General features: G+C 36.8%; 3 long non-coding RNA genes across 3 annotated transcripts; all 3 read right to left on the reverse strand.

The window, feature by feature from the left end:
* Positions 1-27,736: 27,736 nt before the first annotated feature.
* Positions 27,737-29,694, reverse strand: LOC108679139. The gene is made up of 2 exons (XR_001931356.2): positions 29,567-29,694; positions 27,737-28,472 (listed from the first exon to the last, which is right to left on the reverse strand). It is a non-coding gene; the product is annotated as an uncharacterized LOC108679139 (long non-coding RNA).
* An 8,454-nt stretch (positions 29,695-38,148) lies between these two features.
* On the reverse strand, positions 38,149-40,101 carry LOC108679115. Its single transcript, XR_001931351.2, has 2 exons — positions 40,026-40,101; positions 38,149-38,746 (listed from the first exon to the last, which is right to left on the reverse strand). It is a non-coding gene; the product is annotated as an uncharacterized LOC108679115 (long non-coding RNA).
* A 9,651-nt stretch (positions 40,102-49,752) lies between these two features.
* On the reverse strand, positions 49,753-57,033 carry LOC125179163. The gene is made up of 2 exons (XR_007157163.1): positions 56,985-57,033; positions 49,753-49,867 (listed from the first exon to the last, which is right to left on the reverse strand). It is a non-coding gene; the product is annotated as an uncharacterized LOC125179163 (long non-coding RNA).
* Positions 57,034-61,197: the final 4,164 nt, after the last annotated feature.

The following is a 61,197-nucleotide window of genomic DNA, read 5'->3' on the forward strand; positions in this document are numbered from 1 at the left end:
TGTTTAGTTTATTTGGTTGTATTAAATGCATTTTTCTCGACATAAAACTTAATATATTTCATTTGCTTCCATTTCCTTTGAAAAGAGAGATGAATAAGAATTCTCTATCTAACTGGGGGTTCGAATAAATCGTACTATTATAAAGATTATTCGATTAAAGGGTTTGCATTGGGATTTTTCATAATGGATTAGTGTTTTCATATAACGCTTTTTTTAACTCAGGGATTTATTAATAACAGGCAACGCCGGATTGACTTACTCGTACATTATGAGAAAACTGCATGAAATAAAATATTTCGAATGCTGCATTACAAAAATAGATCCATTTTCATCATATCATATGACCAAAACTGTCGTTTCAAAATTTCCGCCGTACTCACCAGCTTCATTGTTTTGATCATGTAGAATGGAACTCGGCGAGCGTTGTTAAGTTTTAATAAAGAACGTATGAAGATCTGAGCAGGACTGCTCAGAGGGCTGCTTGAAATTTCTTTTATAGCACATCTGGCGACCTTGAAGATCCCATAACTGAACAGGTTTGATTATTATTACGAAGATGGGAAAATAATTTATTTGAAGGAGTTGCCTTCGTTGCAGAGGTACTACCTCGCCGGACGCTCGAGGCCCAATTCCCAATGCAACCCTCTTTTTGAGCGCATTATTTCGATGGATGACTAGGCAAGAATCTCAGGCAGGTTATAGGTGCCGCCTTCGCACGTGTGTCTTGTAGTCACTTCATATAATTAAATTGACTTTAAAGGTGATCTTTGGCACGCTCTATATATCATGGAAACTGTGAAAACAATTGTGTTGTGCAAGTAAGTCCATATACAACCCCTGGCAAAAATTATGGAATCACCGGCCTAGGAGGATGTTCATTCAGTTGTTTAACTTTGTAGAAAAAAAAAACGATCACAGCCATGACACAAAACTAAAGTCATTTCAAATGGCAACTTTCTCGCTTTAAGAAACACTATAAGATATCAAGAAAAAAATTGTGCAGTCAGTAACGGTTATTTTTTCAGACCAAGCAGAAGGAAAAAATATGGAATCACTCAATTCTGAGGAAAAAATTATGGAATCATGAAAAACCAAAGAACGCTCCAACACCTCACTAGTATTTTGTTGCACCACCTCTGGCTTTTATAACAGCTTGCAGTCTCTGAGGCATGGACTTAATGTGTGACAAACAGTACTCTTCATCAATCTGCCTCCAACTCTCTCTGATTGCTGTTGCCAGATCAGCTTTGCAGGTTGAAGCCTTGTCATATGGACCATTTTCTTCAACTTCCACCAAAGATTTTCAATTGGATTAAGATCCGGACTATTTGCAGGCCATGACATTGAGCTTATGTGTCTTTTTTCAAGGAATGTTTTCACAGTTTTTGCTCTATGGCCAGATGCATTATCATCTTGAAAAATGATTTCATCATCCCCAAACATTTTTTCAATTGATGGGATAAGAAAAGTGTCCAAAATATCAACGTAAACTTGTGCATTTATTGAAGATGTAGTGACAGCCATCTCCCCAGTGCCTTTACCTGACATGCAGCCCCATATCATCAATGATTGTGGAAATTTGCATGTTCTCTTAAGGCAGTCATCTTTATAAATCTCATTGGAACAGCACCAAACAAAAGTTCCAGCATCATCACCTTGCCCAATGCAGATTCGAGATTCATTACTGAATATGACTTTCATCCAGTCATCCACAGTCCACGATTGTTTTTCCTTAGCCCACTGTAACCTTGTTTTTTTTCCGTTTTGGTGTTAATGATGGCTTTCGTTTAGCTTTTCTGTATGTAAATCCCATTTTCTTAAGGCGGTTTCTTACAGTTCGGTCAAAGACGATAACTTAGTTTCCTCCCATTCGTTCCTCATTTGTTTTGTTGTGCATTTTCGGTTTTTTAGACATATTGCTTTAAATTTGCTTTAAATCCTCTCCTTTGTTTCAATTGACATCTCTCGTTTTGGAGCCACGATTCATGTCAGTCCACTTGGTGCAGCAGCTTACCAAGGTGTGATCACTCCTTTATAGATGCAGACTAACGAGCAGATCTGATATGATGCAGGTGTTAGTTTTGGGGATGAAAATTTACAGGGTGATTCCATAACTTTTTCCTCAGAATTGAGTGATTCCATATTTTTTCCCTCTGCTTGGTCTAAAAAAATAACCGTTACTGACTGCACAATTTTTTTTCTTGATTTCTTATAGTGTTTCTTAAAGCCAGAAAGTTGCCATTTGAAATTACTTTAGTTTTGTGTCATGTCTGTGATCTGCTTTTTTTTCTACTAAGTTAAACAGCTGAATGATCCTCCGAGGCCGGTGATTCCATAATTTTTGCCAGGGGTTGTAGATAGGTTGTTCGTTTAATGCTGCTTAAAAAATAATTCATTGATTACATGTATTATTTACATCCGTTCACTTCGAACACGCCTCGTCGGCGTTTCAGCGTTCCCAAAACGAGCTCTCTTGCCATTGCGAATCATTTGTTAATCCGATGAGAATTTACTCAATTTTTGATGTCTGATTTCGGGTAAAATCGATTCAGGCGTCTTCAATGCGTCGCTCAATACAACTCATTCATCTGCGATAAATTTCACTTTTTTATCTATATTTTTGTTCTTCAGTTCACACATCCCCAATTGTAGCAACTTGTTCACTGCTACTTAAAATAATTGCTTTTATTATTGTATTCATTATGGGCTGATGTATGGACATCAACCAAACTATGTCCTGTTTCATGGCAAGAAAAAAGACATGGGGCAACATGGGCCCCCCCTTTTTTTAAACTAAATTTTTGATGAAGTTTTAATTGATACGAGGTGGTTCTTTGTTTTGTTTAAAGGTACAGCTAATGAGGAATGTATGATGTGAATTAGACGCCTATAGAGTTATTCAATTTTTAATGAAACACTATTTTGTAAAAAGTGTCAAAATGGGCCCATTGCCCCACCCCTGAGGCAATGGGCCCATGGGCTTGGGGCAAGGCGCCCACCCTTGGTCCCTTTACCACAATAGCATATTTTTCGTTTAAATATGATAAAACAGCATTTTACAGTTATAAATAAGAAAAATGTAATAAAAAATATGGCATTCATTCATTTATTAACAACTCAAAAAAGCATATCCTTAACTTGAAAAAATATACCCTTGGCTTAAAAAATCTATCACTGACGTGAAGAAAATTAATTCATTGACATAAAAATATATATCCTTGACTTGAAAAATATATCCTTGCGATAAAAAATTCGTCCTTGACATGAAAAAATGTATCCTTGACAAGAAAAAATATATTTAGTTGATCAGAAAAAAACTTCGTTCCAGTTTCGTCCATAATCCAGATATTATGTGCAGAGAATTCATACCTAATCGTGATTTCAGCCAACACCATTAAAACTCATCAACTTTTGGCGCATTGGTGTTGACTGAAATCAACTTTTGGCAAGACAAGAGTCAATAACTCGATAAGGGGTCATAAACACGCATAACTAGAAACTATAAGCCTGCTGCCTTTAGGCGGCAAATAAAAAAATCATGCAATATGAAGTGTAATTTGTAATTCAAAAGCTAGTCATAGTTTTGAAAAGTTCATTGAGACAAATCTAATGATGTATAACACAAGACTTCACCATGGGCGCTTTGCTCCGTGACACGCATGGGCCCGTTGCCCCACTAAGTATCATTTCAATTTATATCGTGTCAACATTTTATTTTAAAAGCTAATAGTCTAAACTTGATCTCAAAATTATCCCTATAAATATTACTTTCAAAATATATTTCACAGTAACTACAAAAGCTTCACCTACAGTAATCGAAAACAGTTTTATTTAGCAGCAAAAAATTTTTCATATGGGCTAAAACAGTTATTCACAAATAACTTAATAACGCAAACACTTAGCAAAACGTAAATCCGTACACTTCATCCCAGTGAAACTGTTGACCGGCGGTAGAGAACACGGACTTAGCGAGAAACCCGCATGGGCCCATGACCCGCAGTGGGCTCGCTGCCCCATGTCACCCTACTTAAATGAATAGCCTACATAAAATTAATCTAACTTGCATGAGATGCGACTGGCGCCGTCCGTCCTCTTTTACGACTCGTCTCTTATGGATTTGTATTATAAAAATGAATGAGATTATCTAACTAGAAGAATAAAATAAAGCATTTGGTGCACTTTTCATCGCTCATTTTCCATAATGATTATTCATAATTCGACCGAATGATCACTTCACCATCTGACACAAATATCATTCATCATATCACTATTCATATCACTTTACAAAAATAACCTTCAGCAAATATAAGAATTATTTACATAGTAGGCCTACGTGACGAGGAGTTCGAGAACGAAATATCCTGGTCGCTCTTTTATAGCGCTACTGGTGACCTTCAAAATCCCACAATCGAACTGGTTTGACTTTCAAGACGATACTGGCAAATATAACTTATTATGGCGTTCCTTAAGGGTGCATCCGGGGTTTAGGCGTTAACCACGCCGTACGCTCGAAGCACAATTATACCGCCGACAATCTTCTTTTTGTACGCATATCTGATCGTCGGATGACTGCACAAGCAAGTTTCTAATACTGCCTACTCAGGGTGATGCACGTGTGGTGCTTCATTAGTTTATTTAATAGACTGAAGTGTCCCTCATGCAGAAGATCTTTGAAAAATCGATAATATTCACCGATGCAGGTTTGAAGAATGTGCAAGAATATTGGGATTTTTAACACTCATTTTGGCGTGAAATTCACATTTTCTTCTCGTCAACTTAATTGGAGCTTGTCCCAGAAAAGTTCTACTTTTTATTATCCACCCTGAACAGGTCGTTTTCAGTGTGCATATATGTTTTATCTAGTGGAAATATGAAGCCTGAATCAAATCGGCTTAAAATACAATGGATTTATAAAAAAATGCAGCATATAACAACAGACACAAACACATGAGGAATATCGGCGAAAATTCAACTATTATGACATATTGCAAAATAAATTCTAATAAGATAAATAGCAATATTATTACTATTAATTATGCGAGTACAATCATTTTGTTAATGCGGATCTAGAATCATTATCATATTCATCGTTCACCTCATATCTTCGCCCCATTGTTCAACTAACCGTGTCCGCAAAATCCACCGCCACCGTATCCGTATCCGCGTCCACCACCGAATCCCCTCAAATTCTGGTCCACCACCAAATCCTCTCCCAAATCCTCGTCCACCACCAAATCCTACCCCAAATCCTCTAAATTTTATACTCCCACTACTTTCCTATGTTCTTCAAGGCCACCGAACTTGAACATGTGGGTTATAACGCTAATTGACTAAATGTTTGATTCTAGGGAGTGAAAATTAATGAATAAGTTGGATCCTCAATTCGATATTCTTTAAAAATTAATCAGGAACGTTTTGCATAAAATAATACACATTGGACAATGATTGTTGCAGGCGTGAGAGGCATTCATTCTGTGGTTGCCTGTTTGTCGCACTCGGTTCGTGTTTTAAATAGTTATTCAGCTTCCGAATTTAATTTCTGTCATCTTCAAATAAACTTGTAAAAAAATGTTATCGTTGTAAAATTGTTATGAAACCTCAGGCAATACAAAACGTGCAACTTTTTTGCAATTTAAATCATTGTACTAAACATAAAGTGAAATAATGCGACCTAATTCAAAGCAAATTGTGATGATTATATTTAATTTTTGTTTGCTTTCTTTATTAGGCGCTGCAACTGCGCTACTGCATACAAATTTGAGAGCAGTGAAGACAGGAGGTAGTGAAGTGAATGTACATTTGGAAGGAATCTTCTTGAGGGCCAACAATCAACGATAAAATTCTACCAAACAAGGATATTTCCGCTAAGAAAGAACAATATGGGATGACCAAGACCTGAAGCGGTTTGTCTCAGATCAACTTTTAACTTTGACAGAAAATATCAACATAGTGGCTAATTTTTTGTAATTTTTCCTACTTCGGTAGCTCGTCTGAAACATAGTTGAAGAATTTCCAGTTAATTGAAGATCTAGTTGCTGCAATTTATCCGAGTATTAACTTGAATGTTTTGCTAGTGAATAATTTGATAATTAGTTTCTTCTTTAGATATAAAAAGGTTTCTGCCCGGTATACGAAATATTTATTTAACTAATAGTACATCTATTAAATCGATAGGAAAGAATACACTTATAGACAAATGATATTTAAGATATCATTTATCTAATGATAAAATAGAATCAAGCTCTATCAATTAATAAGTCTCGCAAATATCGATGTACGAGGGCTATTCAGAAACTGGGGAACGTTTTGTAATAAAACAAAAACTAGGCAAAGAAAAAAATTTTATTATATACATCTGAAAGAGTTACTATAATTCTACTTTTCTACATATATAGTCACCAAACAAATCAAAGCCCTTATCGTAGAGCGATGAACAAGCTTCGAAATTCCGAGTAGAAATCCGCCGGCTGTGATCTCAGCCACTCAGCAAGGTGTGCGTGCTGCTTATTGACTTTCTGGAGCTTGATGAAACGATCAATTTTGATCGGTACTGCCAAATATTGTGCTAACTCAGAAAAGCAGCGCAAAACAAGCGCCGAGGAATGTCACAATTTTTATTTTTTTACATCACATTTCCCGCCTTCACACGGCAAATCGAACTGCGAGGAATGTTATCGTCAAAATTTTTATTTTTTTACACCACATTTCACGACTTCACACGGCAAATCGAACTGCGAGGAATGTTATCGTCAAAATTTTTATTTTTTTACACCACATTTCACGACTTCACACGGCAAATCGAACTGCAGAACTTCTTGACTCATTCAAATGGTAGACTTTCACACATCCACCCTACAGTCCCGACCTAGTGGCTATCGACACAGCGTTTTGATGACGACGACGAGCTCTGGCCGGACGTACGTTACTAAGTGGCTGAGATCGCAGGCGGCGGATTTCTATGACGAAGGATCTTTGAAGCTTGTTCACCGCTACTATAAGTGCCTTAAATAGTTTCGTGACTATGTAGAAAAGAAGAATTTTATATAGTAAATCTTTCAGATGTATATAATAAAGTATTTTTTCCTGTACATATTTTTGTTTTATTACAAAACGTTCCTTAGTTTCTAAATAGCCCCCGTACTTATGAATTATCAATTCAAATTTTAGCTTTGACCAAAGCTCGTCTATCTCTAAAGAACATAGCAGACCAACATGCACTATATTTAAATTATATTCAAATATATCAATTTGATAGATCTAAACAAGTATTTAGTATGAGGAGCACCTTTATTTTATTTACGTCAAGAAGAAGAGTAAAGCTAGGTCAGCTTCCGAAACAGTCTGACACAGACCCGTGGTACCGCGGACTTATGTCTCGTGTGAAGCTGAAGCTGGAGCGTATGGCTTGAAGATGACGGGTGCTCCGACCGAGGCTCGGAAGATCATGCCAGGACGTGAATAGATTAGCTGCTCATAACAGAAGTAGACAGACGGAGAAGAATCAGTGATCAAAGTTTAGTAATGCCCTCCTGTAATATAGTAGGCTGAGGTAATGCGACTGCCGCAGAGTAGATGGTCACTGGAGAAGAAACTAGTGGCGACTGCTAATGGTTAGCCACGGGAATTTTAGTTAACATATCTTATTTATATAAACGTATGTAGTTTTAAGATTAATTATAGTAATAGATTAGGAAATCAGTGAAGGATTAAATTTAAATGATAAAGATTACCTGGAAACAATATTATTTTTGACAAAGCTTATAGTAACCGTATCCTGATACCCCTTGGTGACGCGGCCACTGACTTCCCTTCCGATATGTGTGGACTTTTTCGTGGACTGATGTACCTGAAATGAAGCCAGGTTTTGCAGTATGATTCCTTTGAGAATTGAACCCTCGTGTGAGGCGATATTCCCAAGGAGGCCTATGCCCTGCATCGAGGCAGAAGATTAGAAAAGCAAAATTATCAAATCAATTTGATATTAAATTTAAATCTACAAATTCACGCATTTGAATTAGTGTGCAAATTCAGTAAATTTTTACACATTAAATAATTTATTTTTTCTAATAATTTATAAAGTAGCTGAGTTCATTTGGTCCTAACGTTTAATATTTTCACTCTTTTCAATACATTTCTTTTAAACAAATTTACAGCTACTGAAAAAAGTTACGCGATCTACTAATCTCACATTTTTATTGCTACAATTGGAACTTTTGGGGAATATTTCCTCTCGCGCTTGTATACGTAGAGCAATAATTTTTGAACGCCCGTCATTAGGTCCGCCATTAAAGTCATTACATATTTTAGGCGAACGATAGGTGGCCTAATATATAGTAAGAATAACTGAAAATGTACATCTGAGCATAAAGTAAGAATATCTGAAAATTGCTTATATGAATGCCAAATTTGAATATTTGGCCCATACAGGACTACATTCCTGACATTTTCTATATTATTTAATTATGAGGTCTAAAATAAAATCAGCAATAGTCAAATATTTGTTTATTAACTTGAGCACAAAATAAAGCATCAACGAGAACGAAATCCCACACGAAAAATTCTAAATATGGCAAATTTCCCCAAGGTATCAATGTTTGCTGTGCTGGCTCCTATTGCGAGGAACCTCTTCTGTTCTCTTAGGCAGGCTAGAAATCAAATTTTGAATGATGGTTAAATCAATAGAGTTCCATTCAAGTAAATCAAGTCCTGTAAGCCCAATGCAGAAGTTGGCTTTTGTTTACCTCCTTGAGTTTACCCTCTGTTTAATAATGGCACATAAATTTTCTATAGGGTTCAAATCTGGAATATTTTCAAGCTATGGTGCCAATTCATCATCGCAAAAATCTTTAGGAAGCTTTTTGATATCACAGGCCCTATGACAAGGAGCTCCATCGTGTTGGAAAACGCAATTTTGGTTAGGAAAATGATTGTGAATTGGTGGAATCAACTCCTCGATCATAACATTTTTGTACCTAACCAAGTTCATTGCCGTGTTTGTGGGAAGGAAATGAAAAGCTCCTGTTCCTGAACTGAAAAGCAGCCCCTAACATGGACATGTGCCTGGGAGCCCTTGGAAGCAAGAAATTCAGCCATTGAAGCGCTCACCTGTTCTCCCCCGGAGAAGGACTTTACCAGACGTGCCAAACAACCTGAATGGCGGCGCTTCACCTGAAGCGCTTAATTTATTTATATATTACACCATTTCAGAACGCCACTCATGAAAAAAATACAACTCAGTAATCACTGCAGTGAGTGACAGAGAGCGCATTTTCTCACCGACGAAAACGTGAAGTCACGGACGGACAGACAGACGGACGGACATGGCGAGCACAATAGTGCATTTTTTCCGTCAATGAGAAAATGCGCTAAAAAGAGGCCCTGTCGAGTATGTTAACATATTCAACGGATCACATTTTAGCCTATAAGCAGGACGAGTACTTTTCACTGTACGACAATTCGTAGTAGAACAGTGTATAGAATATTTTATTTATGTCCCCCATTGAATTATTTTCTTAAAGACTAGTCTGGGCTTCATGTTGAAAACGAGTCATATATGAAAGTTGAAACTATTGTGTTTTGATGGATTCAGTAAATCATGTATTTTCAAATTATCTAGCTTAAAAAAATAATGATAAGCAGACATTTCTAGATTTCTATTGACGAAAAAATAAATTTTGCTAAGATTTATTTTAAGAATTTCCTTTTTGTATGCAACTGGCATTTAATAACAAATAAAAATATATGTCGCCTTTACATTGCAGTGATTCAACTTACTCAGCCGTAAGTTATCAGTTACTAATAAGCATTTCATAAATCCATACGTTGCCTCAATAATTTGTTGAACTCAATGTTGCGTCAATACTTGCTATAGTCTTTTGCATATTAACTGCATTCATGAGGTCTTTGATTTTCAAATTCCACGAATCGTTCCGTGATACATTCGAACAAAGATTAAAAAACAATATACGCGTAACAATTATATCCTTGCATGAAGCTTGTGACTGCTGAAAATCGTTTACAATGCATATGAAGAAATAAATATTGTCTGTGCAATTTATTGGAAAAAATGTACATAATATTTTAGTTGTGAATTATTTACTCGTTGATTCTAAATCTAAATTCAAATCTATAACACAGAGAATACCTTAAATTTTGCACAAATATCAACAAAAAATATCATACATGTTTCTATTCAATTAATTTTATTGGTATTTTTTGGCAAGGTTAATTTTGCACAGAACATGCATTCTTATGTATTAAAAAATGTCGCGCATAGACCGGCAGTTTGAGCAAAATTGCCAGTTAAATTTATTAAGCAGTTCCCAATTAGTCGCAGAAAATATAGAATACATAATTTGCACAAACAATTCATGATTTGTGCTCATTATTTTTGAGTTTGGTTGATAATTCATGAAGTACTTTGCAGAATCGTGCACTTCTTATACTATTAATGAGTGCATTACAAGTATAAGCCAAATAACAGTCGTAACTAAACCGTGTTCCTACTTCTGGGCTAGTGAGAGTTCTAACTTTAAAACTTCATGCAATAACATGTATAAATGCTGGCTGCTATTTACTTGAATTATTCTTGTCAGTTTGATCTCTGAAAATCAAATCAGTGCCTTACTGTGACTTCGAAGCGCATTCTCTGGGAAAATACAACCTAAAAAGTGTACTTGAGTATGGTGTCGATATTTACTATAAAAAGACTGATTTCAAGTCCCGTTCTATTCATTTATCTTATGATAAGTCATCTTGAGGGGCTCATGCAGAACGTTACTCAGATAAGGTAAATTTTTTTTCTGCACAGTAAAAACTGCAATCTCGACTACAGTATAGAGCCTATATTGAACAATTAAAAGTTTGTGTGAAGAGATGGCTAAGCACTAAAAAATCAGTTATGCAAAGCCGTCACCAATCATTGTAAAATATAACAAGGTTAAATTTTTTTTTCTCTCGAAGGACTAATGGTGCAGTTTGCACAGGAAAACGAGTCTACCTTGGATTCAGTGACCGTTAGATTCTTCTAACAAGATTCTCACCTCAAGCGTTATCAGCAATGTCAACTAGCGATGGTAGTTCATTAAAAGGAAAAGATTGGGGCAACCCTGCATTGAAGATTGAAAGGACGTTAAAAATTCCTTAGCAACGCAATTTTTTATATGTATGAATGACGCCACACGGCAAATCGAACGTTAACATGGATATCAGACTAATTAATGTGCTACTTAATTCTGAATAATATGCGTTAATTTGCCTCTCAAAAGAGCTCCTAAAGCATCGTTTATTCAAGATACTACATCCGTGTTCATTAAATATGACGCTGCAGGAAAAAATGTCCGGTTTTTGTACCGCGCGCGGTCTGAGTTCCTCGTTTCTCAGCATAGGTTGCGCTGCAATATTTAGAGCTTGGACGAATCACGAGGCCTAGCATGGCAACGGCAGCAAACTGGGAAGCGTATCTAAATAGCTTTAAATGTTACTTTGCTTTATTTTGTGTGTTGGAAGGATTTAATTTTTTATGTCGTAGAGCAACAACTCTTTAATTAGAATTCAAATCCTATACATATTTGTCAGAGTTTGTGTTCGTGTGTTTGAAGGCTAATCTCGCAAATACGCGTATATATAGGTGGTGGCCGTAGGGTCTGTTAGTGATAGACTATATAGTGGCTGTTTGTGGTAGAATTGCAAGGCACTTGAAAAATGGCTGGAGAGGGTTGGATCAAAATTAAAGATTCTATTTCAAAACTAGTAGGAATCAATTCAGTTTCGTAAAATAGGAATTGTTCTACATTTTGTAACGAGAGTCAAATGGGAGTTCAATATTCAATGCGACAAACGTAACGTGAATTGAAAATGTCATTCCTTAATAATCATACATAAGTTTCATTTCTATTTATTCCTTTTAGCGCATTTTCTCATTTATGGAAAAAATTCACTATTGTGCTCGCCATGTCCGTCTGTCCGTCCGTCCGTCCGTCCGTCCGTCCGTTCGTCCGTCCGTCCGTCCGTTCGTCCCTCTGTCTGTCCGTCCGTGACTTCACGTTTTCGTCGACGAGAAAATGCGCTCTCTGTCACTCATGCAGTGAGTACTGAGTTATATTTTTTCATTTTGTATACGAGACTAAAAAGTTTCATGTTATCGATCCCGCGCAACGCCGGGTTAACCGGCTAGTCGTTTATATTTACTGATCATTATAATAAAACTTGATGTTTGACAATTCTATGTCTACATTCCATACAATTATATTCACGAAACCGTATCCATTGCAACATTTTTAAATTCAGCGAAGAAAAAATATGTCATACTTTGTATTCATCGCAGCTATTTGAATAATCCATGAGAAATAATCGACGTCAAAAATATTTTATTCAGTCAGGTTTCAATCATATATACAGGGAAAACGAAACAAATCTATAAGGAGTGCTTTATTGGAAATTACATCCACGACATCGAGAACCACCTTACAATCCATTGAGACAAAGAGGGCTCGTGATCTCATCTTCTTCCATAGAAATCTAACTTGCGATCGCACTAACTTACACTTATTACGTATATATTGCCTCTATTATTTTCATTATAGAACGGAAACTGGCGCATTATTTGTTCAATATTGATAGTCTGGTTAAAATATTTTATTAAGGGATATAAAAAATATTTCCCAAATCTAAAATTTATATTGATGATTTTATTTAGATAAAATAGAGTCTACATATCACTTCATTGCTTATCAATTAAAATCTGAGAGACTCTCTGAAGGTCTTTAAACTGAAAATATTCCCGCGCTGGACGTAGATAGTTAACCCCTAAATCCGTAACCACCAAATCCTCGTCCAAAACCTCCTCTAAATCCACGACCAAATCCGCGTCCGAATCCACCACCAAATCCGCGTCCAAATCCACCACCAAATCCGCGTCCGAATCCACGACCGAAGCCAAACTGTGGCTCAGGCTCGGGCATGGCGGCGGCGAATGCCACAAAGGCCACTAGGAGGACGATCAGGAACTGTAAATGTGAAATTTCTTATGTACATTGTTGTACATTGTTCAATGTACATGTTATGCAGACGCCATGAATGTTATTCGAGGTTTGGATATCAATTTATTCAAAAAAATTCACGAACAAATATAGCTTCTTTTATTGAAACAGACTCAAATTCTATACAGTAGATGCCGCGGCTGTATACTTCACCCTAGCGAGAAGGAAGATCAGTAAACTCAATCCGCTAAATTTATTGCCTTTATATAATTGCGATATCGAGTTCACCAGTCATTCATTAACCGAATTTATTGAGTGATATCTTATTTATGCTGCTAAGAAAGATCAGATCAAACTTTTGCTATACAATTTGTTCTTTTAAGTTATTGGTGGGCTGTACCGAGAATGACAGGAAAAACATGTAGATGTAGTTCAGATATTTTGTTTTTCGCAACTTTCGCTAAACTTCTGGGTTGCTAAACAATTCAGCCAGGCGAGAAAAGCATATATAAAACAAATTCTCTAAATATACCATCAATGTTACGTTGCTTAAATTATATTCCATCTCCTGCTCATGAAAAATATTTTGGGTCATTCAATAAACATAGGTAACCAGTTGAAAAAAAATTACGCCACGGTCTATAAAATTTATAAACTTTCACTAACATAGGCACTGTGTGTCTACTTCTGATGAAAATGAGTTAACTCTCATTATTCTGACGATGCTATCTGATATCAATCAAATTCGCTTTCAAATTTCATGCAGGATGGCAATCAACTTGTTTGAACTTACGTATCATTGAAAACTTTATTTGTAAATCGCAATGTTCCGCAGCAGTCCTGAGCTAACAGACAGACGGACGGACATGACGAGCATAATAGCGCCTTTTTTCCATTAAATGAGGAAATGCGCTAAAAACAGCTTAAAGTAAATATTTCAGGTGCTGCATTCAAAAAACGATGTATTTTTATCATATCATAAGACCGAAACTGTAAATTAAAATTTTCACCGTACTCACCAGCTTCATTGTTTAGATAAAGATCGAGTGGAACTCGGCGAGCCTTGTTAAGTTTTAATGAAGAACGTATAAAGTTCTGAGCAGGACTGCTCACAGGGCTGCTTGAACGTTCTTTTATAGCACTTCTGGCGACCTTGATGATCCTCGAACTGAACTGGTATGCTTAACATTACAAGGATGGAATAAATAAGTTATTCTAAGGAATTGCCTTCGTTGCAGAGGTACTACCTCGTCGTACGCTCGAGGTCCAATTCCCAATGCAACCCTCTTTTTGAGCGCATTATTTCGATGGATGACTAGGCAAGAATCTCAGGCAGGTTATAGGTGCCGTCTGCCCACGTGTGTCTCGTAATCAATTCATATAATTAAATTGACTTTAAAGGTGATCTTTGGCACTGTAAATATATCATTAAAACTATGAAAACAATTGTGTTGTGTAAAAATTCATGCATAAGTATATTTAAGTTATCATTCATCTATAACTAAATTAGAATTTAGCTATTATTTGCATAAAAAAATACAAATATTTGCATCGTGCTTCCTAGTGGTGCCTTACTAAATAATTCAACCTAATTTTTTTACTGAAATCTCAGCAGAGGACCCAATAAATAAGTTACACACATTGGAAGCCAAACTTGAATTCATTGGTGTATGTTACACGACAATTCCCAATGCAACCCTCTTTTTGAGCGCATTATTTCGATGGATGACTAGGCAAGAATCTCAGGCAGGTTATAGGTGCCGTCTGCCCACGTGTGTCTTGTAATCAATTCATATAATTAAATTTACTTTAAAGGTGATCTTTGGCACTGTAAAGATATCATTAAAACTGTGAAAACAATTGTGTTGTGTAAGAATTCATGCATAAGTACAGTATATTTAAGTTATCATTCATCTATTACTAAATTAGAATCTAGCTATTATTTGCATAAAACAAATACAAATATTTGCATCGTGCTTCCTAGTGGTGCCTTACTAAATAATTCAACCTTATTTTTTTACTGAAATCTCAGTAGAGGACCCAATAAATAAGTTACACACATTGGAAGCCAAACTTGAATTCATTGGTGTATGTTACACGGGCACCTACTCTGCGCAGCACATACCTCGCCATCAAAATAATAAAAATAATTATACATCGATAATTATAGAAACCTAAAAATTGCTCTACATAATACATAATTTCTTTACAGAATATACTTCTCCTCTCTTCGATTCAACGACATGCTGAACAGACTCGATCCCTATTGGCATCGGTGGCGCTCCTAGAATAAATTCGTACCAGAACAGACTAAAATCACTAGATGAAGCTATACATGAACATATCTTTCGACTAGAAATGAATCCCACCTCACAAATTGGTGGTTGTTTAGTATGCAGCTACTTAGATTCAACGCTTGTTATGGGCAGAACTGGTCAAAAAGAATCGTAATCGACGCGCAACAGGCACTTTCTACGTAGAAACGCCGCCCTATTTCGCTCATTTGCTATAAGTTGGCTTCGGTCGTCTGCAATATTCTGTTTCTGCGTGAACGTGAACTACCGTTTGTCTTCTTGCATATATCACATAATTTTGTTCACTCCAAAATATATGCAAGAATAAACGTTTCGGTTCAAGCAAACACTTCATTATATCCATAGAACCCCATTTTGTATTATTCAAAGAAATATTTTGCTTTTTTGCTTTACGATGCGTGACAAGAGCCCGGTCACATCCACGGCAAGATGGACTCCGTACATCGCAGTGCCGAACATTTCCCACTTTCACCTGGTTCGTAGTATCAGACATTTCTTTTTTTTTGTGCTTCACACTGAGTCGGGGAGTAAAAATCCTTGCATACAGGATGCGCGATGCGACGTCGCGTACTCAGCATAGCAAGACGTCGTACTCAGCATAAGTTATACTGAACAAACAATAAAATGAAAGTAAGTTTGCGGTAGATATATATAAGGTATGTTAGATAATGATTATATATAATTTCTTTATTGATAAGTTGATTTTTCTAAATCCAGCTTGTAAACAAGATTGTTAATTATAGTACGCAGTTGGTTGTGAAACACCCTGTACAAATAAAACGTAATATTTCGAGATCAGGAAGGGAGATTTATAATTTTTTTTATTTCCACTTCATTGCTGTTCTGCTCGTCGTCGCCTTGACTTGTTGGGCACTCGTCGTGGTCAAGCCTCAGCCCGAACCTCAATACTTCGGTGGAAATGGTGTTGCAAATGGTGGTGGAAATGGTAGTGGAAATGGTGTTGGAAATGGAGGTCCGCCTCGTGGTAAATTTTTAGAATGTTTTGGAGGATTCGGTAGCGGATTTGGAGGTGGAGGATTTGACGTGAGACGAGGATTCGGCGGTGGATTTGGCGGGAGACGAGGATTCGGCGGTGGATTTAGTTACTAACATGACAGTAATGAATACTTCGGAAAATGATTTTCGACTTGCATCATAAGTATTTTTACGGTACTGGACCCTCGGAAAATGTCTGCAAAAATTCTAACTGAAACGCCAACAGATAAGGTTTTGTATGAGCGTGTAAGGTTTACAATAAACTTTACGACAAGCCGTACTGCTACGGATTTATTATTTAACAAAATTGTTTTTTAAACCTGAGTGAACATCTGGGTAAAACATAACAGTAAAATATTAAAATTATTGAATTTCAGCAGCATTGCGTTTATGAATTTCTTTAATGGTTAATTATTAAAATTATTGCGAAGTACTAGTGAGAACTGAGAACTGATACTCCACTCCCTGGAGTGTGGGTACTGAAGCATTTACCAAGAAATAATTTGACAGATAATTAAATTACCGTCTGTGGACATTCGGAAAGCAACATTTATAGACGAAATTATCCCCAATTGTGAGAGTGCGATTTGTATTGAAGATAGGCAATGATGTATTTAGTGGATATGAAAATTTGGTCACTCGGTAGTGCCAACAGGAATATCTAAATCAAATATTATTCATATTACAAACGGGTTTGCTATTAGAGATGAAAGAGAATTTTTGAAACGAATGTTATCGCCTCAGTGTCTTTTTGTTCAGCTACCTGAAAGTTAACTATTGAAAAATAGTCCACCCCAGTAAATTTAGGAATGCTGAAATTTTGTTACTGTTTTCTACGAATTTATCAATGAAGAATTAGCCTAAAACATGGTTTGGAGGAGGAGAAAAAAAATTAATCCATATTTTGTTTTTCTGACATTGTTAAGCTACTTGGAAACTTGCCAAAATAAAGATATTTTCTAAATTTTATTCTCCCACTACTTTCCTATGTTATTCAAGGTCACCGAACTTGAGCATGTGGTTTTTAACGCTAATTGACTATATAAATGTTCGATTCTAGGGAGTAGAATTTCATGAATAAGTTGAATCCTCAATTCGATGTTCTTTAAAAATTATTCAGGAAAATTTGGCATAAAATAATACACATTGGACGATGTTTGTTGCAGGCGTGAGAGGCAACATTCTGTGGTTGCCTGTTTGTCGCACTCGGTTCGTGTTTTAAATAGTTATTCAGCTTACGAATTTAATTTCTGTCATCTTCAAATAAACTAATTATACGTTTTATACATGAAATCGAGTTTTGATTATATTTCTGAAACCCAATATTGTTTTTTCTGGCACGTTTACGAAGACATCGGAGCGCGCTATTGAGAGTCCGTGGTGCATAATTAGTGACAGAACGTACACATGCATTCATTACGGCCTCTCGGCAAGTCGGCCCTGTTTGTTTGTTTCCAATTTATTTTTACGTCACCAATAAACAAGGACATTTACAAATAAATGTTTTTGTTCGAGAACAGTAAAAAATACACTCTAGAAAAGATTCGTAAATTTCACCAATCAAGGCGTAAGCAGCTAAGAAGTGAAACTATATTGTGAAATTGTTATGAAACCTCAGGCAATACAAAACATGCAACTTTTTTACAATTTACATCATTGATGCCAAACATAAAGTGAAATAATGCGACCTTATTCTAAGCAAATTGTCATGATTTTCTTTAATTTTTTGTTTGTTCTCTTTATTATGCGCTGCAACTGCACTACCTTCTAATTTTTACTTTGCTTTATTTTGTGTGTTATTTAATTTTTATTTTTTGTGTGGGATTTAATTTTTATAGTGGTAAAACAACTATTCTTTAATTTAGATTATATAATCCTATACGTATTTGTCAAAGTACGCAAATACACATATACAGTGGTTGTTGGGGCACGTATGCCGGATTAGGGATGGAATAAATAGAAAATAATTTGACAACTGGCAAGCAAGGTTGGATCAAAAATAACCATTCGAATTCCAAATTGGGAGAAATTAATTTAGTTTCGAAAAAAAGCCATTGATCTACATTTTGTTTCGAATGTCAAATGGAGTTCAATGTTCAATGCGAAAAACGTAACGTGAATTGCACATGTCATTCCTTAATAAGCATTAGTTTCAAACATTAGTATAGGAATGAAACATTAGTTCCATTTCTATTTATTCCTTTTTCATTTTGTAAACGAGACTAAAAAATTTCATGATATCGATCCCGCCTGGTCGATCCCGGGTTAACCCGCTAGTCGTTTATATTTACTAGTCGGGTAAATAAACTTGCTGTTTGACAATTCGATGTCTGCATTCTATACAATTATATTCAAGGTACATTATCCGTTATAAAATTTTTGAATTTAGCGAGAAAAAAATGTCTTACTTTACGTTCATCGCAGTTATTTGAATAATTAAGGAGTAATAAACGACTTCAAAATATTTACTTCAGTCAGGTTTCGATGAAATATACTGGGGAACCGAGACAAATTATTAAAAAATGATTTATAGGAAATCCCATCCTCGACATTGAGAATCGCTTTACAATCCATTGAGACAAAGAGGGCTCGTTATCTCATCTCCTTCCATAGAAATCTAACTTGCGATCGCACTAACTTACACTTATTACTATAATGCCTCTATTATTTTCATTTTAAAACGGAAACTGCCGCATTATTTGTTCAATATTGATAGTCTGAATGAAATATTTTATTAAGGGATACAAAAAAATAATTCCGAAAACTTAAATTTGTATTGATATTTTTCTTCAGAGAGAACAGAGTCTACATATCACGTCGTTGCTTATCAATTAGAATCTGTGAGACTTTTTGAAAAGCCTTTGAACTGAATATTTCCTAGCTGGATGTAGATAATTAACGCCCGTAGTATCCTCCTCCAAATCCTCGTCCGAAACCTCCTCCGAATCCACGTCCGAATCCACCACCAAATCCTCGTCCGAAACCTCCTCCAAATCCGCGTCCGAATCCACCGTAGCCAAATTGTGGGTCAGGCTCGGGCATGGCGGCGGCGAATGCCACAAAGGCCACCAGGAGGACGATCAGGAACTGAAAATATTACATTTATTATGTAGATTGTGGTACATTGTTCAATTTACATGTCATGAAGAACTTCATTTAAAAACATTCACAAAATATATAAAACTTCTTTAAAGAAAAAGACTCAAATTCTATTCAGATGCAGTTGCTGTATACTTCATCTTAGCTAGAAGGAAGTTAAGTGACATCTTAAAACTTATGCTGCACATAAAGATCAGCTCAAACTTAATGTTTTAAAATTTGTTTCTTCAATTTATTGGTGGGCAGTACCGAGACAGGCAAACCCATTTAATGTAATGTAGTTCAGATAATTTGTTGGCAATTAACGCTTAACTTATATGTTCATTTCAAGAAATTCGGCCAGGCAGGAAAAGCGTCTGTACAACAAGTTCCCTATATACCCTCAATGTTACGCGACTTAAATTTTCTTCCATCTCTTGCTCATAAAAAATATTTTTGATCATTCTATGAATATAGGTAACCAATTTTAGAAAAATTACGTCTTCGTCTATAAAATTTATAAATCTTCACTAACACACGCACTCCTTTTCTACTTTTGATGGAAATTAGTTAACCGAGTTTAGCAAATAAACTAATTGAGGAATCTAAATATACGTGAGGCTTTCTAGCTTCTATATCGCGTAACCTTCATTATTCTGACGGCGATATCTGATACCGAACAAATTCACTCACAAATTTCATGCAGGATGGCAATCAAACTTGCTTGAACATAAGGCTCATTGAAAACTTAATTTGTTAAATCGCAATGTTCCACACTACTTCTGAGCTGACAAAAGAAGTTACTCCTGATCTCCATGCATGTACGATTATAAGTTACAATTTGTCTGTCAACTGAGCTAATTATGAATTGATTTATTATTTATAGTCTCGTGGGTATGGTAACAACAAATTATTAATCGTCTGTTTAAAGCAGATTTGTTTGTGATATGAATAAAGTCATTATATAGTTTTTTAGATTTGTTTTTAAATTATTTTATTTATTCTGTCCAAAAAGTGGTTAATAAGCATCACAATACTGCGTGTTGTTTTTAAAGTCCATTACGAACCTAAAGGATCTCCAAAAAGATTCTTTACATTACTTGAATAAGCGCAATAAAGCCGGTACCTGTGTTACGATAGTATAATTTTTGCAATATATTAATGGATTCAAAACCAACTTTATCCATAACCAACTTTATCAAAACCAACTTTATCCATAACAACTTTATCCATAACCAACTTTATCCAAAACCAACTTTATCCAGAACCAACTTTATCCTTAACCAACTTTATCCTTAACAAACTTTATCTATAACCAACTTTATCCATAATCAACAAACTTTATCCACAACCTACTTTATCCATAACCAACTTTATCCACAACCAACTCTATCCATAACCAACTTTCCAAATTTGTCTGAGCGGAAATTGAAAAACAATTTTTAATTTGGTAGTTTTCATTTCAAAAACCTAAGTTCCTTCAAATTCCAAGCCGCAAAAAAGGTTTCTAATAACAGTTTTATTATTAGGTTTTTCAAATAACAATTTTAATATTATGTTATAAAATATTTCATGCTCCGAATTCAAAAAATCGATCCATTTTCATCATATCATACTATGTAAAATAAACTGTCGTTTCAAAATTTTCGCCGTACTCACCAGCTTCATTGTTTTGATGTAGAGTGGAACTCCGCGAACGTTAAGTTTTAATGAAGAACGTATGAAGATCTGCGCAGGACTGCTCACAGAGCTGCTTGAACGTTCTTTTATAGCACATCTGGCGACCTTGAATATCCCACAACTGAACTGGTTTGATTAATAAACAAGTAATTTTAAGGAACTGCCTTCGTTGCAGAGGTACTACCTCGTCGTACACTCGAGGTACAATTCCCAATGCAACCCTCTTTTTGAGCGCATTATTTCGATGGATGACTAGGCAAGAATCTCAGGCAGGTTATAGGTACCGTCTGCCCACGTGTGTCTTGTAGTCACTTCATATAATTAAATTGACTTTAAAGGTGATCTTCGGCACCGTGTATGTATCATGGAAACTGTGAAAACAATTGTGTTGCGCAAGTAAGTCCATCCATATAGGTTGTTCGTTTAATGCTGCTTAAATAATAATTTAGGAATTACACGTATTATTTACATCCGTCGCACATGTTTCTGTCTATATTTTTGTTTTTCAGTTCACGTAACATCCCCTATTGTAGCAACTTACTCACTGCTACTCAAAATAATTGTTTTTATTGTTGGTATTCATTATGGGCTGATGTATGGACATCAACCAATATGTCCTGTTTCATGGCAAGAAAAAAGACATACAGCAAATGAATAGCCCACATGAAATTAATCTAACCTGTAGGAGATGCGACTGGCGCCGACTTTCCATTTTTACGACTCACCTCTTATGGATATTCATTTAAGAAGTGAATGAGATTATCCAACTAGTAGGATAAAATACATGTATTATCAGAACTCAACTTGAAATGATTATAAGTCATTGGAATGCACATTGAACATTCAGCATTTGGTACACTAGCCATTGCTCATTTTTCATGATAATCATTCATAATTCGACAGAATAATCACTTCATCATGTGACATACAAATATCATTCATAATACCACCATTCATATCACATTACAAAAATAATCTTTAACATGTAAAAGAATTATTTACAAAATAGGTGACGGGGTGTTTGAGAACGAAATCCTAGAATGAACTTAATGCACCCCGGCATGAAATTATGTAGAAGTCTATTGTATATTTATAATACAAATGATCTTAGTGAGCGAGCTCAAGGCTCGGTCATTAGGCCGGTCCACACGCTCAGTTTTACACAACGATTTGTCTGCGCAATTTTAAACGTTGCAGTAAAAACGTTGCGTGTGGACGGGAAAACTGCGCAGTTTTAGGTCACCGGGAAAACTGCGCAGTTGCATGGAAATCTGAGCTACAGGGCATAGATTTCGATGAACTGCGCAGACAAGTCGGAACGTGTGGACTGTAGCACAGTTTTCCGATTCGATTTGCGCTCAGTTTCAATGATTCTGGCGACAATGGCGGACCTTATGTAAAACAAGTTGAGGAGCATTTACCGTAAATAATTGGGAATAAATCAAAAAATCAATTCCATCTGGACCTGGAGAAGAAGACATCTACAAGCCTGGCATCTCCCTTGTATTTTGATTCCTCGCATTCCCTAAATGATCCAATCTCTTTTTAACAAGTCACATTGTCAAAATTTATCAAAATACTGCCTTCTCCATGGCACGTCTCGGACAAATTTACGGCCGGACTCGCGGCCGGTTTCCCCAAATTCGATGAGCATGGAATATCTCCCAAAGTAATGAACGTAGCTCAATATAACTTGGTACACGTATTCATTAGGACTTAACGGTGATGTTTAGCACGTGACAATTTTTTCGATTTTGCCTTCGTTTGCGAGTTATACGGCTTTATCTAATCTAAAAAATTGTCACGAGCTAAATATCACCGTTAAGTCCTAATGAATTACGTGTATCAAGTTTTATCGAGCTACGTTCATTACCTTGGCAGATATTCCATGCTCACCGAATTTGAGAAGACCGGCCGCAAGCCCGGCTGTAAATTTGTCCGAGACGTCTCCATGGCGAGATCGCGCAAAACTGAGCAAACTACTCACTCACCACGCTCTTAAAAAATTGCAACGATTTCATTCCGACTTAAATTGCGCAGACAAATCGTTGCGAAAACTGAGCGTCTGGACCGGCCTTTACAAAAACAGTCACCAGCAAACGGCGCCGCTTGGAACAGCCGTTTACAGGTTATAGCGTGTAGCAGAAAAGTTCTTCCGATAACCAGGAAGCAGGAAAGTTGTGAAGAATAAAGCACTCAAGGACGGTTGTCGTCTGTAGTCGAGCAGGACGGTTATCGTCTGGAGTCGTGCAGGACGGTTATCGTCTGGAGTCAAGCAGGACGGTTGTCGTCTGGAGTCGAGCAGGACGGTTGTCGTCTGGAGTCGAGCAGGACGGTTGTCGTCTGGAGTCGAGCAGGACGGTTGTCGTCTGGAGTCGAGCAGGGCGAATAGCGTCTGGAGTCGAGCAGGACGGTTGTCGTCTGGAGTCGAGCAGGGCGAATAGCGTCTGGAGTCGAGCAGGACGGATTGCGTCGCTAGGAAATCTGGTTATGTCTTGCTGTGATGCGGCTCAAGGCGCGTAGTTACAGAGCGGCGCGAAGGCTGAGAGCGGGGTTTTTGGGATCACGTCTTGAAATGCGTGCTCACTCCTCACATCGGTAAGTTGCTAATCTCGAACTTGTAGACTTTGTAAGGTGATATCTGTCGCTGCATGGATTTTTGGACTAATGACAAGGAATGGCGAAGGGTCGGCTAGAGCTTATTGGATCTGGCTGAGCGCTGACCAGCTTTTTATAATTACCTCTCATTGCGTTCCACTTCAAGGTAAGCACAACCGTTCAATGACAGCTGAGTAATTTACGACTTCTGTTTCCCCTCCTTCCTTCCACAACGCTCTCATTATGACTATTAGTATTCGTGATTTTCGCTCCACATGTGCGCATGCTTGTTTGTAACTTGTTTCTGGTGACTAATATCACTATTAGGAGAGCTAATCAAAACGATGGGTATCCGGATCCTTGGAGAACAAATATTTAATTCAATTCACACCTCCAAGAATTATACACCTCACCAATACATAAACATTAACATGCATGAATTCCTGCATTATAACCATTCCATTACAAGGCTTGAATATTTTTGTTATTATCCACAAATTGGAAATTAATAAATAAATATGGCAGAATTTAAATTCTCATTTACGCGTGGAGGAAATGTGAACCTCCTAAGTAAAGAAATCTTAGAGGAACAAGCACTCTATCTATTTATTAAAAACTGGTATATGTGTAATTTAATTAGAATTTAATTGATGAATAATTTTTATTAATATTGTTTAGTGAATTTAGTGCTGCTTGCAAAGTTATTTTGGTACTATCGTAACAAAGTCGATTAGTATCATTCATAGAGAATTGAGAAATTATAAATAAAAAGATGCAGAATACATTAACAATGTATAAAATTAATAAGTAGTTAATAATCTTATCTACTGGAAAGCCTCAAAACATTACCTTCAGAAATAACAGAAAATTATCTTCCTAGTTTATATTTAAGAAAATTTTGCTAAACATTATATTCGCCGTTTGTTGTACGCATGAGCCCTTATTATTACTTTGGCTTATATGGAAAATAAATGAACTAATTTTATCCCTACGATGCAAACAAGTAATATAATCCTTGTAGCGTCACGTGCATCAGTACAGCACAAATTGCTTTGAAAATTGGTTTCAATTGCCCTCAAAGCGCCTCAGGCGAGCACGCAAAATGGCAACTTATTCAGGGGAAGCCGAGAAAATTGATTCCATTTTTTACAACCAAAAACCCGTCAGTAGGATAGCGCCTTGGGGGCTGTAGGTTTACTTGCTGACCTTGGTATGACTTTGCCTCAACTGCGACTTGAACATTCAAATGGACAACCACAGAGCAAATGAGCTTAACTTCGTCTTATTAAAGTAATAACAGGAGAACTGTTCATTAGAATTCTCGTCTCTTCCCTGAAATCACCATTGTATCCAAAGCCGCTCATTGTTCAGTAAGAAATACAATTCCATCCCTCCTTGCTCACGCCATACGCGTGTTCTGTGCGCACAAAGAACCAGACAAAGGCTGCTGACAACAACATTAACCCGCCACTGAATTTTTTTTAATATTAGTCTCGTCGAGGAGCAATAGTGGACCCGTGCACCTTCTTGATGTATGTTGTCATCCTAACGATTCCTCCGGCGATTTACCACAGGCCATTGTCTGTATCTATCAGCCGTAGCAAATTAGACTGTTAATAATGCGCAGATGAAATTTGGTGCTGGCATCAGCAAAGAGCAAGCGCGAAGAGTGAATGGACTTCCCGCAACTTCGCACTAAGATCTCTCAATATTTTCCTCGTCTGCGCTCTTACGTAACACCCAAACATCTTGCGGTTGCCGTAAATCTTCGGTGATCCTGTTTCAAAGTTTGTCCCGATTTTGTTAGATTATTATCCAAACAAGTTGTCTATTTGAATATTCAGTGTTAGCTGCAAGGGTTTCCAATCATTTTATTTCAAAATTTTTTGGACTTTTCGAATACCTATGTAATTATATTTTATATTTCATTTAAATTAGCTCGAGCTAAAATCCTACGTCTTTTAAATTCAGTGCATCTTTTTAAATAAATTACTCAGTCAGTGGAATCCTGAGCTTGCGAATAATAGGCCACTGATATCACCGTTGAAGGGCGAAGTTCATAACTCACCATTCTATTTACGGTGAATAGAATGCGTCAAATGTGTGTTAATGTTAAACACTTCCGTGTATTACCACATTAAAACTAACAGCAGTTACTAGACGACAGGAAAGAACAGGCAGGCTCCAATTTTAACAATTCCAAACGCTTGCGCTTGAATGACGTCTCATACGCAACATTGCCGTCTTCTAGAGGGAAAACGTTCTCTTCGCAAACGTACTCTTGCGGTTGTCCCGCAATTTATGGCATAAAATTGATGTCTCACGAATAAGTTTAGATTTCACGGCACGTCTGAAAAACGATTCTCGTGTGATATTCTGGCGGTGGGATTTTCTCTGATTTGCCGCGACGCAAATCGTCGTTCGATGGCACAAGCAATGCAAAATGCAAAACGTCGTGCTATTGCGGGAGAGATACTGCATAAATATAACATTTTAATAATGATTAAATAAAGCTCATAATTTGTCGGGTCATCTGACGCTGCTGCCGACCAGTGAAATTTAATAAGTTCTTTTTTATTAACATCTTGATTTATAAGGACGCACAGCGCATACAAATGATCGTCAAAGTTGCCATTAATAAATTTGGATAAAACGGAGCCTTGTAAAAATGAAGTATGAACATCTGCAGCGCAGGCTTGACTCAAGAAGATTGCCGAACCTACTGGAGGGCAATGGGTACACCAATTGAGTCATCGCCGCACGCATGGAACACGCTTCAGTTTTTGCGTCGCTACGGATATGAGCGCTGATTCAGAAACTATGAGCCCACTACTAAAAGGACTTACATATTTATCCCACCATTCATCATTGTGTAATAAATTAGGTTTGAATCGGGACTCAGAGTTTTTTTCACAACCGAACTAAAACCTTTTTTAGTTTTCTGGCATAAACAAGTTCTGCGTGGTTCTTAAATTGCTCGCGGATTTCAACATTTGGAGAGCGTGCATCGCATGTGATTGCAGGATCTTCATTAGAACTGTTCTGCAAATCTTCAATTGTTATTACAGAAATATACATCCTTTGGATAATGAAATCCAATACCTTTTCGAAGATATATTTCATGACTGAGAAGGAACATATTTTAAGCAGCGAACGCAGTAAAAAAAGCATTTCGTTATGAGTTTCTTAGCAACTTTGTCATTATTATTCAGCTATTTAGTCCACAAACGGTTACATGTTACATCGAATATAGAACTAATTGTGCCAATAACAAATTGTTTTATTTATATCTGCAATATTTTCCAGAAATTTATGTGATGCGAAGCTTGATTTTCTCATTTAAATATATAAAAAATACACTCATATATATTCCAAATTAAATATGTGGATAAATCAGTAGGCCCTACATGGAAAAGATATAACTCAGTACTCGATCACTGCAGTGAGTGACAGAGAGCGCATTTTCTCGTCGACGAAAACGTGAAGCATGGAAAGACGGACAGACAGACGGACGGAGAGACAGACGGACATGACGAGCACAATAGAACATTTTTTTATAAATGAGAAAATGCGCTAAAAAGAGGACAGGATGACCAACATGGTTTGTAAATTACCTTCAAACTTTATTAAAATATTGCGTCGGTTTGTTCATTAGTTTGTCTGAGCCGACAGCATTTTAAATTTTTTTCCACGACTTGAGATAATTCGTCTCAAAAACTCCACTCGTTGTTAAGTAGTGAATTTTGAAACTTACAAGACTTTGATTGTTTTCCATTTTCTCAACATTTTGTTAGGGGCGGGACTCCTCGGTACCAAGCCTTTATGTATGAATAGCATTGACCATGTATCCGTAGAAAAAGGGTTAACTGAGGTGAATTTGGGACTTATTCATCCAGTTTTGAAAGCGTTCTTTGAAGCTAAACTATCATCTCGAATTATATCACGAGTAACCAATAATTTCAATCCTCCATGGTAAGTTGACCAATTCCATAGGTTCTGGAGCAACGAGTATTTATGACTATGTAGTCATAACAACCCTTAAGGCTTCTCCTCGTACAGAAATGACTATAGGTTTCGAGAAAAACATCATTAATTGAAATTAGATTTATTTTAAATTCCTCACATCTCAGAACTTCTAAAACAGCCTAAGAAAGCGCTACAGAAAAGAAGTCTCCGAACACGATAGTTATCGTATACAGATTAGGTCAATGGGACATAGAAGTCAATAAAAACCTACTTGTGAAGCCTAATTAAATTGGCAGAAGGAGTTAGTTAAGTTAAAATATCAGCTGAATTTTTTTAAAGTAAATTTTGAATGCAGATATTAGACAGCTCTTCATGATTGAGTCTTATCTAAAACATTATTCAACTATTGTAATGATTTTTGAGTCACACTTGTGCTGGAGGGATTTTACGCTCTAATTTCGATGATCTCAACACAATATACTAATTATTTCGACAGTCAAAAACAATATTTCATAATTAAAGACAGTGTACACTGACGGCAATTAGGTGTAGAAATCCCTGCAATACTTCTCGGATGCAACCCAACAGCCTTTATAATATATGAAGAAATTTATATTCAAACAATCAATCCGTGTCCAAATTTTCCACGTCCAAATCCAAAACCTCCGAATCATCATCCCCAATATCCGTATCCTCGTCCCCAACCTCCGTATCCACGTCCCCAGCCACCGAAACCTCGTCCCCAACCACCGTATCCACGTCCCCAACCTCCGAATCCACGTCCCCACCCGAACTGAGGCTCAGGCTCGGGCATGGCTACGGCAAATGCCACTAAAACCACAAGGAGAGCGATCAGGAACTGCAAAAAGAAAGAAAAAATATTTAAAGCAACAACAAATAGAAGTTGGCTTCAAAGCAAAATGCGAATTTAACATTTGCAAGACTTTGCAAGTATTTCAATATTCGTTTCAATGCGAGATCGATCTTAAACTCAGCCATCAATGCAATCACTTATATGAGGAGGACAACTCTTGTACCGTTCTTGGCGACGATTTTAGCCATAATATAACGCTACATCACCGATTGAACAATTTTTTTGCTATCGCTAATTAATTGAAAATTTTAGTTGAAATTTATAAGGATGCACAATCAATAATCATATGCAAAGTATTTAAATGCAGATAAATTATTTATATGATAAATGGTCGCCAACTAGTTGGCTCATACTAAAATTACGAGTCTAAATGCACAGTCACGCGATCAGCAGCTTAATCAGCGAGAACTTTTCTTGATCAATTCCTTTCTCTCATCAGAAAAATGTCTTGCATTATCAAATATAAATGAAATTATTATTACGTCATTCATAATCATAGAAATTGGGAATGAAAATTAAAAATTTACAAAAAATAACAAACTTTCTTTGACTTGCACACGCTCCCGTAGACTTTTACTATTCGTAATGAAGAAACGCAAATGAATGGGACGGAAGATATTGATCGATGCACTGCTCATGCACCATCCTTATATAAATTACCGCTAATAGAAGCCTATGGGGAATATTGGAAAAAAATCAAGAGATTGCGCAGGGTGACCAGTAAGGGAAACGGAAACAAGAACAGGAGGTGGAATGGCACTTGGAGTATTTACAGCGAAGATGATTTGAGAAGAACACTGCAATTTTTTATCATGCCACAACATTGTTTTTCAAATTATTTAATTGGTAAATTTTCATTAGGAACAAATTCTACTGGCGGTACTTCCACTATATAGCCTCTTATTTACCATCTACCCCTAAAAGTTCAATTTCAATAATGATGCCAACTAATGAAAGTTTCACAAAGTTTTAGGGTGTGTAACAAAATCTACAAATAAACAATACGCAGTGTTCCACTTAATACACTGTGAATCTTCCAGTAGAATAAGCTGGAAAGCTCACAAGTAAATCGTACTCACCAGCTTCATTGTTTTGGTTGCTGAAGAAAGCAACTCGGCTAAAGAAGTTTAGTTTTAAGTTCAAAGAACGTACGTTGTTTTGCAAAGAACTGCACACTGGCAAGCCTGGTCGCTCTTTTATAGCACTACTGGTGACCTTCAAAATCCCACAATCGAACTGGTTTGACTTTCAGGACGATACTGGAAAATATAACTTATTATGACGTTCCTTAAGGGTGCATCCGGGGCTTCGGCGTTAGCCCCGCCGTACGCTCGAAGCTCAATTATACCGCCGACAATCCTCTTTTTCTACGCAATTCTGATCGTCGGATGACTGCACATGAATTTCAAGCAAGTTTCGAATATTGCCTAAACAGGGTGATGCACGTGTGGTGCTTCATAAGTTTATTTAATCGACTGAAGTTTGACTTTCAAGACGATACTGGCAAATATAACTTATTATGGCGTTCCTTAAGGGTGCATCCGGGGTTTAGGCGTTAACCCCGCCGTACGCTCGAAGCACAATTATACCGCCGACAATCCTCTTTTTCTACGCAATTCTGATCGTCGGATGACTGCACATGAATTTCAAGCAAGTTTCTAATATTGCCTACTCAGGGTGATGCACGCGTGGTGCTTCATAAGTTTATTTAATCGACTGAAGTGTCCCTCGGAAGACCTTTGAAAAATAGATGATATGCACCGATGCAAGTTTGAAGAATGGGCACGAATATTGTGATTTTTTACGCCAGTGTTGGCGTGAAATTCACGTTTTCTCCTCAGCAACTAGTAGCTAGCTTCCCGAAACAGTTTTACTTTTTATTATCCATCCCGAACAGGTCATTTTTAGTGTGCATACATGTTTTTATCTTGTGGAAATATGAAGCCTGGAGTTACAATTAATAAATACAATTAATTAATTGTTATAAAAAAAATAAAATACAATAAATTTATAAAAAAATTCATCACATAACATCAGATGCAAACACTGATGAGAAATATCGGCGAAAATTCAACTAGTATGATAAGTTGCAAAATAAATTATCATAAAATAAGTTACAATTATATTACTAGTCTACAATAGAATAGGAAGTTTGACAGATAAATTAATACTTTTCGTTCAACTCGCTTGCCTATTAATTATGCGAGTACAATAATTTTGTTAATGCGGATCTAGAATCATTACCATAATCATCGTTCACCTCTTAGTCTTCGCCCCATTGTTCAACTATAACCTTGTCCGCAAAATCCACCGCCACAGTATCCGTATCCTCCTCCATCACCAAATCCTCGTCCACCACCGAATCTCTCCCCAAAATCCTCGTCCACCACCGAATCTCTCCCCCAAATCCTCGCCCACCACCGAATCTCTCCCCAAATCCTCGTCCACCGCCGAATCTCTCCCCAAATCCTCGTCCACCACCGAATCCTCCCCCAAATCCTCGTCCACCACCAAATGCTTTCGATGATTGATAACTAAATATTGTGGAATATGAAGAAATTTGTAGGAATATTGGTAAATTGATAGCAACTGCGTGAATAGGCTTCAGTCCGCTGCATGAAATATGGATAGTGTGAGCTTAACGTAAACAAATTGAATTAGATGAGGCTTGATAAATAATACTTTGAAGTCAAACTAATATAAATGATAATGATTTAAATAATAATAAAAACCTTTGAAAATAAAACCCCTCATATATGTTCTTTGTCGAGAACAAAATTGAGTAATAATTTTGGTTCTAGACTGAGATCCGACATTATTGAAAAGAAATAAAACATTTAAAATGCAGGATTTACTCACCAGCTTCCATGTGCTGAGGGAGGTTGAGAAGACCCGAAGCCTGAGCGGAACTGTGATATCTGGAAGCACAGCTGACCGACCAATGACCATAATAGGAGTATATCCAATTATCCACTGGCGAGCGAAATTCTACGGAGGTAAATTTTATAGAACCGACAACACAACGTGCAATATATCTTTTCCTGCCAATTCTATGATATTATAACACTTGGCATGTCGGGTTCCGGCATGAACATGTCCAGTGTTCCGGCACCCTCACAAAAAGGTGCCGGAACCCTGGACAGGTGTAAAAAGCCGAAGTATTGAAAAAAGGTGTGAAAAGATTGAATGACCGTTTTAATCACAAGTTTGGCGTATTTATGATGATAAAAATGGCATCTGATTAAACCGCGGAGGAATAAATCATTTGTCTCTTCTCATCGTCTCAGTTCTGGAAGCTGCGGAAGCAGCTGGAATGTTTTGATAAATTGATCTTTCATAATCAAAATACTAAGAATTTCGTCGGTTTACGTGCTATGAATGTCTACTTGACATTCATAACGCCGTTCTGCAGCCAGATTAAAAATTGTAAAAAGTTTCCCGTTAGTTTTCATGTGAAATCGATCGAAGTCGTCAAAATTGTCAATTTTAATTGAAATTAAATTACTATTAATAATATTATTTTCAAAGTGCTTATTTTTTCATCGATCGATGATTTTATCCATTACTGTTATTCCCATTACTGTTATTAGATAGTACCAAATTTTTGTGGGAAATTTTTCCCACAATTAATAATTTTTGTAATCGTTTGTAAATTTGTCTATACGTCGTTTTCTGTTCATGTTGCGTTCGCAGTTTTGTTGTATTCAGTTTAGTTACGTAGTTTAAGTAGGTAGCAGTATCCGTAGGTTAGGGACTTCTTCATAAGCACTCATACCATTCAGACGTTCAATCTGGCTACGTGCCTTAACTCAAACTCTGCTAGTTCTCATTTATTCATTTCTGCACCTATACCATCACTTCAGCCAGCACAGCAACAGGACCTTCAGTTTCTAAATTTCTTCCTGGTTACTTTTTCACTATCTTTTTGTTGGTGTGAATGTTGCTTTTTTTCATATTAATTATTTACGCTCTATGTACAATATTTTTTCTATGGTACTCTAGACAAATCAATATTCAATTCAATTATAAATATCTCAAGTTTCTAATTGGCTACGTGGTCTCTGATATTGGCAGAGGAACTAGCTTCCTTTGCTGTGACCCACGATTTAATAACTTTATCTTCAAATTTCCAAAGTCAAAATCTCAAACTGTCCTTTCTATTTTTCCGTCTAGAGTACCTTCCTTTAACTGATTTCGTCTGTATTTCTAATTTGCCTCTTACTGAATGCATTAAGCACTGAGATGCACCAAAATCTTAGGTTTGTCAATTTAGTTATTTGTTGGTTATTGATACATAATTTGGAATTGTTTGCTACATAGCTAGTTTCTGATCAATTAATAGTTTAGTAAGTGGTTTAATTTTCATTTCAGTATCTGGGACCCGTCTGGGCAACACCATTGGGGAACTTGAGATTCTACATTCAACATACCTTCATTGAACCGCCCGTTCTTCAAAGATTTCTATACAACAGCATATGAATTATTGAATTCGGCTTCCTCATTCAACTGGCCCGAGCAACGTCAGTTGCACGTTGTATCAATCTGAATAAATATCAGCTGACTTTATTCTCTTTATTTTGTCCGATGGTGTGAGGCAATCTTTATTACTCACATTTTCACAATGTAAAATCCCAGGTATCTTATAAAATTAATTTTTTAACACATTTAAATGCTGAGTGACATTTAATTCCATTTGATTGAGCGGGCTATTTAATTATATATTTCGAAAATTCTAATGTAATCTTTGGCTTTTATGTTCTATAAATAATCAGGGAGTGTCGTTCAGCAACATTTTCTCGTGGCTTTTCTTTTTATCACTGACTACATTCCATCGATAAATAATGAGATTCTGAAATTTTCCAGCTGTGTAAAGAGACAATCATTCCAGTTCGGCTAAGTGTGATCCTGTAGCATCGTGTGTAATAGGCCTATGGCCTGTTGCCGACTCATGTACTTTCCGCGACTTGATTCACAAAGGATCCGGCATTTTGAACCCGATCTTTCCATAACTGCCGATTATTTGAGATAGCTGCTTGGCTTATTGCAAGGTCCGTAAGATGCCAGGCATTTCAAGACTGGGCATATGCTCCTGCATAGCTTCGTCTAGTCTGTTCTTGAAGGCGTTCATACTCGGAGCGTCAACGATGCCGTCAGGGAGACTGTTCCACATGTCGGTGACTCGAAGCGAAAAGAAATGTTGTCGTATGGATGTGTTACAACGCAGTTTTTTTAGTTTATAGCCGTGGCCCCTGGTGTTGGATCTTGTTTCAAATTCTAGTGATCCCTCTGGGGCCTTGAATAAACCTTGGGTATACTTGTTTACATCAATGAGGTCAACACGCAGATGTCGATAACAAAGGCTTGGAAGCTTCATAATCTTTAACCTTTCTTCATAATGCTTGCATTTTAATCCAGAAATTATCCATGTTGCACGTCTTTGAACACTCTCGATTAAATTTTTTTACTTTTCTAGTTTTCTAGCTTAATCGTGATTATTATTACTATAACCTTACCTGTGTGAAGACCTCCTGCTCAAACCATATTACTACTTGTATTAAATTTTGCTTTTCTGTTACTTAATTTGAATTTGTGCGAGTGTGTTTTCATTTTATTTTGTATCATTTAAATGCATGTTAGCACTTAGCGTTCGCTCGTTTAAGATCTTACTTAACTGGCTTTACTCCAGTGGTTGACACCCGTAGGGTTATTGGCTCCTTGGGGCTTTGGAGTTTAACTGATTTTGTCACTTGCCTTAATGCTGTGAATTTACTTGCATGCTGACATGCGCTTAACTATCTTTAAGTACGAGCGAACAATCCTTATACTGTTTTCCCTATTTTATTATTATTACCACGTTTTTCTTAGCTCGCTTTCGTGATGTTGTCTGGCACCAAACCTTAGTCACCCGCCACGCTTCGTACGGAGAGGTGCACTGCAAGTCGCTGCCGCCATCCTTGAGTGGAATTAAGCTACAGAAGCCTTGGTATCCTTGCTACATTGAGTGCCTATTGCGATGCGCGCGGGACTTTGTCGTGCTCTCCTGAACATTCACACTTATTGTCACGGAAAACCTATCTCCTCCTAGATTTTTTAAGCTACAGCAATGAGACATATACCATTCGATTTTTAAAGACCATACCTATCGAGTAACGAAGCCTTTTTTTAGATTTGTTCATAGTTTGGATTCAAAATGGGGAGAAGGGGGGGAGGAATCAGAAAAAAAATTTAAATGCGTGTAAAAAACTAAGGCAAAAATCAAAAATCAGGCTTCGTTACTCTATTGGTATGGTCTTTACAAATCTAATGGTATATGTCTCATCACTGTAGCTTCAACACTCTAGGAGGAGATAGATTTTTAAAGTAACTCCTTTTTTGGCCGTTTTCTATGAATTTCACGTTTGCTATGCATTTTTTCGAAAAAATCATACACACAAAATGTGATTCTTTTTTGGTTTTACATATATGTGTTAAATTTCAGGGAGATCCGTTCATAATTGTGAAAGTTTGGAGGGTATACTCCCTCCATAAAATATCGATGATATGCACCAATGAAGATTTGAACATTGGGCAAGAATATCGTGATTTTTTACACCTATTTTGGCGTGAAATTCACATTTACTGCTTATCAACTTGAGCAGAAATATTTTCCACTTTATATTTTCCACTCTGAACAGGTCGTTTTTAGTGTGCACTCAATTTTCATCTTGTGGAAATATAGATTAAAGTCCGCTTAAAATATAATTGATTAATAAAAAAATGAATTATTTAACAACAGACACAAAAACTGATGAGGAAAATCGGCGAAAATTCCACTAGTACGATAAGTTGCACAGTAAATTCTAATAAAATGAGTAACAATGATATTATTAGTACAATAGAGTAGGAAGTTTGGCAAATAAATGAATACTTTCCATTGAGCCCGCTTACCCATTGAAGTCACTTTGCGAGTACAACTTCTAAGTCTGAAAGGTCATCATATGTTAGCTTGTATACATATAAAGTTTAACGTCTGTTAATCATTTTGTTAATGTAGATCTAGAATCATTATCATAATCATCGTTCACCTCTTAGTCTTTGTCCTCCGAATCCACCGCCAAATACCAGTTTACCTAAACCGTGTCCGCAAAATCCACCGCCACCGTATCCGTCACAGCGTCCACCTCCGAATCCACCTCCAAATCCTCGTCCACCACCAAATCCTCGTCCACCACCAAATCCTCCCTATTCCTGTTCTGGCTCAGGCATCGCCGAAGCGAACTCTACACCCGCACAAGAACAAGAAACTTGAAAAAAATGAGATCCGCCTTCCTTAGGACAACGTTTTCTGCTGTCCGGAATTTGCATTACTGCTTCAGGATATTTCATTATAACGTAGGACTCCAAAATGTATTTGAAAATCAAATTTGCTTCTACGTATGTTTGGAGAATATAAGTACATTCAGGCTTGGTTGAACTAATCATTGTTCAAGTCTTAGATCAATAATGCATGGTATTCTAGAATTAGTACTGTGATCGTCATCTTGTGCCGGACTTTGTACAGGACTTTAGTTTTTGCTGTTAATACTTTGATAATAATACTCACATTTGTTACAAATATTAGCTCATATAAAGTGCTTACATTTTACTTGTAAAGCGAAGAAATGTATAAATTTTTTAGTATTTTTGTATTTTGTAGGATGTCATTTGTAGGATGTCTAACAACTCCGCTATTTTCTCGCAACTTCCACGAACATTTTGTCCCAAAAAGTATAATAAATTTTTCGTAGAGTATAAGTATAACCAAATTTTCATACAGTGTTCAATTATCCAAGTTCAATTACTTCCGTAGCTTCTTTGGCTTAGAAATTCTCAATATATGAAATAAAGTATTAGTACTACTTAAACTTTGTAGTAGTGGGAAATTTGCAGCAACACTTCATTACAATGCATAAATTATATGAGATATAATTTAAAAGGAAGCGAGAAGAAGTTTTACTTCAGACTGTAACGTTTGGCCAAATCCTTCGAAAAGCAACTAGGATAGAGCGATGTTCACAAAATTAATTTTTTAAATGCTTTCGATGATTGATAACTAAATATTGTGGAATATGAAGAAATTTGTAGGAATATTGGTAAATTGATAGCAACTGCACTAGAGTACCTTCCTTTAACTGATTTCGTCTGTATTTCTAATTTGCCTCTTACTGAATGCATTAAGCACTGAGATGCACCAAAATCTTAGGTTTGTCAATTTAGTTATTTGTTGGTTATTGATACATAATTTGGAATTGTTTGCTACATAGCTAGTTTCTGATCAATTAATAGTTTAGTAAGTGGTTTAATTTTCATTTCAGTATCTGGGACCCGTCTGGGCAACACCATTGGGGAACTTGAGATTCTACATTCAACATACCTTCATTGAACCGCCCGTTCTTCAAAGATTTCTATACAACAGCATATGAATTATTGAATTCGGCTTCCTCATTCAACTGGCCCGAGCAACGTCAGTTGCACGTTGTATCAATCTGAATAAATATCAGCTGACTTTATTCTCTTTATTTTGTCCGATGGTGTGAGGCAATCTTTATTACTCACATTTTCACAATGTAAAATCCCAGGTATCTTATAAAATTAATTTTTTAACACATTTAAATGCTGAGTGACATTTAATTCCATTTGATTGAGCGGGCTATTTAATTTCTTTTTCAATCCAATTTTAAGCTAAGTTTTATCTAAGCTTTTCTAAGCTTATCAATTTTTAACCAATCTCAATGCTTAGAAGTTTTTAATTTCGAAAATTAAGCAAGTCATCTGACGACTTTTTAACACATTCAAATACAAAGTTATTTTCATCTTTGTAAGTACTTACTTTGAATTAAGTAGCCTTTTTAAACCCATTCAGGGCTGCCTGATTTTTAATTTCGAAAATTATATTTCACGTAACGACTTCTTGAGTCATAACAGTCATAACATAACATATATATAGTGATGTCGGCGCTGAGGAGTAGGCCTGATGTGGCCTGTGGCCGATTCTTGCACTGTTCGTGACTTGTTCACAGAAGATCTAAAATCGTGTCGTAGCTTTTTACTGCATCTTTCTAAGACTGCATGACGATAGTTTGAAATAGCTACTAGACTCCCACCGGGTTCGATATGGTGCTAGGCATTTCAAGTCTGCTTAATCTAATCTGTTCTTAAACGCGTTCATACTTGGAGCGCCAACGATGTAATCAGGGAGGCTGTTCCACATGTCGGTGATTCGAAGCTAGAAGAAATCTTGTCGCGTGGATAAGTTGCAGCGCAGTTTTTTTAGTTTTTAGTCGTGGCCCCTGCATGGCTATGTCATTCGAAACATAATAATATCGAATAAATTGTAAATACAATGTAACTTAAAAGCATATTTTTTTAAAGAGTCTTGGGCAAAGTAATCTTCAAATTTCTGCTTTATTTCGAATTGAGGCATCACAAAATTTAACAATTTAAAATTTATTGCATTCCCTATTATAGGGAATATTTAATATTTTTTAATTATTTAATATTTTTTTTAATTTTGCCTAATTCACTACAGCGTGGGGGGCTCTAACGCAGCAGTATACTCCACTCGTTTCCTACATTCTCATTTCATCAATAATTTAAACTTACGGATACAAAATGTAGATTTAGGTGACTAATAGGCTGTAAAATCAATATAATTTGCTTTATTCACCATCAGAAAACAAAACACGTAGGAAATCGATAAACAATAAACCAGTTCTCGCTGTTGCACGCCGCCTCTTATAGTTTTATCATCACAGGAGTCAATTGCATTGCTGAACGGCTAATATTTATCTTAATCCTTAAATTTATTAATCATTCCTTAACTACCAGCTTTTGCTTAGCGTTTTCTGAAGTGTAAAATATCATGAAAATTTTCAAATATTCTGTCCCGTAGCGTTCTTTGACTTTGATATTTATGAACTTTATCTTGGAATTAGAACTTACTTTTGCATACAAAGAAATCCAAAATATGAGCAAAAATAAGAAATTAGAATTAATGGTCCTCCAGATATTAGTTAGTTCGAATCGGAAAATTATTTGCCGAATCCAAATCCACGTCCTCCGAATCCGCGTCCGCCAAATCCACGCCCACCAAATCCACGTCCGCCAAATCCTCGTCCACCACCAAATCCTCGTCCACCACCAAATCCACGTCCACCACCAAATCCGAATTGCGGTTCTGGCTCAGGCGTCGAAGAGACCAACGCCACAAAAGCCATGGCGACCAGGAGAACAGCAAGGAACTGGGAATAAAAATTAAACAATAACATGCCAGTCTTCCTGCCCAGCCTTCTGTCTGAAGTCATAACCAGAATCAGTGATGGAATCCTTTTTAGCGCATTTTCTTATTTATGGAAAAAATGCGCTATTGTGCTCGCCATGTCCGTCCGTCCGTCTGTCTGTCTGTCCGTCCGTGACTTCACGTTTTCGTCGGCGAGAAAATGCGCTCTCTGCCACTCACTGCAGTGAGTACTGAGTTATATTTTTTCCTTTCGCTGCGTTATGAAATTGGCACAGCACCTTTTTTCTACTTCTAAAATCAACAGAGTTAACATGGCACTGGAGTAGAACTTTTGAATTTCGTCCCATAGTGTATATTATTTTATTCACTGTAGAATAATGCCGATTCCCGCTTAAACAACCCAGATGGAATGGACAACCGAGTTGCCTAAATTTAACCATGTAATGAAGAACAAACGTAACAACTGCTTCAAACACACGCATTGTTATTATTGAGTACTGCGCATTTCGTTAGAGTGAGTTAACCTTACACATCTAGAAGATAAAATAATGTCATCACTGCAAATTTATTTAAACTTGAATATATTTCTTTAAATTTAGCAAGGACTTGGTGGTCAACCTTGAACCTGAAAGGTCCTCCTTAATTTCCTACATGAGGTTAAACTTGTTGTATGTCCAACGTTAAATTCGGTCTACATTTTACTAGCGTGAAAGTTTACCAACGAAAAATTCACGCGACTGCGTTAAAATTATATCAGTAGCCATGAATAACACATATCTAATACTGTTCTAAATCCTGCACCTAGCCATGTCATGAAATAAAATTTTTCATCGCCAGTTCAGCTGATTAATAAAGATATATTATCATTCGTGTTAGGTTGAATTTAATTTACTCGTATAAAGGAAAAGCACATAATATTTACAGCGGCTAAGTCAATGATTTTACTAAGCGAGAGAGTTTAATAAGTTAGCCTCATGCTATTGTAAAGTGCATGTTGTTCGCTAAAATTTATAAAAAATAAGATTGTACATTACAGTAGGCCATTATTATCATAAATGTGCCATTATTTCATGCATTGAAACTGATGCCTCATATTATAAATCTCTTCATATTCATGGACACATATAAAACTAAACTGGAAATAATTATTTTAATGGAAATAATTATTAATAACATAGAAAAATGACTGGAAATAATTATTAATAACATAGTGACCTGACTGAGTAGTGAATACTGCTACACTAAAGTAAAATTTGCATTAACATGCTAGATGCACTCACCAGCTTCATGGTGCTTTAATATGTTGAGAAGAAGTCAAGTTGAGAACTCGTGCTGGTGACAACGTAGGTTGTTGTTCTAGGCGGAACTGTGATATCTTGACACAGCGTTGACTATATATAGCATATCCATGGCCTTCAGAACTCTCCGCCGCCAGCTTTAATGAGAACATCTCAGTGGCAATAAATCTCTGTTTTTCTCAAGGCGAGGAAACCTAGACCTTCCCTTCAAGGTTATGAAAATGAAATAAAGATTATACTTTAATTTCTTCCGTAGTTTTTCGGTGGTACTCTATATATACTCGAAGAGCCATATACTGCATCTAATACAAGAAGTGTTTTTTCAAGGGCAGTGATTCTTAAACTGTTGTACGAGTACCGCTAGTTGCAGGAGCTATCTAGGTGAACACATAAAGTTTCTTGAATGATTTTGTATATTGTTCAAATCTTATTCAAAATATTCTTATTCTTCTTATTGCGTAAATTAATTATGGAATGATGCAAATAAAAGTGCATATTACAGGCTAATTTGTGGCATTAGTGTTACGCAGCAGGTACTAGGAAGCTATAGATATAATATAAAATTCGGTACCATCAAGTGATACTCCATCATAAGAAGATGGTTAGGAAAAACTGGTCTAAAGAAAACAATTGTGTCATTCGAGACAAAAAGATGTAATCAATTGTTATCAGATGCTCTTTTCACCAGAAAACGATATACAAAATTTGAATAATTGAATATGCATGAATATATCGGCAGATTTAATCGTAATTTTGTTGGCTTCAAGCTGATTTGTTGCTGTGAGGTGAAGCTTCCGCAATTTTTATTCTCCGCAATTGCTATTTATGATACATGCATTCTCCATTCTCCATGAGTCATATTTTGAAGTTCTGGCATAATTTTAAAAATATAACGGCTTTTCATTGGTAAAAAATTAACTTTTGATAAGTTATAAACACGAGTATATTCCCGATTAATGTTCAAACACACGTCGAATGTTCTTCATAGGGTTGTGAAAATTCCGTGTGCATCGGTTGATAATCGTGTGAATCCTTTTTCAGATTACGTCCATACATAAATAATATTCCATCAAGAAACAACAGTCGGCGTAACTCTAATTTCGTGACGTGACAATACATTTTCAGGCATCCCACAGCCTACAAATTTCTATTCAAGTCACACAAATGTACGCCATACAACATTATTCCTTCCATTGAAATTCCTTCCCCTTCCTCATTCTGGCGCAAGATCTCAGTTTTGACGCCTCGTGTTGACTTCGTGACACAAAAATCGTAAAAATTTGCAATATTCTTAGCCAGGAAACTCGGCAGTGAATTTGTGAGGACTGAGATAGTTAATTGCGGTCATTTCTCATTTGCGGCACCGACCCTTCACGCTCGAAGAATATTTCAATGATGTTAGAACTATATTTTAAAATTCGATTAAATTAATTCCAGATGAAAAACACTTTTCAGTAATGCAAATTTATAGTAGCAATTAGCCAAATATTTATAAAAACTGCCTAAAAATACCGTAGCCGCAGCCATTACGCATACCGCATAGCTTTTGTTACTTGGTTAATTAGTTCCTTTGCGCTGCTTCTACCTACGCGATATTCCTGGCCTCAACTGCGGCCAGTGTGGTGTGGAGTGAAGTTGCTGGTCAGTGAGTTCGTCGTTTAAAGTAGTTTGTACTGTTGAATGTCACACTGTAATTGTGTACTGTTATCTCTTCCAGACTAATGTAAAATTGTTTCAACCATCATAGCCCGCAATACCTTGTGTTTGTTTCAGCAATACGGATTGATAATAAAAATTTTCACTGTTCCATTCACCGTCTCATTGGCTACCTGTATGAAGTACACGCAGCAGTCAGTTCAACTTGAAGACCATTGTTTGATTGGTATGTAGCCACAATAAATTGTTATTCAGCGGTTACATATATAGTAACGCATTTATTGTGTTGGATTATATTTCTTCTATGCCCAAGCCAATAAATTCCGTCTTAAGTCCATTTCGAATTTTTATTTTTGCTCTTAGCCATTAAGAAAAATTTTGAATATTCTGAAGCAGGAGTCGCGCCAATAGATTGCTGGAAAGTAGTCTACAATTCTAGAAAACCGGAACTTGCAAAGTTGGAAGTAGGCAATGGGAACGGTCAATGTTAAGGTCATGAAAACAACCATGTAGGGCGAAGAATCATTTAATATAGAATGAACTAGGTAATTAACTAACATGGCATCAATCTGCCATAGGAAACGACGACAGAATTTGTCAGACATCAAATGCTGAAGTGTCATCTTAAATCTGCATTACCTTCAGTTAGGTTAGAAAATCTTTATTTTTGTGGCGTGATTTTTGTTCACTATTAGTTTTCATTTCAAGCATTTTATTTCAACTTTATATTTCCTCGCCGTATAAATTTCCAGTTTATGTATTCGCACTTTAATTTTCATCTTGTGAAAGAATCAATTCGTATATCATGTTTTGTGCATGTCAATTGTAAATGTCAGTTGTAGATACTAACATATTTACTCGCACGAATATCATTTTAAATTGATCACGTTCTACTAAATATTACGTATATGAATCTAGCTGAAATCAAATTTTCAATTATTAATTGGGGAAAGCACCATAAATGATTCTTCCTAATTACGTACCTATTTCATTTACCAACATAAAAAATTCAATTTTCAAAAATAAAACTTCCACAATAACCTCCTGCTTTTTTAATCCATCTATTATAATCAATGCAGCTTCTTTGCTAAATTTTTGCCTCGTCACTCTTCAGTCAAATGAATTGTTCACACCTCCGTCGTCCTGTGTTGGCAACTCCATCCCTGTTCTCCACGACCCATGCAGTAGCGTACTTACTAGTCGCCATATACCTTACTTACCACACCACTTCTATATGCATAATAGCTCACTTCCATAATGGTCACCATTAAAATCTTACATTGCTGAAAATTATGTTCACTTTCATGGTTGTTGAACAACATGATGGATTTCATTATGGCTATTGGACTTACTTGTTAGTTTTATTCTATGCCTTATAGCGTAACCAAATGTTACTTTCCCTGGAAGTATTAAAAAATGAAATGCAAGAAGCAATACGTCTACCAATTATTTTTTTTAGAGTTACAAGAACCGAATATAAAAAATCCGAGTACGTCCTTCTTGATTAATAAAATTGTGCGTGAATATACCGCTCCTGGTAATCCTTATACCGGAAGCGCAGCCGTGCACCACCACTTCTGTGCACCAATAAGCCCTGAATCGAACGCCTTGGATCTCTCCGGACATCCACCAATCAGCCGTGAACCACTCGGCTTTGTCCTATTCGGGCCTTGCATAAAACCTGCCGTGCACCTCCAGGCCGCGGATCGAATATATAACTCCCGGGCATCGTTAAGTTACGCATTTTACGCTCACCGCATTTGAGGTCAGATTTCAGATAGCATAGTTCTGTTTCAAAATTAATCGTCCTTCGACGAGTGGCCGTTCGGCCGAGGGCTGGTTCGACACACGGCCAAGATACGATTGTCCAGAAGTGTTGAAGGCTACGTTCCGGAAGGCAGGAATCATGATAGTCCATTACATCCAGGGCAGTGGTGGTCTTCGGCAGGCGACCTCTTTTACCTGCATGAGGTGGTCGCCTAACAAAGAACAAGGTTCATGGAGAAAACCCAATTTTACTAATGAAACGATAGTAATTAATGACTAAAATGAATGGAAGCAAATTCTTACAGTCCTCTAAACGTTTAAGTTGATTGTTGTAAGTAATATTCAATGAGATTCTAAACGAATTTTTGAAAGTAATTATTTCTAAAGTCATGGATACCACGACAGGATCTTCTCTGACGAGAATTCCTCCTGTACGTAGTGCAGCGTGGCGCCAGAGATGGGAAAGCTGAGGCACAATCCAAGCAATATTTTAATTAAACGACTACTTCAATGAACATATACAATCTGATATAGAAATGGTTATTTCAAGCACATTATAAATTGCATTCCACGTGACAAAAGGCACAATGTTGATCTGCCGAGTCTGATATGTTGATCCGTTACAAATTTTTCGAAGTAAATCTGCAATAATTAGGTTGGAACACGAGTTTTATTTTAAAATATTGGCCGTAGAAACGAAATCTGCAAAACATGTAAACATTCTCCTCTTCATACCCCAGGCAGCAAGGAGCTATGCCTGCTCAGCGCCCTGGTTCAAGCGAAATTTGATCAGATGCAATCTAAAAAAAAATCAGGTTAAAAAGCGGGCAACAATTTTTACTTTTGTAAATAAACCCATGTTTTATTGATAATTCTGTTTGACATGCATATTATTAAGATGCTTAAAATGTGAGACACAAATTTGAAATAAAAATTATCGAGATTTTCGTCTTTTTACTCAATATATGCTGGCAAAGGTTAATGTAGCGCTAGTCCCTGAGTCTTCATTCTGCATTATTTCTTCCCTCATCATTCCTCACTCTTCCTCATACCGGCAACAGAACATCTTGTAATTACGGTAATTTCGGGCACGCAAACAAATGGAAAAAAATCCAGAAGCCATTCCGGCTGCGAAATCGTGAAGACGATAAAATAATGCGATCTCTTATTCTGCTCATGCCGTTCTAAAAACGCTAATTACGTTGAACTCGACGATTTTGATGAATGCACTTCGGCTTCATTCGGACTGTACACCATCGTCCATCAATGCACGCACGGAAGAAATGTGGCCAATGTACAATTGTACATTACCGAAGCTCACAAAACTGGGCACAGACTCCTGGAAACATTTGCAATGGAAACGTTGCACCCTGATGCATATTTTCTTTCTGTTGGTCTGTTTTCTTAGATCCCGTTCAAAAAAAAAAAACAACCCCACAGATCCCGTTCAAAAGTCTTTCCTCTTAATTTTTTTAATTACACTGGTGCTCTGATGTATTTATATATCGCCGCGCCATCTTTCTTTTACATATGTTACTCCTCTAATTACGGAGAAGAATTATTCCCATTATATATTTCGAAAATTCTAATGTAATCTTTGGCTTTTATGTTCTATAAATAATCAGGGAGTGTCGTTCAGCGACATTTTCTCGTGGCTTTTCTTTTTATCAATGACTACATGCCATCGATAAATAATGAGATTCTGAAATTTTCCAGCTGTGTAAAGAGACACTAATTCCAGTTCGGCTAAGTGTGATCCTGTAGCAGCTTTTGATGGGCGCAGCTGTAGGCCACAAAATTTTCTCTTATATTAAGGAGCCCTGTAGCCAACGCCCAGCCTCACCATGTAATAGAATAGAATTGAAGTGTCGGCACAGAAGAAAGAGGCCCATGGCCTGTTGCCGATTCTTGTACTTTCCGTGACTTGATTCACAAAGTATCCGGCCTTTTGAACCCGATCTTTCCATAACTGACGATTATTTGAGATAGCTGCTTGACTTATTGCAAAGTCCGTTAGATGCTAGGCATTTCAAGCCTGGACATATGGTCCTGCAACGCTTTGTCATAGCTTTGTCTTGAAGACGTTCATACTAGGAGCGTCAACGATGCCATCAGGGCGACTGTTCCACATGTCGCCGATGATGTCGGTGACTCGAAGCGCAAGGAAATGTTGTCGTATGGATGTGTTACAACGCAGTTTTTTTCGTTTATAGCCGTGGTCCCTGGTGTTGGTTCTTGTTTCAAATTCTAGTAATCCTTTTGGGACCTTGAATAAACGATGGGTATACTTGTTTACTTCAATGAGGTCATCACGCAGACGTCGATAACTGAGGCTTGGAAGCACCATAATCTTTAACCTTTCTCCATAATGCTTGAATTTTAATCCCGAAATTATCCATGTTGCACGTCTTTGAACACTCGACTAAATTTTTGTCCTTTTCTAGTTTAGATGACCACGCGGCTTTTCCAAACTCTAGGTTCGGACGCACGACAGCGAAAAAATCTGCTTCATCGCTTCTGCATCTAGGTTCTCGTAAAAGCGTCTGATCAGTCAAAGTCGTTTATTGGCTTTATTAACTTGAGCTTCAATATGCTTAGAAAATTTCAACTCATTGTCGACATAAACTCTTAAATCTTTTTCCATTGTCGACTTCGACATCTGTTAAAACTTAAATTTAATTACGTCATTATTGTTTGTGCGCTTATCGTTTGTCTCGTGTCCAGAGTCCAGAGACATAGTCGACGCTCTTTAGCTCAATCGTGATTATTATTACCTTAGCCTTACTTGTGTGAAGACCTCCTGCTCAAATCGTAATACTACTTGTGTTAAATTTTGCTTTTCTGTTACTTAATTTGAGTTTGTACGAATGTTTTCATTTTATTTTGTGTCATTTAAACGCATGTTAGCACTTCAGTGTTCGCTCGTTTAAGATCTTACTTAACTGGCTTTACCCCAGTGGTTGAAACCCGTATGGCCGTATGGTTATTGGCTCCTTGGAGCTTCGGAGTTTAACCGATTTTGTCACTTGCCTTAGTGCTGTGAATTAACTTGCATGCTTGCATGCGTTTAAATCTCTTTAAGTACGAGCGAAAACTCCTTATACTGTTTTCACTATTTTCTTTCTTATAGTTCTCTACATGAGAACTCTTGTCTAGGATTCCTCAACGAAAACAAATAGGTTAGTTATTTTGATTATCTTAAAGTGTTATCATTATTTTTTATTTTACTTGAACCACACTGAAATCCTTTACGTTAAAACCTTGAATCCGTTAATGTTAGGCTTAAGCTGTTTATCTGTCTCATTCGGATAAGAATCCACCCAACCGCCTCTACTTGGTCATCCACCCTGTCATTTCTGTTTATTTGAACTGATCTGCTCGTTAATCATAGCGCTCGGTTGCCACCGGCAATATATCATTATATAGTGAGAATTGGAGTGAGAGAGACATTCGCCTGAAACAGTGACTCATTCATTTAAATTTGAATGTTGTTCTCCAGAATCCTAATATTCGAAACCCAAACTTATATCTACGTATTCTACCACAGTGAGTTCCACATAAAAGCTTATTGTTTCCTCTTGGCTTTGTTCAGCGAACTTCTTCATTTTGCGGAAACACTTCAGTAAAAGTTTCAACGGTTTCATTGTACTTTAATTTCCATTTGAACAAAAATTCAATATATCTTCACTCTCTCGTTGCAACCATACTGTAATCTTGCTGTTCATTGTTCTCGCCACGTTGGATTACTTTCACTTGTCAGCATTTAAAACGCAGCTGCCACGTATCAGCCGGTCAACTAACCTGCCAAGATCACCTTGCAACTGTACTTTTTGCGGCGTATTCTTCACTGTATTATAAACTTTTGTGTCCACCATACATCGAGCACAAGCTAGACACAGCTTTTCGCAGATCGTTTATAAACGCAACGAAAAAAACAGGCCCGAGAACGCTTCCTTGTGGCACGCCGCTGCACACTGAAGTCCAGTCTGATACGTCCCATTACTACTGACACGTTGTCAACCTGCTAGAAAATCTCTGATCCATTTGAGTACATTACTCAAATTACATTCATTTTAGTACATTACATTTCCAGTTGGCCGGCAAGATCCCTTCGTTCAAAGTTTTTTCGAAAAAATGCCTTACAAGGGCCGGCTAGGACGGTTGCTAACTCTTTGAGTAATCTGGGGTGGAAGCCGTCAGGTCCACATGACTGGTCAGGATTTAGAGCGACCAGGCGCTAGAGAACATCGTCTTCTTGTACTTCAAAACTTGTAATTTAGTGCCGACTGGGCGCTCCTCAATAGCTGGAATACTGTTCAAGCCCTCGTCTGTGAATACGCTACTAAAAAAACTGATTATAAGAACGTAAGCCTTGCCCTCATCAGTGGATATCATTCGTTGATCTACTTTCAAATCAGAAATACCGTCCTCTGTCTTACACTTCGAGCTAGCGTACAAAAAGAATGCTTTCGGGATCTTTTTTGCATTTTTGATAATATTTTTTTCGGATATCTTTACTGCGGTGCGACAGCTTTCTTTAGCTTGTTTTCGAGCTCTTGCGTATGAGTTATAATCAGCATCGCTACCTATCTGTCAAAAACGCTGGTAGGCTTCCATCTTGGTTTTCAGCTTAGCTAGAACTCTACTATTCATCCACAGAGTTTTTTTTTATTATTCACCGAGCTAAATTTTAGGTACACATTCATCAACTGCAGACGTACTGTACATAACCGTGTCCGTGAGAAATTACCATGACTCAGCCACATTCATGTACTTAATACAGTTAGAAATATTCACTGCATTCACTGCTTCACGGAGTTTATCATAGTCGCTTTTCGCTAAATTCAAACGCCCTCGCTTCCGTTGTGTCTTTCCCCTACAGCACCTAATACTGGAAAACAATGAGTGGTGATGGCTTTTGCCCAATAAAGCCTCGTGACGAAGCTCATCTAACATTGATTCATCACTAGTAAACACCAGGTCCAGAATATGAGGAGTCTGTTTACTGCTACAATGGTTTGGCTTGGTAACGTGCCGGACTAAGGAGTCTCTCACTGACTCCATGTGAGAGGATGCTTGGTAATTCCCGTTCCTCGGAAAGGATCCTTCTGTCCAATCTAGTTCTGGATCATTAATTTCACCAACGTGTGTGACCTACGGAAAGTCATGCTCGGTAAACGACTGTTTAGTACTTTATCGTTATCAGAGGAACTGTTTGGTTATCTATACAAGACGCCTATGAGGAGGCTATCTTTGCCTTTGAGAGCAAGTTCGCATGCACCACACTGATTCTCTAGCTGATTGGTGCTCTTTAGACAACTGCACTTTTTGGGCCCTATAAGGGGTTTTGACCCACAACGCTACACCTCTGCTGCACCGCTCTTCGCCTATGTTGTGAAAATCTTCGCCTATCAAAACTGAAAGTCAACTGGTACAATATTCCCACCGTGATTTTTAGGCCGTGTTTCTTTAATACAAATAATGTCTGGACACTCGCTCTCCATACCATGCTTATCTTTAGCAAGCTGTGGACATCCGGTGCTATGGCTTTGAGCACTGGATTTCATAGTATGTTATGTGCTCTAGAGTTCTTACCTACGAAGAGAAATATGAACTAAGTGTGAAGTTTGGCAAAGCTGGCCTCCGGCATGCGCCCCAGCGTTTCAACCTGAACGTCTCGTTCCCAAATCAACAGTAGCTTTTTTTTTCTTCGCTAGTCATTAAAATTTTGAGGATTTTAAGCAAAGCAACTGAATATTCGCTTATTGGAAAGCTGATCAATTTTAGTATTTCAACTTTTGACAAGCTTTAATTCAATCTCACTATTAATAATTTTATGTGTGCCCAATCGTCAGTCACTTATTTTCATAAATGTCCAATAATTGCACCAGAGATGCTATCTTTATCTTTTTAATGGTTGAATCGAGACAAACTTCATGTGTATTCCATATTTTATTCGAATGAAAAATAACATAGGAAGCGGTACAAATCAGAGGAGGACCCCTAACAGAAGGAAGGGTTCGAACGAATTATTCGTTCCAATAACTAATGTAAACAGTCACATTCTGTTGAACACTTTCGCTTACACTAAAAGTGAATTGCTTCATATTATTGTGAATTATCAAATTGTATTACTTGGCCTCATGGTAAAAATTTATTATCTCAAATTATAGTGAATAATACTGAACATTTTTTTAGCGGTTCTTTTTACTCGAATATATTAAGGACGGCTCAGAGTAAAGTGAGTGCAATGCAACGTCCAAGTTTTTCATCTAATTAACGAATGAAAAAACAAAAATCTATAATGCCATTGTATATCACATCGATCATTCATGATTGAGTTCCATTCATTTATCCATAATAACCGTAGCCGCCACCTCCGAAGCCGCCGCCTCCGAAACCTCCAAATCCTCCTCCGTATCCTCCATATCCTCCGTAGCCACCGTATCCTCCATATCCATAACTCGGCTCAGCTTCAGGCATGGGGAAGGCAGCGGCGTATGCCATGCATGCCACGGCGATCAGGAAGGCGGTGAGAAACTGTACGAAAAAATTCGTTCAACAAATATTCTGTGGTTGTAAAAAAAGAGGAGATATTTAACTTGTCTTTGTAGCATGAACTAAAATATTTATAGCAATGAGAAACTATACATTTTTGAAAGATAAGGTGTTGATTATTTTTTACCGGAAAATATTTAGCAACATTTTGGTGTTTGCTAGAGCTTGTATATGATTTACATGTGCACATTAGTTGCTAGCAAAGTTAATATTTGCACACGTTCCGACAAATATTTGTAAGAAATTAAAACAGAAAAAAAAATTATTACACAAGCACATAAAAATATAGTGACAAACTGGAATTTTCTACTGAAAATGGGCGGTGAATTTGTCATCATCTTCACATTTACGCAACAAATAAAACAAGGGACAAGTGTCATTCTTTGAAAATATTAAACTAATTAGACAACTGATTCTCAGTTTGAAAGTATATCATTGCCTGAGGAAAATGTTTGCGTTCAGCAAACATGACAAAAACTCATTCATAACAGCAGACACGAAAGTCATCAAACAAGACATTAAAGACCACGTTTAATTGATTAAATCCTGGTAATAAAACCAAAGTTAATGCAGTGATACTGAATAATTGGACAATCAAAGTACCTCATTAGACAGGAAAGTAAATGAAAAATATTTAATTACATATTCAGTAAGTTCTTTGCCAAATAAATATTGAAGTCAGGTAAACTTGTGACGGGTAATGTTACGTGGTAAGTTTCCTGGCATTATTTACACAATCACATGGCTAAAACCCATCGAAATGCTCCTTTTGATGTTTTGAAAATAATGTATAAGCACACGGATCATTAGGCTAAAGCAGCAAACCGTATAAGAGTATCTTTAAATATTAATACTCTATTTTTCTTGTTATGTGCCCAAGTCTATGTAAGGACCCACCAGCTTCATGTTTTCGGCTTGCAGAGTAGACCCTTGGTGCGGTAGACCGAGCAGGCTGCAGGAGAAGATTGTTGCAGGGGCTTGCAGTGCCGCCTCTTATAAGCGAGCGGTGGGACCGTCCGGGCCGTGTAACTGGTTTACAGCGGTCAGGACTAAAGCATCTAAAATTCGGGTCTGCCTCAGGCGTTACTCAAAATGACCAGTGACGGAACTGATATGGAAATGTCTAAAAGTTTGGTAGCTATTCAGTTTATTTAATATAGATCAGTTTAAGTAATTCTTGAAATTTCAATAGTTGTAATGTTTGTGTTTCAATGCTCGTCAGCGATGTAAAGAACGCAATTTAAGTATGAGAACTTTAGTCTAAGACATTACCTGTTTATTTCTTAATGTATAGTAAATTAAGAAATATTTTCTGGCACCAAATGCTAGTTAATTAAAGATATGTAGAAAATCATTGATAGAAGTTACAAATTTATATGAAACTGTTTAATTCACGAAAAAAATCGAGAAATTTAATGTATTCAACTAACGAGAAATTGAGACAATTCTGAGTATGGAGAAATGTAATTAAAGCTTTCTTGCTTTAATTAAATATGTAAAATTTTTAATTAATAATTAAATAATAATAATATTTAACTAATAAATTTAATAATTAAATTATTTAAATAAAAGCTTTAATTAAATCGTTGTCATAACACTTTGCACAGGAAGTTTAGATTATCCGAAGGAAATTAGTAAACATTAAAATTTAATTTCGAGTATCTAAAAATTCATTTAGTAATTTGTTGTGGGGCAGTAAATTGCAAGTAAAGATTAGAAAACAAACGATGTAGATAGTCAACGTATCTCGAAATTTAGCATTACTGTGCAATTTCATTACTGGGCAACTACTGTGCAATTGCATCTCAAGATTAGGAAATACATACTGTATTTCCTAATTGCAATACTTAATTAAAAATTCAACGTAAATTCAACGTATATTGCACTTTAGCAACACTTTGCAAGGTCGAGAGGATGTAAAGCATGGAACTCATTACCATCTCGAGCACGCAGCCAAACGAACGTTCAGCGCAGGGCGAGATCCCAGGTAAGCCCGCATGCAGCAGCGCTATTATGGGCGCACAAAATAATAGCTTTTCCAATAGCTTCGGGGAACCCCAACAAATACTGAACGTTTTACTATAAGTAATTAACTAGCTGGTTTACAGGAATTTTACTAAAAAAATAATAGTGAAGAGTGTTGATAGTTGTTGAAGTTGTTGATAGTAACTATGGCATGATGTGTGTTGATAGTAACTATGGCATGAAGTGTGTTGATGTAACTATGGCATGCAGTGTGTTGATAGTAACTATGGCATGCAGTGTGTTGATAGTAACTATGGCATGAAGTGTGTTGATAGTAACTATGGCATGAAGTGTGTTGATGTAACTATGGCATGCAGTGTGTTGATAGTAACTATGGCATGAAGTGTGTTGATAGTAACTATGGCATGAAGTGTGTTGATAGTAACTAAGGCATGAAGTGTGTTGATAGTAACTATGGCATGAAGTGTGTTGATTGTAACTATGGCATGAATTGTGTTGATAGTAACTATGGCATGAAGTGTGTTGATAGTAACTAAGGCATGAAGTGTGTTATAGTAACTATGGCATGAATTGTGTTGATAGTAACTATGGCATGAATTGTGTTGATAGTAACTATGGCATGAAGTGTGTTGATTGTAACTATGGCATGAATTGTGTTGATAGTAACTATGGCATTAATTGTGTTGATAGTAACTATGGCATGAAGTGTGTTGATAGTAACTATGGCATGAATTGTGTTGATNTGTGTTGATAGTAACTAAGGCATTTGCCTCCAAGACAGACGGCAATTACTCTTCCGCCATAATGTGATACGCGTCAGGCATGAGGAAGCAGCGCCCACGCAGCGTTCTAAAGTATACTGTGAACCATGAATGAATTTCAACGACATACATCATGAACCACATTTCACTTGTATAAAAGCTTAATTCATATAACTAATTAACAATGGGTTCATCTGAAGATCCTGAAATGTGGCTTCCCTTTATACGGTAAAAAATTGTTTAATTGAGCTTATATTAATTAGATTAAAATACGATTTTTATTAAGAAATATACACCCTAAAACTGCCGAAGCCAAACATACTGTACTTGGATTCATTTTATGTCGCCCCAGAACCCAACAAAATGTGATCGCCTATATAACGCACAGTTCGAACGAATTTTTTCTGTTGCATTCTCAGACAAGCAAATCGGGTTAAAATTCTGAAAAAAATGAAATTTCTGTAATTAAATACAAGTTTTGATTAATCATTTGTTTTACATTCATAATAGTTTTGCGTTCAAAATTCAAAACACAAATATAAATCTACCCAACTATTGCTTTGAGCCTTTTTTTCCTAACAATGGTTACTGTTTTAACACGTTAAGTGCCGCACGACCCACGTAAGGGTTGCAGTGTCTTTTTCCGGACAAATTCCGCGATTTATTTTTTTTTTAATTCAGTCTGTCGGCAAAAAATACTGATGGCAGTACCACCTCATTCAATTTTAAAAAGTACAGAAAAAAATTAATTTTTGCAATGAAAACTACAAATTTACTAGTATATTTTTAATTACAGGCCTTTTTATTCGCGGATTTGGCCATTTTTAGGCCATCTGGCATCCAATGTAGTCTGTTTACCCGTAGTTCTCGCCACTGATCGAGCCTTTATCTTTCAATATTCCATTCTTCGCCCTTTCTCATGCCGGTTTCAGGACATTTTTCTAATGCGCCGCGGAAATTTCATACGCAAACAAATGTATAAATCTCCGGAAGCCATTCCAGCAGTGAAATCAATAAGTTCGCAATGCTTTTTATTTGTTATTTCTGGCTGGAACACGGCAAACTAAAGAATGTATTGTCGGATATATGTATAAATTGTGTCTCATTTCTGATTCCATATTCGAGACAGTAAATAAAGCTTTTAATAACACATATTGCTACTAAAAATTAATTTTTGGAGAAATCCTTATTAACATTTTGTTTTGATTTGTTAACTAATGGGATTTTAATGTGTGACAGATAACATTTAATGCGCGTCTTCAGCCCATAGTCTCTTATATTTGTAAGACTGCAAGCCGATTGAAAAATTACTGCATAAAATAACGGTTAGTACACAGAGAGAAAACTTTGGGGCCTTGGGTGTCTCAACCGAGAATATCGGTGCCTCGACTGAATTACTTGCTATGCATCGTCTTGTTATTAGTAAATTAGTACAAGAGAACAGCTTAGAATACTATTTAACTACATAATGTGGATCTTGTTAAGAATAAGCACCCCAGACGTTACTGGGGTGCGTATTCTTAACAAGAACATTACTGGGGTGCGTATTCTTAACAAAGTTAATTGAATGAATAAAACAAACAAATTTGGTTCATTTAAACATTTTTTTTAAGAATTACAATTCAATGTAAAAATTACATTGCTTTTCATTAACAAGAAATATTTCTTAACAAGGTCATACGGTGTGTTATGTTTAACAAGATCCCCTAATTCAACATAAATTGTCCAAAAAAGAGGAAACAGAGTGTATAATGTATTGCTGCGAGGTAAAAAGATGGACATGATTAGAACAAATGCCAGGCCGCGGGGTGCTTCCACAGAAGTTGTATTGTGCAGCGCCACCGCTCATGGATGACTAGCTCGAATCTCCACTGCATACGGTAATTTGCCCAGCTACTCTGTAGGCCAGCATGCTGTAAAATTTGTCTATGAATTGCATTGCGTAAAAAGTATTTATTCATAAAATTATGAACAGCCACGTTTCCCAAGCCTCCAATAGAGAAATATTTTTTAAGATTCTGGCAAAATGCGATTACGTCAATGTTAGTACTTTGGCGGCCCATTCTAACATTTGCTCACGAGGTAGAAAACTTAATCAAATCAGTTTCTGACGAGGAGATACGAGGTGAAGTGAGTAATAAATATATATCTATTTAATCAGGGTAGAAGATAAATTTCTAATTTCCGTGTTTCTTATATAGTTTGTTAACGTTTATATATGCTATCAAATACGATTTGTTTCGTGTATCAATGCACTGCTTTTCCATTGTGAATAGTAATGTAAACGAGCGACGCCTACTAAATGTCTCAATACAGGAGTCAATTTCTCTAAGTAAACTCATCGTTTTCGAAGAGACACTAGCGGCGCATCTCGCTAGTCATTTTCTCTCGAGGACCCGTTTGTGAGGTCAGGACTTTTCAGTGTTCACTAGTCATTGATGATCAGTCAGCGGGCTATTTTCTCCTGTATTTATTTCTTATCACTGAGAATTTTCGTCCTACATAACTTGTTAGTATGTGTTCTAAGTCTATATTGTGGCGGGTGTGTTCAATGGATACAAACCACGTTGATTGGAAAATTTAATACTGCATTGGATACAATTACTTTTGCGTGCAAGTTCCATTTTTTTGTGTGTCTAGCGTTTAACTTAGGCATCCTGGCCTCTGACCAAATTTTATATTTTTAGTATTCAAAAGTATTATATTTTTGTATTCCCGTCGTTATAGTTGGGTGCGGTCAAATTTTTGACTTTTTGCGTATACAAAACTTCTCGCAGCTGACTTCAATAAAGAACGTTCTGATTGATGTAACCTCAACGTTTGAATGAACTTAATGTTCGCTACAGGAACACGATTGTGGAGCATAAGCAAGTTGAACGTATCCAATATTCAACTGTCGCCACCATCGATAATTGGCAATTCCCGGCGAATGTTGGAAGTCCTACCACAACAACACAAATATTCGCAATGCAGAACATGTGGCGATGTTCATGACCGAAGCTCCCATAATGGGACGCCAGCTCCAATAGAAGCGGTTTCCATGGCGACGTTGCACCCTGACTAAACTTCTTCCGCTGCTGCATGTCTTTTGTTTTGAAGCTTGTTTATTAAAGAGCGCTGACTTTACCTTCATAATTTGGTATCATTGACATTGTTTCGCTTCAACGAGGTTGCAGACTTCGTTTGTTGATAATTATTATTTTCCTCCCTGTCTTCCATGAGAAGAAACTAAACAAGTATAAAGATCCCTTCTGAATTAATTAATTACAGATCCCTTCTGAATTAAAATTTTTTATCACACTGTGCCATCTTTCTGTTAAATAGTTTCTTCTTTCTAGTTACAACCATGAAATATTCCAGTTTTATTTCGAAAATTCTTTCATATACTTTGGCTTAATAATCAATAAAGAATCGGATAGGGAGGTTCAGCACATTTTTTTCAGGAGCTATCATTCTCTTATAGATAAATAATCAGTCATTTAACTCCTAAATTCCCCGCAAATATTCCAACTATTTTACAAAGCTATAATTCTTTGTAATATCGTTGCCATAAGCTATTGTAATTCAAAGCTATAAGCTATTATAATAAGCAGCAGAGTATCACGCAGGTGTTTTTTTTCTTTGCAGGGTCATTAACTTTAAGAGAAGTTGGCGAGTTTCAAAATTCAATTGCTGGAGAGCAAATTTATTTTGTGGCTTTCATTTTGAAAAAGTTACATTTACTTTCATTGGTTTACATTTCACCCATACACATTTGTACATGCTATCCTGATATTTGTTATGGATAGGTCAATACAAATAAGGCATTGTATTCCAAGGTTTATTCGAATGAAAAGAAACATTACAAGCGGGTACAACTAAATGGAGGACTCTTACTGAAGGGAACTTTAGCTCGAATAATTCAGTTACAATGATAAATTGAAACCTTCGCATTCTGTCGAACACTTGGGCTCATGCTAAAAATTTATTATCTCAAATTATGGTGAATAAAACTGAGAAGTTTCTAATGGTTTTTTAAGCCAGAGAATTAAGGACGGCTCAGAGTCAAGTGAGTACAATGCAACATACACTTATTTCATCTAATTCAGGAATGAAAATCCTAAATCTAAAATGCCATTGAATATCACATCGATCATTCATGTATGAGTTCCGCGCATTTATCCGTAGTAACCGTAGCGGCCGCCTCCGAAGCCTCCAAAACCTCCTCCGAAACCTCCAAATCCTCCTCCGTATCCTCCATATCCTCCGTAGCCACCGTATCCACCGTATCCTCCAAAACGATGTGGCTCAGCCTCAGGCATGGGGAAGGCAGCGGCGTATGCCATGCATGCCACGGCGATCAGGAGGGCGGTGAGAAACTGTACAAAAATATTCGCTTAACAAAAATAGTACAGCAAAAAATGAAAGAACTAGTTCATGTACGGGTAGTGGAAAGGTTCGATGACATACTCAAATTTAAAATTTAAAATGAAAAATAGATGGGTAGATGGGGGATTGTCAATCAAATTCTCATTTACACTACAAACTGATATCGGGCAAGGTGTTGCGTTTCGAAAAAATCTGAACTTCTTAACTCTTAACAACTTGAAAGTTCGTTGTTGGTAAAAGAAAACTTCCGCGTTTAGCAAACATGATTCATAAAATCAGATATTAAACAACAAGACTACGTCTAATTGATTTAATATTGTCAACGATACCCTCAATTATATGCAAATTTTAATAATAGAACAATCAAAATAACCAATAGAAATGGTGAGAAGACGGATAATATTCATTTACATGGTCTGTAAGCTCTTCACGGAATAAATATTATGAACAATATTATAAAATGGCCTTTTAAGTTTACCGGGAATATTTGTACTATCAAATAAGAATAATCCATGTAAATGCATTACTTTAAATGTGAAGATAATGTATGTATAAACACACGGATCATTAGGCTAAAGCAGCAAACCGTATATGAGTATCTTTAAATAATAATACTCTATTTTTCTTGTCATGTGCCCAAATCAATGCAAGGACCCACCAGCTTCATGTTTTCGGCTTGCAGAGTAGACCTTTGGTGTGGTAGACCGAGCAGGCTGCAGGAGAAGATTGTTGCAAGGGCTTGCAGTGTCGCCTCTTATAAGCGCGCGGTGTGACCGTCCGGGTCGTGTAACTGGTTTACAGCGGTCAGGACCTCAAGCATCTAATATTCGGGCTCAACGAACGTTCAACGCTGGGCTTCTTACCAGGTAAGCCCGCAACAGTGCAATTATGGACGCCTAAAATACTATCTTTTCCAATTACCTCGGAAACCCCCACCGGATTACTGAACGTTTTCTTAGAATAGTTAACTATATAGCAGCCTAGCAGGTTTACAAGAATTGCAGCCTTGATCGTTAGTGATGACTCATATTTGGATATGCTCTTTGTAGAACCTATTTTAGATTATGATTTGTTGCTTAATTAATGTTTCAACTTTTTCTATGTTTCATCATAGCCGCAGAGTTGACGTTGAAATATTCTAGAAAATACATATTTAATATAAAAAATTACGCATGCAAATTTTCACATCATCGAATAAATGATAACCAAACCAGGAAATAATGATCACAAGAGTAAGAACCAATGATCATAATGCAAAGAACCACAGTGATCACTCGACAAAGAACTATTAATCACATGACAGAAAATAGAAAGTCATTACAAAACAAAGAACCAATAATCGCCCTACAAAAAAAAAACACTAATCACATAACATGAAAAAGAACCAGTGACCACTCGACACAGAACCAATGATAACCGGATTAAGAACCAATGATCATAATGCAAAGAACCGCAGTGATCACTCGACAAAGAACTATTAATCACATGACAGAAAATAGAAAGTCATCACAAAACAAAGAACCAATGATCGCTCGATAAAAAAACACTAATAACATGACATGAAAAAGAACCAGTGACCACTCGACGCAGAACCAATGATAACCGGATTAAGAACCAATGATAAACAGATTAAGAACCAATGATATTCAGACGAAGAACCATTAATCGCACGGTATAGAACCAATGATCACAAGGCATTCATCAAACTAACGATCGCACGGCAAAGAACCGGTAACACAAGTCATAGAACCAATGATCACAGGACATACAACCATTTCGAGTTGCCACTCCACAGAGAATAGAAACAAAAGCGAGTAAATTTTCTCAGCGTCTAGAATAATACAGGATACTCAAGGACATGTGAAGGGCAAGGTCATTTACTCGTTCCTTGAATGAGCCGCACGCACAGCGCAGTCTGTGGGTGTCCCTACCGGAGTGAATGAACCTTCGCTATATGAAGCTTCAAAATAAGATGCCAAATAATTTCCAAATTTAGCTATTTATTTTTGCTGCATCAGGATTAGTTCTTAGTGCATCGAGAACATCCTGACACAACGCTAAGGATTGTGTCAGTAGGTAGCAGCCCCTGCAAAGAATTGAAATAAAATCCCTATTCTTATTCTCTGCGACAGATAGTTCGTGTATTTCAAACTATACTGCCTAGGTTCTCCCCTTTTTATTTTTATATGCTGAATTATTATTCAGCATATATTTTAGCATATTTCTATTATTTTTATATGCTTAGCTAAGCTGAATGGATTTTGCTGGATGAACTTTAGCAGAAACGCTAGGGCGAAATTAACCGCCTCAGGCTCACGCATGTCGCGGCTGACGCGCGGTCTGGAAAATCCAAATTGTACTTCAAGCCGGGGTCGGGGGGTCAGGTCGTTGACTTCTGAACTTTAAATGGTGTCTTCTTTAAAATACAATGAAATAAAACATAAAAAAAATTGGAATTATCATATTCTAGCCTAGTATCCAATAGTTCTATTCGGTTCCTATAGCCATTTTAATGACTCGACTTCGTGAAACTTACTTTTTTGGCCGAGCTAATGATCACCGTATTAAAACTTGCAATATGCTTTTGTAATTGGTTAGTTTTCATCGTTGCATTGAGTCAAATTCTTCACAAAAAATCTACGGAAACAAGCGAATAATATTGCTACAGTTATGTACTGCACACTCAGCTCTGGAAACTTGTATGAATTATGTTTGGTAGTTATTTGAGTGCTCAAGACCAAGAGTTGTTTTGAAAGAACTTTACTCAAGAAGCTAATTTTGTATAATACGGCATATTATGAACTGAAGACGAACGGCAAAGTTCAAGCTGACGATGAATTGAATTGTATGAGCTGTAAATGAACTGCATAGTTTGAGCTGGAAGTAAACAGCATAGTTTAAGCTATAAATGAACTGCATATAGTTTGAGATGAAAATGAACAGCATAGTTTAAGCTGGAAAATAACTGAGAGTTTGAGATGGAAATGAGCTGCATAGTTTAAGCTGGACATGAACTGCATGGTTTGAGCTGCATATGAACTGCATAGTTTGCGCTGGAAAAGAGCTGCATAGTTTGCGCTGGAAAAGAACTGCATAGTTTGAGCTGGAAAAGAACTGCATAGTTTGAGCTGGAAATGAACATCATAGTTTGAGCTGGAAAAGAACTGCATAGTTTGAGCTGGAAATGAACTGCATAGTTTGAGCTGGAAATGAACTGCATAGTTTGAGCTGGAAATGAACTGCATAGTTTGGCTGGAAAAGAACTGCATAGTTTGAGCTTTAAAAGAACTGCATAGTTCGAGCTGGAAATGAACTGCATAGTTTGAGCTGGAAAATAACTGCATATATTTCGAGCTCGAAATGAACTGCATAGTTTGAGCTGGAAAAGAACTGCATAGTTTGAGCTGACGATGAACCGCATGCATCGTTTGTGCTCAACAAGAACTGAGTAATTTAAGCTGAAGATGACTTGCATTGTGTGAGCCGAAATGAACTGCATGCCACTGCAGCCGAGGATAATGGAACGTGTTCAGTCTTATCAGATCCTAATGAGTTCAGCCAACCCTGAATGGCTTCACCGTTAATTTGATGTGGCCCGCATGATTCAGCCTTTCTTTATCAGGGAACCCTGGTTCCATTAAAATTCTTGAATAAATAATGGTAGGCTGCTTTTTGAGTACTATGAAGTTCTGGCATGATAAAAAATGCACACTCATGCGAGTTAAAATCTGCTTTATAAATCCCATATGATATCAGCCAATACTTAAAAAAGAACAGGGTTTATTAATTTTAAAACTCTCTTAATATTAATTTAGTTTACAAGTATTTCTTCAAAACAACATTCAACTTGTATATTGTGATTAGAGCTCAAAATATACTGGATTATGTCTCATTCATTCTCCGAAGTACGTAAGCTTTTCCGTTCACGAGTCGTCATGATATCCAAATGAGAGGCGCACGGCAGAAAAAAAATAGTTATTTGCCATCACGGAGACAATATACTAAACTTTTTTCTGAAGCCGTTGACATGGGATGGGATAGCATATATATATGAACAT

This window comes from Hyalella azteca, unplaced genomic scaffold, assembly GCF_000764305.2.
Source record: "Hyalella azteca isolate HAZT.00-mixed unplaced genomic scaffold, Hazt_2.0.2 contig15466, whole genome shotgun sequence".
Taxonomy (NCBI): domain Eukaryota; kingdom Metazoa; phylum Arthropoda; class Malacostraca; order Amphipoda; family Hyalellidae; genus Hyalella; species Hyalella azteca.